Source organism: Hevea brasiliensis, chromosome 4, assembly GCF_030052815.1.
Source record: "Hevea brasiliensis isolate MT/VB/25A 57/8 chromosome 4, ASM3005281v1, whole genome shotgun sequence".
NCBI lineage: Eukaryota > Viridiplantae > Streptophyta > Magnoliopsida > Malpighiales > Euphorbiaceae > Hevea > Hevea brasiliensis.
In genome coordinates, this window is record NC_079496.1 from 113,546,778 (window position 1) to 113,618,866 (window position 72,089).

The following is a 72,089-nucleotide window of genomic DNA, read 5'->3' on the forward strand; positions in this document are numbered from 1 at the left end:
AATACTTGTTCCCAATTTCATTTATTTTATGAACATGCTTTCAACATGTTGATCCTCCATGGCCGAATTCAATGTGTTTCAACCAAACTTAATTAATTTTCAATCCTTAAACCTTTAAAATTTATACTTCAATTCTACTTAAATCTAATATCAACAATATCAATATTATGTTCATCATAAATTTAATAAAAAAATATAATTATTCAAAAGCTAGTGCTTTAATACCGCATATAAAATAATTCTTAATATAACATAATAATCATAAACATAATATGAATTATAAATATACGATTTAATCATAACCCTAATAATAGATCTTGAATAAATAAATTCTCAAAGATCTAGAAAGTATACCTGATGCAGAGTTTAATTGTACCATACTAATAATTGAGAGAGATCATTTGATTCAATAAAATGATTTCTCCCTCTTAACCCTTCTTGATTCACACACAAAATTTTAGTGATGGAATACTTTCTTGAGATAACCCTGATATATCTGATTTTATAGAAAAAAAATGTGTGTGACCTTACAGGTAGAGATAATGCCAGCTTATATATATACATATCAAAGCTTTAATCTAGTATACTTATAAAGTATTCTTATATAATTAGAGTTAGGATTTACTTTAATTAGAGTAATTCTTGGACAATTAATATTTGTATTAATTAAAGTAAATACCAATTAATATCGAGTTACATTAAATATTTTGACATATATGATAATATTAATTATTGGTGAAATTTTACATTATTTATTATATATACTTGCTTACACTCTGTCTTAGCCATGAATACGTTGTGGATGCCTGTTTCCTAAGTGCAGTTCAGTCTACTGTCTATTAATTTAAATTATAAGATCATTAATGACGTAATTATTTTAAATTAAATTTAAAAATATTTTAATCTTTTAGTCTATTATATTAATTTAAGTTATAGGTTTTGGCATACATGGAAGCGTAATTTATAAATTACCTTATAAAATATTTAAATAAATTATATTAATTATTTACATTCGGTGAATTAAAATATATTAATTACTTGTACGCATGAATTCTTGCAAATACCAAATGCCTGATTAAGCTGTGATTTTCGAGTAAATTATATATAATTAAGCAATCAAGGGTCAACTCTGTAATTAAAGATGCACGTGTGAGTGGTTACAGATTTAAATTAATGTCTCATAGTCATTCCTCGTGCATGATGGTTAATTTTATATGCAAGGAAAAAACCCTACTTTTTTTTTTAATCAAAATTTGTTCAATTAATTATTATTAGACTTGTGATTTTGGTCCTGCATTAAATTAGAATGTAGCTTTATCTTATAAAAAGGTACTGCAGAGAGCTCAAGCTAATGAGTTCACCACCAAATGTGATAGTCTAATGGTTAACTTGATGAAATAATCTTATTTTATCTCGATTCGATTCAATCACATAAAATAATATTGATTGAGACATAAAAATATTAATAAATAAATGAGTATTAATTAATTGTTAAAAATATCCAAATAAATAAATAAAAAGACAAAGGTATTGTATCCTTTTGCATTTTCTTCTCATATCTTAGTATCCTACAGCTAGGCAATGGGTCACCATGCTTTGACTCTTATATTAATTTAACTACTAAAATAATTATTCAGCTTATAAAATCAACCAAGGTGGGGGAACTGAGGACTTGAGAATTTTGTGATTGTTCTATATATCTGGATTTTTACCAAATTCCAAGTTTTTATTTTTCTAAATTAAACCTTGTGGTGTTTGAAGTGAGAAGGATAAAGAAGAAATTATGAAAACCATCCAAAAGCAAGTAGGAATGCCTTAATTATGTTAATAAGCAGATAAGATTGGTGGGGCTTTAATGAGTATTCACAAATAAATATAAAGATATACAGCTACATCTAATAAAACGAGTTTATAATTATTAAATTAAATATTTATATGAAATTAATTAAAATATATATAATTTTAAAAATAATTAATTGAGATGGTACTTATTAATTGATTAATTATTATCTTTTTTAAGAATACGTATAATATAAGTTCGAATTCATATAAAAATAAGCTCTCATTAAATTAGATATTTGTATCAAAATATATGCAGAATTAATTTAATATATATATAAAGTATATAAATTTTTTCTTATATGAGTTCGAATTTTCTATAACTTTACCTATTTATGAAAAATTATACAATGAAATTAATATATGTACAATGATTATGTATAATAATTTTATTAAAATTATTAATTGTGATGAGTCTCACCATAATCAATGATAATGATTATAATTAAATCGTTATATATATAACGGTTGCACCAGATGCCCTATCAAGACTCTAACATCGATAACATTTTATTTTCAAATCTATTAAAAGGACTAATTAATGAAATAGGAACAAGAATAATTGACTAAAAATTGGAAAAAAAAATCTTAACAACCGATTAGGATCTCAAATTATTATTATTATTATTATACCTATAAACTGTTGGTATAATCTTGTGGCACACTTAACATTAAAAACAATAGAACACACCTAAAGAGAACATGCATACATAAATAGGACACCATGCCCAATGACCATGCCTCAAATATGGTAGTTGAAGTGCAATTGTCAATTCAATAATAAGCCCATCCAACAAATAATAGAAGAATATATTTTAATAATATGCAGAAATAGATGGCTAACTAATTAAGGATTAGGAAATGTTGCATATACCTCTTTAGCACAAGAAAAGAAAAGTACCAAACTTTAACCAGAATGAATTTCTTTAGTTTTAGAAAAGCAAAGGATCAAACAAAGGAAGTAGCTGGCTTTAATGGGGTTTTAGTTTCAGGGTTTAATACAATTCTATGATTCTAAACAAGTCCAAACATGTTTTTAGCCTAAAGAGAAAGGTTTTTGACAATTAAGATATGCCCAGAGAAAGTTGTTTAATACCCAAAAGAAAGAAAGCAAAAGAGCATAAAACCACAAGAAAACAAGAACTTGACAAGCAAGAAAGGTATTTTCAGCCCTTCAATAAGAAAAATTTGAAAAAGGGCTTCTCACAATAACAAAATCCCAAAAATATATATAACAAAAAGAAAAAAAAAGGAGTAATTAAACACACTAATTATCCCACAAAAGAACCTCAAAACTACTGGTAATCACGCTTTCTGGCATTACTGGTAACTGGTGATCACTAAAATACCCGTTGTCTCCACTATAATCCTCGTAACACGGTAGATTATATAGCCACGGGTCGCCGAACACGAACTCGTCCCTCAACTCGAGCGATTCTTCCAAACTCGACCCCAGACTCGGTAACTCTACTATCTCGCTCAGCTCGTCAGGTGTTGCCACGTAACAGGGTGATGACGTCACCTCTGCCGTTGAGGATGAAAATTGCGTCAGCGTTGTTGACGATGATGATGATGATGATGCATTATTGTTACTAGTGCAGTTGTTGCAGTGGTCGCGGTGAGGGTGGTTGTCGTCGTCGTTACTGTTGCTAATGCTGAAGTCCATTGAAGCGGCTTTAGCTGCGGCGGCTTGGACGTCTCTTGGGGAGTTGGAAGTAGGTCGAGGCAGCGAGCCAGCCAGTTCCGGGAAGTTGAGGATCGCTGAGTTTCCTTTAATGCTCAAAGCAGCCACGTCGTGGGCACGTGCCGCCATTTCCGGTGTGGAGAAAGTGCCGAGCCAGATCCGATTCTTCTTCCTGGGCTCCCGGATCTCCGATACCCACTTGCCCCACGTCCGCATTCGGACTCCTCTGTACACCGAATGTTTGCTATTGTCCCTAGCCCTCTTAGGCCTCCTAGGATTCTCTTCCGGATCGGGTTTATTCACTGGGTTTGGGGATAATCCGAATGAAGACGGAGAAGAGGGAGGTGGAGAAGAGGAGGAATAGGAAGAGTTAAAACTGGAGTCAGTCTCGGAGTTAGAGATTGCTCTTATGGGGTCAGCCATTTTTGACGATATGAAGACGTTAAGTAGAGAGTTGGAGTGTTGGTTTTAGTATAAAAACCCAGAAAGCAAATTTCTCAGTGTGATATGTTCATAAATGCAGGAAGAAAGGTAAGCGTTACTGGGGGGTCTTTATAGAGAACACAGTCATTAGAGCGGAGAAGATGGGTTAAAAATGAAAGGAAAACGTGTGAAGCCGCGAAGATCAATTTTAAGTTAGAAATTAAATGAATAAAATTATTTAGAATATTAAATTATTACGTGTGTAGATAGAAAGAGAAAGGAAGGGGGTACAGGATTCGCCCTAGAATCAGAGGTGGAGGTGGTCACAGACACAGCTGGCAGCCTGGCACAGCCGACTGGGGGTAGTAGTGGGCAGTGGTATTTCTCCATGATAGAATGGGCTAGGCCTTCTCACTCCACTTAAATACTACCATTTTCTGTGATTTATTTCCTTTATTTACCAAATTCTTTTTCTCAACATAAATATGTGTCGCTATTAATAGTTCATTGCCTGCCTTATTAACTTGTCATGCTAATCAAAACAACACCTTAATTTTAGCTAAGACTGAACTAATAAGGGATGTTGTGTTATTTGGAATTAGGGTTCTTAATTAGTAGAATTACAAATTGCTAAAATATATTAGGAGGTAAGCTAGCTATAGGTTGATTTTGTACCCATCTTCCTACCCTGCAACAGAACAATCTTTTTCTTCCCTAATATCCACTCTTCTTCTTTTTTGGAGGAGGAATGGGGCGATAAGATACAAGGGATAACAGCAAAAATTGCACTTTCATCGATGGTCCATTCACAGGATAATATAATTTAATCCTATGAAAGAAATGGGAATTTCAGCAAATTTTCCTAGGTTTAATTTACTAGAGAGAGACAAAAATATTAAATTCATTTTTTTTTAATTCATCACATTTTTCCCAATAGCATTTTACTATCCATAAAATATTAATTCTTTCGAGTTCATAAATATTTATTTTAATTATTTTTTTTAATTTAACGTAAATTCTCTTATCGAGAGTATAAACTCTTTTCTTAATAGTTAATGAACCTTACTACTACACTTAATATTTATTGATGTATTTAATTTTTTTTAATAAAATATCATATATGAGTAAGATAATAATGGAAATACCCATCTCTCTTATTGGCAATAAATTGAATAATTGAGTCTTGATTATTTTAACCATGGATACATAACTTCCTTACCACCAAGAAAATTTCCAAAATAGATAAAATCCAACATTTTCTAACTTCTCATCTTAAAAAGAAAATTTTCACATATGAAATTTAATGAGAATAAATAAATAAAAACAAAGGCTGCCGATTTGATAGTCAACTAATTAATTAATACTAATTAATAAATTAATTAGAGGGTTCCAAAAATTTTTGGTTTTAGTCCTTGTATGTTTTGTTTTATCAAATTTAGTCCTTGTATGGTTGTCCTTCTCTTCTCTAGAGTGAAGGATATTTAAGTACAGGCAAGATAATGTTCAAGTCCAATCAAGGGCCCTTCACATTTGCATCAGTAATTAAATACGTACGGAATTTGTATAAATCACAACTATTTATTTATTTATTTATTTATTTTACAAACATCACATAATAATTACTGTTTTGATCGGTCCGTACTCTACGCTCATGGCTGATGAATTTCTTTTTTTTCACACGCATAAAATTTAAAGTAAATTATTTTTTTCATTTTCAAATTATGTTAAATTAATATATATATATATATATGTCTTTTTATTTTAAAATGATTATCTTATTTATAATATCACATATTCAATAAATATTACCTTAATTTAAAGTAAAATTGCATTAGATAATTATTATTTTAAAATTTTTAAATCCATAAATGAAAAGAAGCATAAAATCAATGATAGAAAGATATTTTTTTTCTAGATTAACAATGACAAGATTTAGTGTAATATAAATAAATTTATTTCAATTTTTAAATAAAATAATTTAAAATACTCATAAATTAAAAGAAAAATATAAGAATTATCTATATCTTTTGTGGGGAGTCCTTGGGGCCGTGGCCTAGCTAGTCCTCAAGTGGCTCCGTCACAATGTAGGATATTCAACGCTATCGCCTCCTACCTTCAGTTGCTTATGATAAAAAATATATTATTTATTTGATAGATATTAATTTTATGTCCTCATTTTCCTATCATTTTATTAAAAAAAAAAAAATCAGTTGTTTATTTTTCCCCTTTCTTGGTTTCATAAACTTTGTAATCTGTGTGGCTAGCAAGTTTGAATTTCTTTTGTTTCCTCTGCATGTGTCAGTGGTGCAGCTTGTGTATTTCGTAGTCGGTTTGGGACTTATTGACTTCTACTTATAAATATATATATATATACTTAATTTCGATTTTAGTCCAATTTTAAATTTAATTATATTTTTTAATTAAAATTTATTATTATTATTTTTTTTAAAAATATCTTATTTAATGTAAAATTAAATTAATTGATTATAATCAAGTTAAATATTAGTTTTGATAAAATTAATTTTGATTTATTTCAATTTATTTTTTTTTAATTTGAATTAAATAGGATTTAATTAGGTTTTAATTTAAAATCCGCCTTATAATTAAAAATTAAATATCAATAAGTCTAACTATCATTACATTTAATATCTTATCTTCATATTTATACACGGTATTATTCATTTATTACATCTTTGACTTTTAAGATAAAAAAGTAAAAAAAAAATTATGAGATATTTATACAAAATATTTTTATGAATGAGATAATATCTATTGAGAACTTCACCTCTTAATAAATGAATTTGATGTAAATAAAATTAATTTTAATTTATTAAAATGAGATACTATACAATATAAAAAAATAATAAAAAAATGGTGCTCATGCAGATATCCAAAGCTACAGTCAACGTATAAAGGCATATACAAACAAGTAAAAGCCACGTAACAGTTGAAGTAAAAGGGTATTTACTCTTAATCTTCGATCTGTAGAATTTTGCAACGTGATGATTGATTAAAATTTTTATGTGGGTGCGTCTGTCTAGGTCATTAATTAATATAGCCCTCTCTATATTTTTATTTGGATCATTAAATTTGATTAAAATAAAATAAAAGTTATATTTAATATAAATTAAAATTTATATAATAATGAATTTAATTATTATTAAATTAATATTTATATAAAAATATATATATAATTAATTATATATATATAATTTACAAATTTAAATATAAAAATTTAATTTAATATTTATTTTCATATAAACTCGACCTCTATATAATTATATTTATAAATAAATAAATAAATTCTATGTTGTAGTTGCAATGATACTCAATATTACCATGTTCTTTTTTTCTTTAAAGATTTCCAACATTTCTGAATTAATTATGTGTAATTCAACCTTGTTTGTAAAGTATTAATTAATTAATTAATTCTATATGTAGCCTTGGCACGAACCCACCACATAAATAATTTCTCTAATCGAGATCGTGATTTAGGTCTAATAAGAAAATCTTAATAATAAAACTTACTTAATTTCAATGCTTAATTTGTATTCATCGGAAACTTGTATACTTATTATTTAATATGAATTCACAGTCACAAGCACGATATTTTATAACATTATTCATTTAATTTTGAAATTATTAAATATAAAATATTTAATTTAAAAAATATGATCAGTGATTTTATAAAAAATTTTAATCATTAGAGTTTTATATCATATGATACTTTTCACTAACTCTATCTTTCAACAAATAAGTATAATTTATCCTCTAATTGATCTTCTTTGTCAATCGAAATCTGATTTTATTTTAGATTATTTTATGAATAATAATTTTAATACACTAAACGAATGTTAAGGAGTCCACATTTAAGATTATTCAAAAATAAATTTAATTTAGAGATAAATTTTTAAGATTGCCTAAACATAAATTTAGTCTTGATTAATGTGAATGAATAAATTAGATGGACAAATATTTTTTATGACTACATAGGATTTTTTATGACCTCTTATAAAGATTAAATGAGTTCATGAATGTTCGATATATAGTACTCTTGATATCTAGTACTCTTGAGATGAACGGATGAAGCAAATAAGCGAGTTAAGATAAGAATTCGTAAAGTGTGAAATGAATTATTTATATTAAGATCAAACATTATAAAAAGATTAAAATTAACTAATCAAACAGCTAGCTCTCTATTCTTATAAGTTTTTTGAATTCTTTAAATTCTTTGCAATATTTAGAAATGGAACTCTTAATTAATCGACACTTGTTGGGTTTGGTATTTCTTCTCATATCAAGAAATGTATGCTATATTAATTAGGTGCAAAGAAAATGTTATCATCTTAAAAAAGAAAATGTTTTATCTATGTGGTAGAAGCTAAAACAGATTAGTTTAGGGGAGAGCAGTTTTCGGTTTAAACCGAAAAATTGAATCGAACCGATTAATTCGGTTCAATCGGTTTCATTTTAAAATTTAATCGGTTCGGTTCGGTTTATAATTTTGATAATTTCGGTTAATCGGTTCAGTTCGGTTATTTTCATAAAAAAATTAAAAAAACCGAACCGAACCGAAATTATTAAATATATATAGGAAATAAAAAAAAATCGAATCAAATTGAATCGAATCGAATCGAAATCAAAGAAAACCGAACCGAACCTTTAGATTTTTGAGTTTTGATTTCTAATTTTTTTTGTTTTTATGTTTTTATTATTTAGATTTAATGTTAAAAATATAAAATTTTATAAATTTCGATTTGATCGGTTTAAAACCGAACAGAACTAAAATTTATCAGTTCGATTCGGTTTGATTTTCTCTTCTCAATCTGTTTGGTTAAATTTTTAAAATTTTTAATTTTTAATTTTTAATTTTATCGGTTCGGTTCGGTTCAGAACCGAACCGACCGTTTGCACACTCCTAGATTAGTTCATAGAATGAAAAGCTTGAAAGAAAACAAAAGAAATCATCACGTCACACGGATCATACATCATAGAGATGGACCCAAAAGCATTGGCGAATGCATTGCATGCATGCTGTCATACATGTGTTAGCAACACGGTGCAAAGCGCCGACTTCACTTGCCGACTTGCGGTTGTCATCTTTCTTCAGATACAGTGACTCTGGCATATATATATATATATATATATATATATATATATATATATATATTTACTCAACAGTTTCATTTTTATTAGCTGCAACTTTTCAATATTCGATACCTACAAATTCAATTCCAAGTATCTACTACGTAATTAAAGCCTTTATATCTTGTAATTTTGATTTTGTTTTACACTTTATTCTTTGATCTGGTAATAGGAGAATTAACTGAGTAATAAATATGGATAGACTAAATTTATTAACCCTAAATTGATTGTGTAATTGTCCTTCCCAATTATTCTCACTGTTACAGGAGAATGTGTGTAAATGTACTTTTGTTATTGAATGAAATATTTTTATGATAAAAAAAAAAAAAACAAAAATCTACTAGGTAGTGTTGGTTTCATTCCCTTTATTATAGGTGAGCACTATTCAATTTAAATCAAATAAATCGAATCAAATTACTTTAATTCGGTAATTTAATTTGATTTTTAAAATAATTCGGTTCGATTCGATTTTATATTTTAAGAATTTGAGTTTGGTTTCATTTTAGAGAGAAAAAATCGATTGAATCGAACTGAACTAAATTATTTTATTGATTTTTAAATTAATTTATTTTTATAGGAAATTTATGAATTATATGTAATTTTATATATATAAATTGTTTAATTTCATTGATTAATGGTTATTAAGTTCAAACCAAAGTTAAAATCAGATTAAATAACTTAAAAATTAAGTATAAATTAAAAGATCTATCCAAACTCAAAAGACTAATATATTCAAACCGAACCAAAATAGAGTGATTCGGTTCGGTTTGATTTGATTTTTTATTCATTTTAGTTCTGTTCGATTTCTAAAATATAATAATTCAGTTAATTCAATTCGATTTGATTTGAACTGAATACTCAACTCTACTCCCCACTATTCAATTTAATTTTATTAAAAATATTCCTTAATTTTATATTTTTTAATAAATTCTAATAAAAAACTATCACGAGCTTCAAAGCATAAAATTATGGTTTTTTGTTTTTTTATAAAAAAGTTTTCTATTTAATTAACAACTTAACAAGGCCTCGCGATCATAATTATTCTTGTTGAAATATGCTGTAATTCACATTTCTTTTAAAGGTAATTTTTGTTTAAATTTCATCAATCATAAATTTAAAATATAAATATGTAAGAATTATATATTTAATAAATATATCTCATTATATATTTTATGTGTTAAATCCATGATAAATCAGATTTAGTCAAAGACCCTATTTAGTAATAATTTTTCAAGTAGCGTTTAGTGTTTTGACTACCTCTTTTATTTATATTATTCGGTAACATAATATTTATAGTAGTATTTAGAAGTTGAGGAAGTTGTTTATGAAAAACTATCTCTCTTATTATTTTTACGGAATATTTTTACTTTGATAGTTATATAAACAGCTTAATCACTAATAGTTAATATATAATAGTTAATAGTTGATAAAATAATTGATAATTACTAAAATAATTAATAACTATTAAAATAATTAATATTACCGAAAACAAAAGAAAAATCTAAATGATTTCCTTGTTTGTGGGGTGGGTTATCTACTATTTTGTTGGTAGGTTGAGTTGAGTGGGATTCTTAATTAGTTGCCAAATCAAGAGGGCAAACCATGTGTAAACTTTCTATGGTCGCTTTCAAACTCATCATTCACATATAAACCTGATGATCTGTATATTTCATCATAATTATATTTCAATGATTCATAATCTTGAATTAAAAAATGTACTTAATTTGCTTAATAAAAAAATTTCATTTGACCCATTTAGTAATTTGATTTTTTTAAAAATATTTTTACCCTAATAAAAAATATTTTTACCAATGATTTACATTTTAGAATATTAATTTTTAATGAATGGAACATATTGAAGTTACTTGAACGTTCATGTAAATCAAAATTTACCCTCCTTGAATGTTGAGTACAGCTTTGAAAGAGTAGTTGATCACAAGCATGATTGACTCCATTAAAGGAGTGGAGCCATCTGATATATTTCTTATATTTTTCTCTTACATGAAAGTTATTAGTAAAAGAGTTTAATTATTCTCGGTCATTCATATGCCTGTCATGTGCCACCCATGCTCAAAGGTGTATGTTGAGGACCTCTCTTGTTTCTCCAATCTTTAGGTTCCTTAAGTATTTTCCATGCTACCTAGGTTCTTGCATTGCTACCAGATAGCATGGCAGATAATATGGACCATGTTATTTTACAATTAAACAACTAATTTCGACCTATGCACCTTATAAATGTAACCATCAAGATAAATTTCTCAAATGATAAAGAGCAGTGGAGATGATTTGCAAACTCTGCCATGCTTAATCTGCCAAACGCTATGCTAATTTGGTCATGTTTATGCATTTTGATTATGTCATCTGGGTAGTTGGGCACTTTCAAGGTGGGAATTTAAGGGCATTAGTTAATGGCCTGGGGTCACTCTGGGCGTACCAAAATTTAATGTATCAGCAATTTTCATTTTTTTGGAGGGGAGGGGGTGGGGGGAAAATTGATGGGCCTTAAAAACAAAAATGACAATAGGTTTAGGCCCCCATAATGCATGGGAATTAAAATTATACACTAACCATGGTTTTTGCACAACCTTTTTTCCCCTACACCAATTTTGCAAAAACTGATTGGCTCATGTGACTCATCACTGGGTCGATCAAGTTTGGTAAATTTTGATCGATTCTGACAAGATTTGATATTTTTTATTTTTTAAAATAATTTTTTTTTTATTGAACCGATCCAACCAATTTTGATTTCAAAACAGTGTTTTCTAGGGCTTCATATTGATGGTAACTCTGTGCGAGGCCCAAAAACCATGCAAATTAGCACCTCTATTTGTGTATCACTGGAACCTCCATCTTGTATGTACCTTTGAGGTTCCATGATTTTTTATCATTTTCTTTTCAGAATTGTCCTTTTGGGTTTCTGGCAATCTGAATGGAGTACAAAAATTGATGAGCAAGTGAATTTGTTTTGGACTCAGGTGGTTGGAGATTGAAAAGGAGATGTAGAAAATTTGTGGGTGCCATGCAGTAGCAGAGCTGGTTAGCCATGGCATTATAGACCTTAATTTGCTGAATATTTATGAAGAATAATGAAGGTAGGCTGGCTGTGGAGTAGTACATACATACCTGATTAAAAAAAGTACATATATAAATACACATCATCAGCTAGCTATACACGACTATCAATTGATTTTTTTTTAATTTTTCTTTCATTTGGTTTTTAATTAATGGGCAGAACTCAAAAGAATCAGCAAGAAGTGTTTCATCACATCAGTTCTTCAAATGGTACTGCGGTTGTTTAAACAGAGATAGATCAATAACTGTTAATTCCACAGAATGAGGTTCCATTAAATCACACATCATAACAAGTGAATGCCCAAGTATGTTTACGCATAAAATTATACATGTAGTGTCTTGAATTCACGATTGATTGAGTTTAAGCAAGAAAAAATATTAGTTATATCTTCATCTGAATTTTTAAGATAAATGACATTTAAAAAACAAAGCTTGATGTAAAAAATGAAATTCTTTATTAAATCAGGATCTGGGTGTTTGAATCTCATCTTCAACAAATAAAAAATTTTGTACCACCTATATGATAATTGCAGCTTTATGATAAGCTAGACATGATCAATATTTAGAGAGATCAAGTTTTAAATCTTGGTGGACATTATCTGAGGTACAAACAAAATCAAGGGCAAGCCCAAGGAAACAACATGAGAAGGCAACGAATATCCAAATCCAAATGCACCCATGTAGAAAAAGGAAAAGGAAAATATTAAAGCAGCATGAAATTCCAAATAAATAAATAAATAAAAGAAAAGCCAATAAATATGTTGGGAATAATAGCAACAGAATTAAAGCAAAGACATGGAAGAGGAATGTGAGCAATAGGTTGCTGCTATTATAAGTATCAATTTAAATGAAAATGCACATTTTAATTAGTTTTATACATTTATTATACATAATTTTAATTAATTTGTACATTCATTACACATATTTTAATTAATTTTATACACATTTTAATTTATTAAATTAATTTTTATATAAAGTTTAACTTATATTAAATGTATTTATGGGTGATAATATTTCGGTCAGAAAGGAAAGATGAGAGACATGTGACATATTTGGAACAATTCTTTTATAAATATAGAATATGAAAAGTAAATTATTAAATATTTCTAGTGTATGTACACCTCACTCATAGAGTTATGAATCCTTCTCTTAACTTTAGGAAATTATTAACTTTTTATAAGTGATGCATATATTATTTTTTAATGCACTGAGTGCATCAAATAATTTGCCAATACGAAGTTATGGACAAAAGGAAGAAGACTACAATTTAAGTGCAAAAAGAAATGTGACATATTCCAATCCCATCAAGCTTTCTTGCCATCCACAAGGTTCAAGCACTTGCAGAAATTTTATCTGGGTGTTTGAGTTTCCAATTACCTAGTCGGAAAATGATATCTTCATATGTTTGGAGTTCGAACTTGAGAATATACTAGTATACTAAAGTTCATTGATTCAGAAAAAGTGATTCTTAACTATTTTGCTGAAGAAATTCCAACCCTAAGTCTGCCAGAACCTTGGACAATTTTGTTTTACAAGACGAGAACAGTTTTATACAAAGAAACCGTCACGAGATGATATGATACATGAGCTTTTACATGTTTTTCAGATTTAACCGGAAGTCTCTACAGCTTGACAGGAAATGAAATGGGATGGATTCTTCACAGTTTCCTACCACCTTGGTCAATGATGCGCTCTTATCTTGGTTTTATCTGATAAACTCTGTTATACCAAATTGAATGAAGGGTCATGTAAAAGAGATCGTACTTCACTGGGTTAGCATGCCAAAGAAAATGCCGTTGAACCTTCTTGACTCCAAGTTGCATCTCAAGATACTTCTTTTCTGGTATGGAAAGTAATATTTCTTTCAGGTTGGAAATGTCTTTCTCTGCAAGGATTACCGAGAATGCTCCCCAGTTGAGGACTTCAAAAAACGGTGGCACAAAATTATCAGATATAATTACAGGTACACACTCATAAAAGATAGCTTCAACAACTCTCGGGCTATTGACCTCATAACCCTTGGGGCAAATGCAGTACTTGCTGCTCTTCATGTGTTGGATGTAATTCATTTTGCTTGCAACACCAGGAGGCATAGGACCGAAGATCTTCATTGAAGGGTCTTTGTCTTTCCAGTATTTCAACAAGATTGGTCGCAGATAGCCATGCATACTACCAGCATAGAAGGCAAGAATATTTCTCTGAGAAGGTGGTTTTCCTCCAAGATCCCGGAGAGGATTTCTGGCTGACCGGACGTACGTTTCAGGAAGGGACACATCCCTCCCTATTTTGAAGCCTGCAGTAACATCAGCATTGCATAGGGCTTTGATGCAATGCTCCATGTGGTGCCTCGTTTCATATGGAGCCTTTAAGAGTTTCATGCATCATATGACTTAGATGGCTAGCAAATATAGAAGGCAAGACTCATAATGCATGGGCAAACGCACACTATGCTTTGATTTACTCAGATCAGTGTAGGGCAAAACCATGAAAGTGGATCACAGAACTGCTGCTTCAGAAATATGCTTTAGTCATTTTGTATAGACTTAGTTTAACAGACCAAATTACTACATCTTGCCCATATTTCATTTTTAATGACCGAGGCAACCTGAGTATCCTCATGTGTCAGTAACATGCCCTAATATGATGTCAGTTAGTTAAGCATTTAGTTAAATACTGACAAGAATACCCCTCTTTCACTCAACAAGGAATCAGACAAACAAAACTTAGAGCCTAAAATAAAGGAAAACCAAATCAATGGCAGAAAGTGCAGTTGACCATTTACATGGACTGATTTTCTGTATTTATCGCTAGAGATTAGGGTATGATTCTTTCAATGTAATGACTTCTATAATTGTCTTCCTTGCTGTACTGTAAATTTGTTCAAAAATAGAATGCTCAATGCAGCCTTTTTATCCCAAACCATCTCTCATAAAAGTTATTTATGGCATCAAAGCAACTCTGCTTAACAAATAACAAGCTTACAAGACCCTAGCCTTCTTTTCTCTCAATGGCTTCAGAAAACTCGCAAAGCATCACAATTGATGCAATATCATTTTTTTATTTAAGTTTATTGTAATGCCACGCAATTAGAGGGTAGTTCCCCCCCCCCCCAAAAGAAAAAAGAAAGGATTGAATTTTAAGACGTCATGGTTAATATCTGAAACTTTTACCCTTGGGATGTTCCATTGGGGACTGTCATTGTCAGGGTTTACAACCACATCTTAAATCCCCAACACTATCCTAGTCCTAGCACAAGAATATGCATCATGAGCAATAAAAGTAAAGAAACACAGAAAGAAAGAAAGAAAGAATAAATGGAGAGAATACCCAATCATGGCAAGCTACAAGAAAATGATCAGCCCCACCAGTTCTGTTCCAATAAGGATATTTAGCTGCAATTTTCTGTGTGTATTCCTTCAAATATTGGCGCAGATTTGTCCTATTATGGGAGTTACGAACATAAAGGGTGTACTCCAGCATTCGAGAACTGAATGGCATATAAAACAGGTGAGCCCTTCGAGGGTCTTTCACAATAAAATGCTTGCTTCCCTGCATCAGTTTCATAAACCACCCCTCTGAGGCATACAATCCCTTCAATATTGGTAGATGAAAGATGGGTTTCTTTCCGTCCTTATATATATAGATTTTGAGTGTGTGTTCCATGAGTTCATAACTCCTGAAAATGAAAGAAAGTTGGGTTTAAATTTATATGCTGTCAGAAAATTACACCAGCAGTTCAATTTGATCATCAAACCATCAAAACTAGGTGTATAATTTAACAGAGTCAAATAAATACAGTGTACTACTCATAGATTTAAATTGTGGTCGCGAATAACAAAAATAGGCCTATAATGGCCATAAGGCAATGGTATGCATTTTTTTTTTTTTTGAAAAATTTGCAAAATAAATGAAATAAATAGATATGTAAAAATATAAGTACAACTAACATAAACAACTAAATGATAAGTATAAATGCATCAAATAAAGATATTAAACCCATCAAACTAGCATAAAACATATTTTTATTCAATAAATAAGCAAAAAAAACCAAAAACAAAGATAAATAACTCAACCTTTGCAAAATATCAAATAAACCTTCACTAATTGATGAACTTAGCTCAATAAGTGAAAGATTTGTTAAAAGATAGAAAATACGAAAGTGAGAAACAGAAGAGAAAACTCCTAGAAACGAGAAACAAAAGACAGAAATGAGCTGCCTGCCCCTCTAAAAAGAAAAAAAAAAAAAAAGAATGCCACATGAGTAACTGACAGTTCCGGCTGTTGCACTTGCAATTTTATTATTGTTATTTTTTGCCTATATATAATGAGAATAAAGGTATCAGAGCCCTCCAAAGCTTGTAAATAACGATTGTTACATTATATGACAACCATTATTTAAAACCATGGTACCACTACTTGGATCATGCATGAACTCAACCCAATGAAATACTTTTAGTCAACTCGATCACCATTCAAAATTAGGTAAACTTGTATGTAAATCTCAAATTAAAGTTCAAATAAATTTGAATAAACTTGTTTTAGATCTAACTCATAAAATATTATTTACATATTCATAACATTAAGAGGGCATTTGGTACGAGGTAAACAAGGAGTAATTGTTGAGGGCGTTTTAACCTCCCATTAATGTTGTTTGGATTTTAAAAGAGACTAAGTTAACTTTTCACCTCATTAATATTTATACATTTTTGAGGGGTTAAATGTTAACCCGGCCGCGCCGGAGGGGGGGGGGGGTGTGGTTTTGTTGGGGGCACCATAAGTTAATAATTAACCTCATTAAAGGTTAAAACTTGTAAGGGTTAACCTTTGATTTTTTAACCTCCTACCAAAAACACCCTAAATATATTGATTACTAACATATATATATATATAACTTAAATACTTGATTAGGCTTCTAACTACTTAAGCATTTAATACTTAAAAATTGACTCAACATGCTACTTGAGTTCAAGCTCAGCTAAAATTAAAACTGAATTGAATTTGAATATTTTGTGGGCTGAATCCAAGTATCTCAACTCATTTATATCCCTAATTAAGACAAAAATGAAGCAAAAATATGAGACCTTTAAAAGAAATAGGTCTAGCCGTCTAGTTCAACCACATTAGGTAACTAGTATACAAGGTGTAAAGATTAAAAAGAAATAAATAAAAAACATAAAAAGAAAAATTGAGAGAATAGATGTAAGGTTCAATAAAATTAGGTGATTTATGCATGAAATATTAAGATGTTGCAAGTTGCCTATGTTTTCAGGCTGAACTTAGATATATATGAATAAGAGCAGTCCCACAATAGAGTGCACTAATCACCACAAGGACATTATGTTTGATTAGGACTAGAAAATGAATATCAGTGATTGGTTAATCCCCAAAAATAAGACACCATACACAAATAGATACAAAGTTAAAAGGCAAAACCACACCATTCTCCATTCTAATTGTGTACTACCTAAACCTAATATTTCAGCATCGTTAAACCAGGTTAGCTCATCTGCTGTGTTCCAATAAATTCAATCCAAGTCCATCCCCAATCCAAAGATCATATGCATAATTATACGGAACCTCCACAGCATTTCATAACTCATTATAGAACTCAATTTCCAATGCAATTTATACTTTCAAGTTCTATATCATGTTCTAAACTTCTAAACTTCTAATTCACTTTCTATATCATGGCACTAGACCAAATCAATGTTTCATTTAATGCGATGGTGGTGCAGGAATTAAAACTGAGGACAAAGCTGTTCAGAGCAGAGGCAGAGCAAAAATTTTTTTATTGATCCAATGACATATGCCATGAATTAGGCTTACCTTTTAAATTTGGAAACATTTTGAAAGAGAGAAGCATAAAGATCTTGATCATTCACCAGAACAGGAGCATTCTCAATCTGTGACCTTACAGCCAAAATCTCCTGATCACGGTGGGAGGACCATCTTGGTCTCTACAAGCAGATATAAAATTGTTCAGATTTCCTGTCTTTAAATAAAGCATCAATGGAAAGATTCCGTTTTTTACTCAAGAAATGATACCATTGAACGTGAGGACCGACGATGTCGCACTAATATGCGGTTCATCTCATCTATTAATGTTATTGATTTTGGAGGCATCTCACACTTCATCTTTTTCCTGCTAGGATTATTCATCTTTGCAGAATTATTTTTTGAAGTTGCATAATCATTTTTTTGGATAGCAGAACCAACAGAGGAACTTCCATTTGATCTCGGATGAATGATGTTTGTTGATGAAGATACTACCTCTGGTTCTATTAGAGGTGATTTGAACGCAATTATTATGTGCCCCAACTCTTTCTGTGGCAGATTATTGTCTGTTGAAATTTCATGGTTTGATTTGCCATCCTGATCAAGAGAAAGGTCATGTTTGCCCTTACTGGAAAATTCCATGATAGAATTACTTTTTTTACTTTTGATGCTTTCCAATGTAGAATTCCCTTTGCTATACATTGCATTCCCAGATGAGAAATCACTTACATTTCTGTCCACAACAAGCTCAATAGGATTGTCCAGATCCTCCTCTACAAAATCATCACTATCTCCATCATCATCCACTGCAAGCTCAATGGGATTGTCCACGTCCTCATCCTCAGATGCAAAATCACCCTCTGTGTTTCCACTGTTTCTCTGTGATCCAGTGTCATGACTAACATATCCACTGCCACCTGAAGAGACAGCATCTTTCACCACCACCCCATCAAGGATGGAACTTTTACTGAAACTTGAAGGATCAACAGTGAGAGGATTGCGAACCACCAGAGACTTTGTGGAAGATTGTAGGATTGGAAAGCTGCTTTTATCATATATTAAATCGTTGCCACTAGGCAATAAAGACCTGAGAGCATTTCCATACGGAATCAATAGAGATTGAAACAATATGTGAGTTATAGCCACTGCCCCCACCACAAGAAGCCATCTTCGGATTTTAATTTGGGATAACCTATGAAAATGAAACTGGAACTGGAACTGGAACTCCATACCAGAAAAGGCACTGACTAACAACTAATACAGGGATCACCCGCTTATCATTGAAAATAACTTCTTCCTATCAAGAAATAGAAAGGGGAAAAAAAAAAGAGCAATTGCAAATTGTAAGCGAGATGAATTTATACAAAAACAGGCATATTTGCATAACCGAAAAAAGTGTACTTGCAGACTAAAATTTCAATTTCATAGAAGAAAAAGAGAGAAAGAATGGGAAAATTAACGAAGAAAGACCCCAATTATAGATTTTGACTTGCATGGAACAAATAAAAGCAATAAAAAAAGAGTTGACAGAGCATAACAACCAAAACAAAAGATTAAAAATAAAAGCAATTACTTTAAGTTCTGGAGAAACTGAAAGAAGCAAGAAATTAAGAATAAACTGAACCGAGTTGAGCAATACTTTCTCGGCAGCCAAGCAGGCACAAAGTGATCATACACAATACGACAATACTAATTTTAAGTAATATAAGCTGAGAAGAGAAAAATATGAGAGATACCCGAACCTCAGTAATTTGTCGTAGACAAGGACGAAAAGGCCAAGGTTTGAGCTTTAGCTTACAAAAGTGCCTAACAAGCTCAGTTCTGGCTCATCACTCTAGGGACTTAACCTAATTTTCCTTTTTAACTTAAACCCATTAAAAGAAATATAAACAGTCTTTTAGAACAGAAGCAAAAATCGGTGAGAATCTTCATCGGCACTGTTTGCAGATCGCCATTGTTGTTCACTGATTTTTTTTTTTTCTGAAAAAAGAAAAAAAAGTTCTCTCCTTTTTAGAGTATGATTTTTGGCCTTTTGGCATTTGCAACTTGGAGATGGGGTTGGGTTGGTTGAATTTATTAATTATACACAGTTATATCTTTCTGTCAGCTTCAGCAGAAATGGAAGCTGAGAGACAAAAGGGTGGGGTACATTACAGACACTGGACACTGACACAGTGGTCCCCATCTGTTTTACGCCAATCCAGTGTGAGAAAAAGTCAAAAACGACATCGCTTTCATTTACAAGTTCGTTGCTGTATGACTATGACGAGAGGCATGACATTTTTTTTAAAAAAAAAAGGAAAAATAGAGGATATTTCATTAAGATTAGAATACATGCCCAAGCCTAGTTTAAAAGAACCAGTCTTACATCCCAACATTCAGCATTATAAGAAAAAGGCCCACAGCCCATTTAAAAAAAAACCTCGGCTAATGTTGGAGCATGACCCGAAAAAATGCAATAACCACAGCCGCTGCACAGATCAACCAGGTCAAAGGAGGATATTGAAACAGGCATCGAAACGCTCAAAACCAAGGACAAACTTGGCTAAAGATTCTAATCTAGCCTTTAGGACTGGGAACCATCAAGAAGAGGTGTCTTGATCGTCCCTTGAGTTACTATTCCTCTTTGAATTGTGTAGCAAATCTGCAGCAGGCACCCACAAGCAAAGGGAAAACCAAACTAAATTTTGCAAGACACACAAAGATACCCTCACAAGGAAGAAACAGACCTACACTCTAAAAAATACAATAAAATTTATATACAAACCCCGCCTGAAGGTGGGGAGGGAGAGATTCACGTCTGGGCAAAAGGAGGAGAGCTGCATTTGCTCGGAAGGGGCAAGAGATGATATCAGGAACCGACAACAAAGAAGACCTTTGTCTCAAAGAAAAAAAGGAAAAATCAAAGAGGGAAATCTCTTTCTAGTTTCTAGAGAGAGACCATCATTAATTGCTTTATTTGAAAACAAAGACATGTCCATTACTATAAAATATATAGGCTTATGTAAGTCATCCTAATCCCAAAAAGAAAGAAAGATTGACTGAGCATTATCTGGATCCTGCACCACAGGGAAGCCTCTGAACTTGCTAAGCTGCTAGCATGCTGCATAACAGTACTAAATGTTTTCTTTCCTCTTTTTGCTTAATAGTTGAGGCTAATATAATCAAATTCTTTATTTTTTGGCTAATTTTTGTTTAATTTTTGAAGGCAACTTCTGGAGTTAGCATTTTGATATCTAAAATGACCAAATTTTAAAATTTAATTTGTTGAGCAGAAGATTTATATATGAAAATGCACGGCTCAATTATTCGTGGATAAGTATTAAAATACATAGTAGAACAATTCATGGAAAATGAAGTAGAACAATATGCGTTTCATTCCTCGTTATAGAAGATAATTAGACTTGTGATCCCAACTTCCTTTGTTGGTCTGGCACTATTTTCCTCCAGAACCAGTGATTTTGCCAGAGTAGATATATCTCCTCAATTGGTACTTGCTTCGTTTCCGGCAGGAGGAAGTAGATAAAGGAGCTCATGACAAAGATCAGGCCAGCAAACAGCAAGAAAATTCCATATTTAAGGTGGCAAAGAGACACCAAGAAGCATTGTCCTACCAGAGCAGTGAATATCATGTTAACACAGACCACCACACTCTGGCCAGCCGACCTTGTCTCCAAGGGGAAGATCTCGCTCGGAACTAGCCAGCCGAGAGGCCCCCAGGACCGTCCGTAAGCCAAGACAAACAAACATATGACAACCACAAGGAAGAGGCCAGTTCCTTTTGGGATTGGTTTCCCATCTCCAAAATCCAAGGCCAAAGTTATGCCCACAGCTACCTGCAAAAAAGAAATGATCAAAGTGATATATGCACTCCATACATATATATATGCAGAGAGAGTTGAAAGTAAAAAGCCTAAAAGGTTCAGTTACCATGACGATGAACATCTCAGCCCCGGCTTCCAAGAAGAAAGCTCTTCTGCCAAATTTGTCCACGAAAGCCATGGACATTAGAGCACCAACAACAAGTGCTGCATTGGTTATAACAGATGAAAATAAAGCTGCATCATTGCTGAAACCCAAACTCTGAAAAATTACTGGAGCATAGAAAAGTATAGAGTTATTTCCAGTGAGTTGTTGGAATGCTGGAATTCCCAAAGCCCCAATCACCAACTGTGGGCGATTCTTGCGTTTAAGAAGATTCTTGAAAGGATGCTTTATGGCTCGTGCTGCATTACTTGCATCGACAAGATCATCAAACTCAGCATCAACTTGTGTGGTACCCCTAACTTTCTCCAGTATTCTTCTTCCTTCTTCTAGCCTGCCTTGTTCTATAAGACTGTTTGGAGTCTCAGGAAGGAAAATTCCCCCAGCGAACATTATTGTAGCAGGAAGAGTTGCCAAACCAAGAGATAACCTCCATCCCCATGGATGAATCTTTTCAGTTCCATAATTTATAAAGTTTGCAGCCAGGATCCCCAAACAAGTTGTTAGTTGAAACAGTTGGTTAACTGCTCCTCGGATTTTTGCAGGAGCCATTTCTGAAAGATACAAGGGAACAGCCTGCACCATTTTCAACGAGAAAGCAGGATCTCAGTAAGAATACTACTGGTGAAGATTGAGGACACGATAATACAACATTGTTTTTTTGGCTTGGATCTCACTATTAATTGTGCTCACCTGGTTGCCAAATCCAATTCCTCCACCAAGAAAACATCTCCCTATGATCAGCATTGCAATATTCTTTGCAAATGCATTGACAATTGCCCCAATAAAGAAGCTAGTAGATCCGACAAGGATGCTAGCTTTCCGGCCTCTAGTTCTGGTTACATGTGAGGCTCCAAATGTGGCAACAAGGGCTGCAAAGTACAGGGAGGAAGTAAATAGGGTGAGGATTTGGTTATCATATTTACAGTAATCTGTCTCGTGAAGATGTGCATGCTTCTTTTCATACACAGTAGGGAAGAATTCCTTCAAGAAATCATCCATGGAAGTGACTCCACCTGAAACCAGCGCAGAAGATCAGTAACTTAAAAACTTTTGAAATTAACAGTAATTCTTTTCCTAAATCTCAAAGAAAGTCATGTAAGAAAAGAAAAGAGTCCGCAACAGATCTAAACTAAGCTGAATTTGTAATCCAAAGAAGAGGCAAAAGCTTCACAGCTAATGAAGAAAAGAAAAATTACCTGAAACACCAAGATCATACCCAAAAAGGGATCCCCCTGAAGCTGCAATAACGCAAGCGAAAATGAAATGACCTGTTATTCTATATTCATAAAGATGAGCCCTTTTAAGGTTTCCTGTATCTGTAAATCCTCCACCTGCCATTCTTGCTTCAAGATTCGTCTGTCTAAGGACCTCAAGCTAGCTAAAACCAAATATATATATATATATATAATTAATAGAAAGATTAAGCTTTTCTACTTCTATACAGCAAGTCACACGCAAATCAATAGTTCATCTCTGAGAACTGAGGGAGAAGAATTATTGCTACTGTATGCACATAAAGATATTAAGTTGTGAACTTAATCATACTTTTTAGAGCCCATTTATATATTTACATTGCAAAACTGCAAGAAATTCTAAAGAAAAGCCCTTCTGGATTAACCAACAATAGCACCACATACAACACCCAAGAGCAAGTCAACTGGTAATAGAAAGATAATGTATTGCCATTTTCTGACATATCTACAGGCAGTATTTTCTGGTTTTGAGCCTGGTTTGACGTGGAGGTTGATCTAATTTCCATTTGTTTTCCTTCCAAAACTTACCAATTTAACCATATCCTTACAATAATAACTCACTGCTGTTGCGTATCCTGCAAAATGGCACTACAGAAATCTGCTTAGCTACCCCACAAACACGCTTGTATGCTTTCACCTACTCGCAGAATAGTTGGCCTCAACGATTAATTTCAACCTCCGAGAGTGTAAATCCACCAACTATACTGAGTCAATCTAGAATTCAAATTTCAATTAAAGCCTAATTATTTCCGAATGGACTCATATTAGACTGGACCCATTTGCAATTATTAGCATAACATGTGTAATTAATCATTATAACCATAATTTGTTTTGATTTCTTGCTAAAAATATATTTTATTGCATTGAAGTAAACAAATTAAAGAATGAGATATGAGCATCTCAAACAAAATCTTTTTTATTGGAAGGCATTAAAATAGGATGATGGTGAAGATAAAATTTTACAGCAAGTTGACTTGCTAGACAGCATTTTCATTGAAATTACCATATATTAATAATTTTAAAAATTACGTTTATAATTATAATTAATTATGAAAATACCATATATTAATAATTTTAAAAAGAATGTTTGATAATTACAATTAATTATGCTAAAAAGATTAATTACACTACAAAATGTCAAGTCGAGCTATTTACAGTATTATTTTCCCAGTAGGCATTTCTTTGTCAAAATTCAATATTTTTATTTGGAACATTTTTTTTTTGAAAAAGTAGCTTTCTTGAAAAAAAATATATTAATAAAAATCTAATATGGAGCACCGAGTGCTTGTTATCTCCATTCAGTGTTAATCCCCCAACACTTGTTAGGAATTTAAACTCATAATTTTAGCTCTAATGCCAATTGTGAGATCAAGCGCTTCTCACCGTACCAAAAGCTTAAACTGTTAGTAAAATACAACTCAAACTTTTTATGGTATAACAACTCAAACGCCATAGATCGAAAGGATATGTATAAAATGTTGACCACTGAATTATCCCTACAACACCAACATGATATTATTATTTTTTTATATAATTTCAATTTTTTTTTTGGAATGCATGATTCTCATGTTTGGTTAGATTATGAAAAAAAATAAATAAAATGAAATAAATTACAACAACATATATCTCTACTCTAAATATATATCTTAAAAAGATAAAAACACATAAGATAATAATTAAATTTGTAATAATAGCTATATTAATATAACATATAATTATTATTTAAAAATAATTAACAAATATTATATAAAATTTGTTTAGAATATATGATTAAAACTAAATTAAATTAAAATAAAAAGTTCAAAAGACAGAATCAATTATTAAAATCAAAGAATTATTAAATGAATGGGTAGCACTAAAAAAAGTGTTTTCTTAGAAATAAGAAGTCAAATTTTCCTCTATTTTAAGAAGATGGAACCCTTATATTTAAATAGAGGATGCATATGCACTAGGTGCATTCAATAATCCCTCGTTAAGATCAACAAAGACACTATAAACTCTTAAGGCCTACTTATCATACTGTGATTCAAAACTTTAACTCTCAAATTATTACAAAGGTGTCATGACTATTAGATTATATTCAATGGAGACAGCAAATAATTTTAGGGGCCAAAGTGAAATTTAATATGTTTATATATATTTATAATTTTCTTTTTGTAAAAACACTTGTGTAAAGGATTTTTTTTTTACTAAGCTAGGGTGCCATGGCACCTGTAATTCCCCTAGCATAATCACAGGCTATGCTCACATTGGCAAAATTTAACATTTCTAATCACATTCTGATAAATTCTAGTAAGTTAACGCTTTCATTATGCACAATAGCTTGTGGAGTGAATAATTTGTCAGTTATACATTAAGAGTGCATAACGTTATACACTAAGAGATTCCATACATTTTTTAAAAAATAATTATTATTTTAATTTACATTGCCACTTTGAGGACTTTAAAACATCATCTTTAAACTTTTTTTTTAATAAAATTTTGTAATTTATTGATAAGAATTATAAATTAAATATAGCATAATTATTTTTTTTTATAAAAAAACATATATTAGCAATTAAAATTTTCTGTTCTGAGATCATCTAATGACAATAAAATAATTTTTAAATAGTAACTTTTCCTTTTCTGTTTTGGAAAATTAAAGGAGCCTTCTATAATATTGTCCTTTCAATAACTTGTTATCTTTGTGATCTGCAAAAGGATATTAAATCACTAAACAATAATAGAGAAATAGATTGCACTACTAGATTTCATTAATAAAAAAATATTACTCGTACTTAAAGATTTAAAGTCCTCATATTAGGGGTGAGCACTATTCGGTTTAAATCGAAAAATCGAACTGAACCATCTTAAATTTAATAATTTTGTTCGGTTCGATTTTGTATTTCAAAAAATTCAGTTATTTCGATTCAATTCGGTTTTGGAGAAAAAAATCAATTTGAACCGAACCGAACCGAATAATATTTTTTATTTTTGAATTAATTTATTTTTATGAGAAATTTATGAATTATATGTAATTATATATATAAATTGCTAAATTTCATTAATTAATAGTTATTAGGTTCCAACTAAGGTTAAAATTAAATCAAATAACTTAAAAATCAAGTCTAATTTAAAAAATAAGCAAAAATCGAAACTGATCGATTTGAATCGAACCGAACCGAAATAGAACAGTTCTGTTCGATTCAGTTTTTTATTTATTTCGGTTCGGTTCGGTTCTAAAATATAGTAATTCAGTTTTGATAATTTAATTCAATTTGATTCGATTCATTTTGAACCGAATACTTACCCCTACCTCAAACTAAAAAAGAAATTAATGATTAACGTTGTATTTCAAATATCCAACTATTATAAAAATAAAAAACAAAATTCTGCTAAGAAGAGAAAACAAAGTGCTAATAACGGAGAGAATAGGACCTTTAGATATGTTCTTAAGGCACATAGACTGAGGAGAAATATCCAACTCTGTTCTAAACGAACACGAATCTAAGATTTTATTATAAAAAATTAAAAAAAAAAAAAAAAACCAATGTAAGGGTAATCACCGGTGAGTTTAGAAAAAGATCAAAGGGGAAAAGAAAAATAGGAAATGAGAGGAATTGTGTGGAATTTTAATTTTGTCTTTAAAGTATTAATAGAGTAAAACTTATTGTATTGTTATGTTAAAAAATTTAAACCACAATCATAAGTATTAAAGTGTAAAATCTAAAAATATTTTTTAATTTTTTTTAAAAATAATAATACACCTCATATTTATAAATATATAAAATATATAATTTATTTTTATGATTAAAATACATATATATAAAAGTAAAGATGGTTATATAAGTTATTGGATTAATAATGTAGAGCTAATTTTAAGTAGACTTTACCTGTGAGATTAGGAGTTCGATTTGACCGTGAAAATATTACATACTTAAATAAAAAAAATATATATATAAGTGAATATGATTATTTTATGGTGAATCAAATTTAATTTATGCCGCAGATTTCTAAATAATATTTAATAGATATTTAAAATATTTTTAAAAATTTAAGATCAAATCAAATTAAATATTTTTAAAAATTCCTTTACTTTCTTTTTTTTATCAACTCATTTTAAAGCTTAAAATTATATATTTTTTTTTTAATTTTTAGTGTAAAATATTATTCATTATTTTGAATTTTTATGATTAAAATATATTAAATTTAAATATGAGATAATTACAAAAAAAATCATGTATTTTTTAAACTTTTGTAATTCTGCCTTATACTATAAAAATTAGTAATTAAACTTTTTAACTCTGATAAATTTTACCCTACCATTAATAAAACCATTATCTCACTAACAAAGATACCGCGTTAGCTGCAACATCATGGCAACAATAGAGTATAATTGGTAAAAATTGAGATATAATTGCAAAAAAAAAATTGAAAGTACAAGCTTTTTAAGCATTTTTTTTTCTAAAATTATTAAATTTAAAAATATAAATTATTAATTATAATAATATTTTATATAGATAATTTTGATAAGTGTTTTACACGTTGTCATCCCTTATATTATCTAAAAACTAAAATATAAATTTTCCTTAAATGTTTACTATAGAAGTTACATATAATTAATTAAAATATATACAACGACAATAATAACTAAGTCTTTAAGACTAATTGAGATTGATTATATGAATTATTTTTTATCACTCTATTTTGTTCAAAACCAATTTCGCATCAATATTTAAAGGTTATAAGCCTTTTAATATTACTTTATTTCATGTCATTTTAGGTATCTCACTTTCTATTTTCATTTCATTCATCACTATTTTATCATATTTTCATGTTGAATTATTTTCTTATCAAGCAAATTAATCCAAATTGAATTGTTGATTAACTCTCAATTTTAAAAGTAATTTAAAATTTTGTATAAATTAAAATAGATTGGGAAAATTTTTTACAATTATAATTTGTAAGAGTTAAAAAATTTATGGTTTAATTGGCAATTTCTATAGAATAAATTAAAATAAATTGGGAAAATTTTTTATAATTAGAATTGGTAAGAATTAAAAAGTTTAAACCTTAATTGGTAATTTTTATAATATGGGATAGAATTGCAAAAATTTGAGAAGTACAAGGATTTTTTTTTTAGTTATACCTTTAAATATTTTTAAATAATTATTTTCTTAATAATACGTCAAATAATAAATGATAATGAGTTTTAATTTAGTAGTAGAGTTATCGTTAAAATTATGAAGTCTCGAATTTAAATCTTAAATTAGAGCTAATTGTATAAAAAAATATTAAATAACAATGTCAAACATAATCTCTCTAAGATTAGTTTACTATATAATCATATGCACATTAAACACAAAACAAACACAACTAAACCAATTGATTTGCCAAATGTGAGACGATCAAGCATTTAATTAGCATCATCTCTCTAGCTAACAATATTCTCATTTTCCAAAACATCCTTATCGATTTATTTCTTGATGATCAAGGAATTCCAATAGGAAAGCTTAGGTGGACTTAGAATTAATTTAAGCCTAATAACTCTAAAAATTCAAACATTTGTGAGTTTTGATATTTTAATCTAATTATTTTATCTAAATTTGAAATTGAAAATAGGGGTGTGTCCTTGCTAAGGGATCATCAAATTCACATTTTTTTATTATTTTTAGGTGGACCATACATGACACAAAATAATAAAAAGGGTAAATTTGTTACTTCAATAATCACTAAGCCCCAAATTAAATCTTGTTGATAATCTTCCGAGAACGAATCATTCATTATCATTTCCACCTTAGCTCGCTCACACCCAAGATCACCAGACCATTTCAAACACATAGCAAGAGTTGTGCACAGTTCCTGCAAAAAAAAAAAAACTTTCTGTAAGAACCGAACTGAATTGAACCAAAGTTATTTTACTGTTTTGATTCAGTCCTGATTCTTTATTGAGAATCAAACCAAAATCAAACTGAAACTGAACTAAACTGAACCAAACCGAAGAACCAATTTTATATATGTACGTTTTATATGGATCTTTTTCCACTGATGGTGAGTTAACTGCTGCGGGCGGTTCAATTAGGCTTGACATAGGAAATTGGCTTTGTGGTTTTTTTGCTAATCTAGGTAGTTACTCAGTTAATATGGCGGAGCTTTGGCCGATTTTCATTGGTCTTCTTTCAGCTTGGGACAGTGGCATGAGGAAAGTGTTGGTGGAATCGGATAGCATGACTATGGTTCATAGTCTTGCTTAGAGGAATACGGTTGTCAATTTCTGTAACGACTCAACCTATGGGCAGGACCGGCACTAGGACCTGGGCCAGCCTAGAGCCCCCGAGGCCCGTAGTAAGCCTAACTATTCCTTAACCTAACTCTAAGGCCCATTTGGGCCCTATTTCAAGAATTCAACCGGATAGAGTCCAGCTATAAAGTGGACCTTTCAACGGGGAGTTTTTGACTCACCCGACTTGTAAACACAATATATAATTAATTGGGGAGTTCAGCTCACCCTCCACATACTCAAATGTCATAAAAATAAATGGGAGCCCAGCTCCCTCATCCAGTCCAACAAACATGCATATAATAATAAGTTTACAGGCCCAACATGACAATTATATTACAGTCCCCAAAACAAATAAATATTTCTAACATATGCGGAAATTCTAAGAGTTAATAGAATTACACAAACATTAATAAACAACCTGCGAAGGAGAAAAGCAGGTTAACCACAACAAAAATCCTCCTGTAGCCTAAAAAATAATGAACAGGAGTGAGCGTTCGACTCAGAGAGTAAAATATCAATTTTAACCATAATCTCTATAACTATCTAAAGCTAATGCACCCTGTAGAGTGAAATGCAACATCAGCAATATTTTTACATCATAACAGCAAAAAGGTAATTTGGAGCACTCACACACCCGATAATATCAAACAATACATATATGGGAGCTGATCCCCTATACAGCTCTCTTAATCCAAACTGTGCCAACGAAGAACTCAAGCTTGGACTTTCACTTAATAAATCAAATTGGGGTCCCAATGAAGAACTCAAGCCGTGTCTACTCTGAAGGACCGGGCCCCAGCAAAGATCTTAAGTTATGTCTCTCGTCCTGTCCATAGCCAACACCACACCACAAGCACGCCAACTCACGCACACTGCTCTAAATTACCACAACAACATCCATGGCACTTAATAGTTTATGAATGCAACATAAAATGTGCCTAGAGTTTAACTACATAGATATTTACATATAAGTGATGCATGGGCATGTTTGAATATATAATAATATCGAAATTATAATTAAACTTAATATTTTACTCACAGACTTGACAGCAGTCACTGTGGCGACTGGGCGGAGGAAGAAGGCTATCCCAGCTCATCTGACAATTTTATTACAATCATTTAATAAATTTGACTCAATACAAACTAAGAAAAAGACCAAAGACGTCCTAAGTCGTGCCGAAAATCCGATAGAATCTCCCTTATACCTAGGATCTACCCAACCTGCAAATGGGTTTAAAACACACTTCTATATCCACCAACCATACACTCACAACTCAATCATATCACACAGCTCCTCCTGGGCCCATCCAAATAGTCATCAATCACAATATGTAAAATTACAGTTTAGTCCTTATAATTGACTCTTTTTACAAAAACTACCCAAATAAACTCTAAAAATTCTAAAATTTTACCCCGCAGTCCTTAGCAATATTACTAGGCTAATGCAAAAAAAATCATAATTTTCTGAGCTATCACGAATATTTTATAGATTTTTAATCCCATTTAAGCATTAGAAAATTACGAAAAAGCAAGGTTCGGGTTTATCTATGCCGATTCCGATCTCGGGAACGCGCTCGGGGCATCTGAAAACGGTGGGGTAGCTAAAATCTCGATCCAATTCCAAGACTTTTCGGTAGCCAGTCTGTCTGACCAGAAATTCACAGACCCAAACAACTGTTAAATTTTCGCGAATTGAAGGTACCTACACGAAGCCCACAATATGGGGGTTAGTATAAAATTTTTACGAATTTTTCTAAGCTCATTTAATGCTCGAAAAAACACTGCGAATTTTCGTGAGACTCACCGAAAAACGATGTCGAAAAATTTTGAAATTTATATTGCCGCGAAACTCTCGACGAGTGGAGCGCTCTGGTACTCTCAGTTTTCTCGAGGGGTTCACGATTTGCGAGAAATCTAGCCCAAAAGTCAAAATGAGCTAAAACTTTCCGAACAAAAATTGGATAAACCGCTCGATGGATTTTGGTGTTCTTGGTGTCTATGGAAAGCTCTCGAGGTGTAGATAGTGTTTAACACAAGACTCGACCCAATTGATGGCCGGATTTCGGCCGGGAAGCCGAAACGGCGCGCGCACATCTGGTCTTGGCCGCGTTTCCACCGCTCGAGCTTCACTACGTGGGAGTCAAAGTGCAGCTTGCGGTGAGGTGGGGAAGGCTAGGTGGTGGCAGCGCGGCCTGGGGGTGAGGGAGGAGAGAGAAAACGGGAGGGGAAGGAGGAGGGACGGGACGCGCGGGGGAAGGGGAGAAAAGAAGAAGAAGAAGGCCAGTCCGATTCAACCGGTCCGATCTGATCCGGTTCGATTCGATCGGTTCGATTTAAGATACAAAATTTTAAATTTTTACTTTGCCTTGGGACCGAAAACGAAGTCTAAAAATTCCGAAAAAATTTCAGAAAACTCAGAAAAATCTATAGAATCCAAATATATTTTTAGTTTTGCCACGTGGTCTTTAAATTAATTTTTAAAAATCATTAAAGTTTTATATTTTTAGAAAATTGAACCCAATTTCTAAAACCCGAAAAATTTCAAATAATTTTTCTAAAATTTAAATAAAATTAAAATATTAATATTACTCACAAAATAATAAATTTAAAAATTTAGGATGTTACAATTTCCATTACAGCTTGGATGAAAGAGTTCGTGAGTTGCTCAATAGAGACTCGGAAGATCGAATTCATCTTGTGTATAGGGAGAGGAATCACTCTGCTAATTGGCTTGCTAATCTAGGGAAGACTCTTTCTCTTGGTGTTCATTTTTTTAAGCATTCTCCTGTTAATTTAGGTATTTATCTTCTGCAAGATAGTTGTGGTGCTGCTTTTCTTAGAAGCTATGTTGTTTAGCTTGCCTTCTGTCCTTTGCTTAAAAAAGATTGTTATATATATATATATATATATATATATATATATTATGAAGTGACTTAATTTATGAATATTTTGTTTCATAGGAATAAATTATGGCCCACTCAAAATGCCAGCAATACGATCCGAATATTATGAGGTCTGTTGTGATACTAGAGAGCATAAACTAAAACAGTACATTAGCTCTCTTATTTTTAATTTTAAAAAAAATTTAATTAGAATCTACAAAATTTTTATAAACAACTACTGTATTAAAATTAAATTTATTTTTAATACTTATTATTGTGATTCAAAATTTAAATAAGTAAAAATTGTATATTATCCAATAAAATTTTAACTTTAAAGAGTTAAATGAAAATAAAATAAAGAATTTATCTTAAGTCCAAAACTATCTACTTTTGTGCTTTTGGCTTAGATTACATTAATCTAACCCATATTATTCCCATTGATTTGCTATTATTTTATAATTTGAATGAAAATATTTTATAACTTATTATGGATATTTAGTACTATTTATATTTTTATGTGAAAATTATTATTTTGATTTTAGTATTTTTATTGAGTAAGTCATTATTTTTATATTACTTAGTTGATATTTTATTTTTGATATTAATATTGTTATTTTAATATTAGTACTACTATTTTTTATTGATGTTTTGATGTTAGAAATGTATAATTATTTTTTTTAAAGAATATAATAACACTGTAATTTTAAATATAGGAATCAAGAATCGAACTGAATCAGAATTGAAACTGAAGCTAAAACTAAAATTGAACCGGAACTAAAAGCATTTAAAACTAAGTCAGAAATGAAATTTGATTCTTCTTTTAGTTTCAAAAAATGAAATAACTTAAGTTCAATTCGGGTTCTTACAAAGAACTAAAAAGGAATCGGAACCGCACACTCCTACACACAACACTCTAGGAAGCCACTTCCTATAAATGCCACTAGGGGTGTGCAATTTTCGGTTTAAACCGAAAAACCGAACCGAACCGAACTGATTAATTCGGTTTAATCAGTTCGGTTTTAAAATTTAATCAGTTCGGTTCGGTTTATAATTTTGATAATTTCAGTTAATCGGTTCGGTTCGGTTATTTTCATAAAAAAATCAAAAAAACCGAACCGAACCGAAATTATTAATATATATAGGAAATCAAAAAAAAATTTAATCAAATTGAATCGAACCGAACCGAAATCAAAGAAAACCGAACCGAACCTAAAGATTTTTGAGTTTTGATTTCTATTTTTTTTTTGTTTTTATGTTTTTATTATTTAGATTTAATGTTAAAAATATGAAATTTTATAAATTTCGGTTTGATCAATTTAAAACCGAACCGAACCGAAATTTATCAGTTCGATTCGGTTCGGTTTTCTCTTATCAATCGGTTCGGCTCGATTTTTAAAATTTTCGATTTTCGATTTTCGATTTTATCTGTTCGGTTCGGTTCGGAACCGAACCGACCGTTTGCACACCCCTAAATGCCACACTCCTACTTCTTTACTGCTGGCTGAACCACCAAAAGTCCCAAGGCTTAATTCGCTTCACAACATTCAGTTTTTGCTCCCTTCAAACAGACCCATTTCACGCCCACTTTATCCTCTTTCATCAATACAACTGAAAATTTATCTACATGTCCTCAATTCAGTTCTCGACCAAGATACCATATCAGGTTGGGTTTAATTCCTTCAGCAACACCAAGATGTCTCACCCAAGTCAGCTCAAAGCTCCATCAATGCTCACCCATTCCTCTCAGCCATCTACATTATGAAATTAGGGATAATCTTCCAAAATCAACAAGGTTGTACATTCCAAAACCAAGAATTATGAATAAAATAAACTACAAGTTTATTTTTCTTTTCTCGCTCCTAAATTCAACTGGATTGTAAATTTAATTTTTTGATTTATCATTCTAAAAACTGCTAAAAAAATTACTTTCTTTTTTGTAAAAATCTCATCTAAATTTGATGAAAAAAAATTGGCAACTCTATGATCATTAATCAATCACAATGCAACAAAAATCACGGATACTTGCCTTTATTTCTACTATGTTTTTCCAAATATCTCAATAATTATTGGCCATGAAACTGGTAAACATGATCTAGAGCCCTTAATATAGTCCCACGAGGATCCAAACCATTTATTCGTCTAATGTTCTTGTCATCAACAAACCTCCTTTCCACAGCAATCGACGATGGCGAAAGTAGCCGCTTGGACCTCTTATTCTTGATAGAACAATCCCTCATCTTTTTATCGACCTTGTCTATAATTGAGTTAGAGTTCTCGTTCGTTCTAGCTTCATAATCACCATAGCCTACTTGCATCAGCTCGTCCCATTATTGGGAACAGAGAGAATTGAGTTTGATAATGAATGAAGAGAGATGCTTGTGGGCTTGGTGGAGGGAGGAGTAGATTTTGGAGGAGGTTGGTGGTTTGGGTGGGTGGACTTGCTGATTTTTTTTTAAAAAAATTATTTAAAATAAAATTTTAAAATAACAGCTTTAATTTAATTGAATTAATAAAAATAATCTTTTAAATTATCAGAATAAGCTTATGAATTATTTTTTTAAATTAGGTCAACAAAAAACTTAAACTTTTAAATTTTTTGTTAAAAATTTTTTAAGACTACATATGATAATTTATTAAATATATTTTTATATTTAAACTCTTTTAAATTAAAAATTAAAAGTTTAGGGGCTGTGATTCTTGCCAGCACCTTGGATTTGTCATTAATTTGATTTACTGGCGACGGTGAACAAGAAACCACTTTTAAAAACTTGCCTAAAAGCCTGCCAATGGAAAAAAATATTTATTATGAGACACTTTGAAATATTTCGGCGATAAGCCAACAATTCCATCTGCAGAGTCCTATTTGTGCCATTTTTTCATTGGCATTCTCCGATATGGTTCAAAGGAAAGCATTATTGGGTATTTGCAATGGTTCTTGTTTCACATGAAGAAGCAAAAAGCTAATGATTAAGAAAACATTAATTATTCCACACAATAATCGCAATTGCACCCAATAGATTATAGGAGCATGTTAAGCTGTGTTTGAATTTTTTTTAATTTCTTTTATTAGTTAAAAAGAAAATTTATAAATAGGGGTTAAAAATTTTTTAATTTGATTGAGTCAATAAAAATTTAATTTTTTAAATTTTTATTAAAATTAAATGTGAGAGTTTATTAAATATATATTCATATTTAAACATATCTAAATTAAAAATTAAAATTTTAGGTGCCTCTTACTAATCCCTTCCGTCATTGATTTGCTGGTATGATGAACAAAAAGCAATCTTTAAAAACTTGCCCGGAAGCCTGCCTATAGAAGAAACATTTATTATTGAGACACTTTGAAAGAAATCACTCAAAGGCACAAGTTTTATTTTGATAATAAAAAAACTATTATTTTATTACAATATAATTACTTTGCGTAATTGATAACAAAAAAAAATTATGATATAATTATTTTATTATTATATAATTTTTAAATTATTTATTATATTAAAATATATTTTAATTAATAAAAATAACTTTTTAATATAAAATTTAATTAAAAATAATGTGAAATATATTTTATATTATAAAAAAAATTTAAATATAGAATTTAAATTTATAAACTATTTTTTTATCAAATAAAACTTTAGGGATCATGTTGTAATTGATTATTATCTTTTCAAATTTAATTTAGTCCATTTGACTATAATACAAAAAAAAAAAAATGTTACAATCATTAATACCCAAAATTTTTTTTTCAATAAATAAAAAATATTCAATTTATTTACTTTTATAAAATTTTAAGTCAAATAAACCAAAACCATCCAATGTTCACTGTTAATTTTGAGCAAACATATAAACGAAGTATTTGACACATTTTTAAATTAGTTGATAAATCAAAATTAATTTTAAATCACCTTTGATTAATTTTATAAATTGGATTTAAAATTAATTTTTAAACATTTAATTTTAAAATTGGTTTCAATACTAATTTTATAAACTGAATTTAAAATTAAATTTTAAAATGATGGTTTAATAATTAATCCTAAAATTAATAATTTAAAATTAATTTCAAATCATTATTTATTAAAAAAATTTAATAAAGTTCTATGCCAGAGAAAAAGAAATTGAGCAAATTAAGAGATAAATATTGGGTAATTATTATAGATAATTAATTTTTTATATTATTTTTATTAAAATTATTCTACTTTAACTCTTTTATAAAATTTTAATTTAATTTTATAAAAATTATTATGATTGAAAATTAAAATTTTTAAATTAATTTATTGATTTTTTAAAATTATTTTATTTATAAAATAATTAATAAATTAATATAAAAATTTTTAATTTTTAATTATGATAATTTTTATAAAATTAAATTAAATTTTAATAAATTTTATAAAAAAATTAAAATTTAATAATTTTTATAAAAATATCCATGATATTATATAACCGCTCCTATAAATATAATGATGAAAAATAAAAAGCTGCAAATGGAGTAATTTTAAATAAAAATTAAAAAAAAAAATAGAGCTGAAGACCAAAGCCCCAACCTTAGCTCTGCACGAAAATCACATGCCCAAATTAAAAAAAAAAGTTAAGAACAGTTGGTTTTGAACATTTCTCCCATTAGCTATCCATCTCTCTCTTTCTGTGTACAGGGCTTTCTACGCTTGAGCTTTGTTCCTTTCTCTCTGTCCTTTGATTCAGGTTTTTCTTTCCACTTAATATTTAATCTTGCTTGTATCCTTAATCTAAATATGAGATTCTGATGTTCTATAGAATTTTTTGTCTTCCCTGTTTGTTGATTGAATCTATGAGAATTTGGTTTAGATTTTCTTATTTTATAGGTAGCTGTTGAGTGTTTCTGGATTTTAATTTGATTTGGGATCTCATTCGAACAAAATATTTGCTGCTTATAGATATTTGTTTAGTGGGTACTTCTAATTTCTGTAGTTTTTGGTCTTGCCTTCATAATTTGATGGTGGACAGATCTGGGTACTCTTATTTAGTCGCTGAGAAGCAAATAAAAGGAAGATGACAAGAATGAAAATCTGTGTCTCATGTGTGTGTTCCTCTACCCCTTTCATTTGGATTCAAAATTTAGCTTGGAGCCAGAATTTTTGGTTAGTGGGGGCAAAAATTTTATCTTCATTTATTTAGAAGATATTTTTTAAATATTTTTTCTATTTACAAAATATTGTGTCATTAGCAAAAATAAATATATTTTTTAAATAAAATATATTAAAATTTAAATTTATTAAACTTTATTTTGATATGAAATGAATAATATTAATTATATCATTAATTTATATACTCATGAAAAATTGTCAAAAAATAAGTATATATTTATTTGATATGTTTATTAATTATGTATTAAATACAAATATTAGTGATTACCTATCAATTAAAAAAAATATATATATATACTTTAGTGCATACATTATAATTAGGCCATTTAAATTTTTAAACGTAATGATCTTACTAAAAGATTTTCAAGTTATTTCTTCAATAAATAATTAAATAATTATAAAACTTTAATATATTCTAAATCAAATTTTGGTATTCTCATATATCAAATTTTATATACATTATGGTAGAAATATTCAATAGAAGAATTCAATGGGGCATTAAGCAAAAAAATTTAATAAAAACTACTAACATTTAAGAAATTTCATTGGGTTCAATTTACCGCACTGTTAGAGCTGTAGCTCTGCTCTTGTCAGCTGAGCCACATGAGTTACTTGTTTCATCTGTTCGTGAATATTAAGAATTTTAGGGTCTTTACTTGTAGACTCGTTTACTTCTCTTACCCATACTCTCACTCAGCATGCAAAAGAGGTTCTTTCAATTTGGGTCCTAGATTAGTTTGCTGGTACTGGAGAGAGCTTGTGTCTAAAGATAGTTTTTTAATTTCTTTTAAGATGCAGGGCAGATGAACATTTGGTTTAAGGCAATTTATATTCCATTATTTTCAGAATTCTGGTTTATCTTCATGAGAAGTCTTTCATATTAGCTGGTTGCTCAGTGCTATCAATAGCATAATTGTTATATCCACAATGAGTGGACTGCTTAAAATAAACCATTGCAGTTGCCAAATCCTATCTGCAAACTTGTATGAGACCACCATGAATACGTCCTCTGCAAAGTTTCTGTTTCTTTGCAAGTTCAGCATTTTTATCAAACAAAAATTTTCACTTGTAATGATAAAAAGTGAATCTTGTGGGCTGTTAGATAGCATATAAGATTGAATTGGATTGGGATTTAGCTTTTGATTATTCAAATTTCAAAACCATGTCTTAGTATCAATGATTTCTATATTGCCTATAGTTTCTTTTTATTTATGGCAATCTTGTGGGGATGGAGTTTGTCTTTTTCTATCTCACTTCGTTCAGTACTATCAACTTTTTTGCTAGGTTATCTGGAGATGGTTCTCTCTTTATACCAGGGTACAATGTGAGGGCTGGTCTACGTGAAAGTGAGGATTGCAGGAGGTCCTACTTTGCGAAGTTGACATCTTTTGATTGCTGACATGGAGGACGAGAATGGCCTTGAGCTTAGCCTTGGTCTAGGTTGCGGAGGGTCATCTGCAAAATCCAAAGGTAAAAATGGCTGCTCTTCAGATACTAGGACAGAAGAAGGTGATAGAGGTAACAAATTGGTAGATGATTTCAAAAGCTTTCTTCATGCTGGTACCCAGAAGCAGGATTCAAGTATTGGACCTCAAATAAGTGATTCAGTGAAACCTCAAGAGAACTTCTATAATGACCTGTCCAAGGCCAATGCTAATGCAGATGCTTCAATAAACTTGAATAATAGGGGGCTTTGGGTTTTGAGCAGCAAAATACCTGCTGAAATTGAAGAAGAAAAAAGGCCAGAGGCAGGTAAAAAACGTAAACCATTATTTGATGAGATAAATAATCATAGGAAGCATGAGAGAGATGCTCATCATTTTGATGTACATGACAAGAAAGCGTCACATATTTCCATAACAACAGAAGATGGCTCTACTGCTGAAAATGAAGATGTTGCTGAGTCTGACATAGAGGGTTCAACTTCTAAATTGGTCTCTCATCATGATGATGGCTCCAAGAGTTTTCTTGGAGCTGGTGGTCGTAAGGGTCCAAAGCAGGTTCATGGGTTTTTAGATTCTAGTGTTGTAGACTTAAAAGGGCAAAAGAGGCCTAATGGTTCATCAGAAAATGAAATTAAGCATGGGAACTTGAATTATGGGGTTCCATTCTCTGTTCGATCAGTAAATATTGCGAATATGCCATATTCGTTTCCTGTAAAAGAATCTAACTCTATCGGTGTTCCCAGCTCTTCGGGCCATCCTCTGCCTGGAATGATGCAGGCAATCCCTACTTCAAATGGTGAGCAGAGAACAGGGGCTCAGTCTGTGAATCCTGGAAATTTGCCAGTAATGTTTGGCTATTCACCTGTTCAGCTTCCAACATTGGATAAGGATAATTCATGGGGTTTGCTCTCTCATCTTCAGCAGTTCCACCCTTCCTGTGCTGGCAGAGGTCCATCAAACTCAGATAAGCAAAATGATCGATTGAAGATTGCTCCTGGTATTCTTCACTAGTTTATACCTTAAATTTCTTTTAAAGCATGAATAATAAACGGTAAAATGTCAGATAGATGTAAATGTCAGTGAAAATATGCCTCCTTTTCACAAGTGAATACACTCTTCCACAACTATCTTTATCACCTTGCAGAGTTTCCTTGAAGACTAGAGAACTCAGACATGTCTAGGAAGAGTATGCATCTTAATTTTAACTAGTCAAAAGTTTCATCTTTACGCTAGAACAATGTCTATGATACTTTAAACATAGCATTTTTTTTTCAAAAAAAAAAACATTGCAGTTGATTCTAATATACTTTTTTTTTCCTTTTTGTAACTGGAAGCTGATTCTAATAGTTTTTTTTCTCATGTTTATGCTCTGATATGTTATTACAGATTTTGGACTATAATGTTGTTGCAGATTCTGGATATTTTACTGATACATTGGATTATTTATATATTTTTTTCCATTTTGCAGTATGATCTTATGATTATAGATCAGCGGCTTATGATTCAAAATCAATTATTTTCTTTAACTTAGCCTTTTGCATCTTGCAGCCATGCAAATAATTTCACGAAATTCATCTGAAGCTACACTGTGTGATGGGAGGACATTAGAACGGGTCAAAGGTGATGGCAAACAGCACATGACAGAAGAAGGCTCCACTTCTCAGAATGAAGATGATGTAAAAGGAAGCAGCATGAACCTTAGGGCAAAAGATGCATCTGGGCCATCAACATCAGAAGGCTTATCCTTTGATTTTCCTGCCATAAAGTCAGGTATTGCATCAGATGTGAAATTTGGGGGTTGTGGTTCCTATCCAGATTTACCCTGGGTTTCCACCACAGGTTCTGGTCCAAATGGCAGAACAATTTCTGGTGTAACTTACAGATACGGTGCAAACCAATTTAGAATTGTTTGCGCTTGCCATGGTTCCCACTTGTCCCCTGAGGAATTTATCAGGCACGCAAGCGAAGAGAATATTAATCCAGACAATGGCAGTGGTTTAGCCTCATTTCCAAGTACCAATCCTGCTGCCTCTGCTCAGAGCTGATAGTTATCGTCTTTTCCAGCAGGAGCAATAGATATCGCCATATGTTCAAGCAAAACCAGGTTTTGACCTTATTTACCATAAGACGCCTGATAGTTTTTGCTGTTCTGTTTGCTTATTTATTTGCTTTTAGCGACTTAGTTGCTGCAATAAAATGTTGCAGGAGTATGTAATAATGTTTTAGCATCCCTAAATTTGTTTCGTATATATTAATGTCAAAGCAGTTCAATCTAAAATTCCAACAACCTCATTTCTTTTTGTATAAATGTGATCATGCCTGCATAGTTGATGATTTATGTGGGTTCATTCAATGATAGTTATGGAGTACATCATGTCACGGCACTTGTGCTTTATTACAACGATTAGGCAATATGGATGGGTAATGGGGTGCTCTTGTTTTTAAGGATTTGCTTGATCAGTGTTCACCTTCATGGAAGTGACGCTTTTAAATCTAGTGTAATAAATACATGCATGCTCAAGGACGTGATCAATTATCATTTTATGATTTTTATAAGTAATCAATTGTGGAATCTTGGACGCATGACTCTTGCAAGTTTATGAAAGAGTGTATTTCAAATTTAAGGAACAAATTAACTAATTCCAACTTATGGATAATACAATTGAATATTCTGAACAAATAAATAATTTATGGCTCTTGTCCATAATTCCAAGGATCATACAAATGATTCTAACCCACTTAATAGGAATAAAATATATGTAATGTTGAGATTAGATCAAGATTACCTATAATCTAATACAACTAATCCGATTATTTCCTTGTAAGTTTGTTGATGCTTGTTGCTTCTATATTGTTAAAATGTAAGACTATTCAGACTTGTTTGTTTTGCAAAAAATAAATTATACACAAAAAATGTTTTTCATAAAAAATAATTTTTAAAAAAATATTTTTAAAAAAAATATTTTTTATAAAAATATTTTTTATTATTTGATTATAATATTAAATTAATAATATGTATTTTTATTTTACATATATAAGTGTATTTATATATTTTTATATTTTAATAACATTATTAAAATTCAATAAATGGCTTTCTATTTTGTAAAGAGAGTAATGCCAAACACGAATCAAGGACCAAGGTTTTGTAATGGCGACGAGTTTGGTACCTGTGATGTTTTGTGATTTGACTTTAGATTAGAAGTCTCCAACTCCAAGCAGGCATGTGCTCGTTTGGGAAACACTGCCGGGTTTTGTGTTTGTTCCATGCTGCTTGGTTTTCCAAATTGATTTCCTGCTACTCTTCTCGATAGGATGACAATGGATAAGATTTGTATGGATATTTAATCTAATAAAATTTTAATAACATGAAAATGAATTTAAATATTATATAATTAAGTTTGAAATAGGTTTAGATTTAAAAAATAATATCCGTGACGAGTTCGGATCAGATTTAAATTTTATATATTGAGTATTTATTATTCGAACTCATTTATATAAATAGTTAATTAAATATAAAATATATATTTTTATAATAATATTTATAAATTTTTATATATTTTATTTTATATAAAAGAGAATTTAAATATTTTATGAAATTATTATATTTTTAAAATATAAATTATTAATTAAAATAATTTTTATATAAAATATTAATTAAAATATATAAAATTAAATGGACTCAAATTTTTTCGAGTAATAATAATCGGGTTTGAGACGGATTCAGGTAGTTGAGAATAAATTTTAAATGAATTTAAGACGGGTTCTGATTTTGATAATATTAATCGGGTTCGGGTTCAAGTATGATGATTTTCGTAGGTACCCTATCCGTTACCATCCCTACTTCTCGTCCATAATTTTCTTTTTTATCTCTTAGATTTTCACCATCACGTCTCAAAAATTAATATTTTTAGGTTTTTATATTCTAATTTGTTAAAAGCTATTAAATATGGTGTTATCAGGAGGATTTTATTATAATCAACAATTCAAATTTATTCATTGTATATTCAATGATTGTATAGACACATTTATTATATTTAATTTAATTTAATTTAGTGACGAAAAGCATATAACTCATTTAATAGACTTAAACGCGGGTCTTCATTCTAAAAAAACATGTGCATGATTCTTCATTTAAGTTGTTATGCCTGAAACAGCCAAACGAGAAGAGGTGGCAAATAGATTGCGTTGATCAGATTTAGATTGATTCATAATGAGTTGCAAAAATCGTTTCAGATCAAAAGATTAATTTTCTATAAAAATTAATTTTATTTGTTCGTACTAAACAAATGAAATCTTTTTCATTGTTAAAATATATATTAATAAATATAATTCATTTACAAATTTTATCAATTTAGTTTAAATACAACTAATTAATAAATAATTCTATGAAATTAAAGATATAGAATTCCAAATAAATTTTCTAACCCTAGTATGTCAGCCATGGATTTGAAAATCTCTAATTGTGAAACATGTTACTTAATCTATATGTTTTTTGCTTTTCTAAAACTCTTACCTTTTGTTTTTAAGGGCTTAAGTTCATCATGACGTTTCAGGTTCATGAATTCTTTTTATTTATCATGTAAACCTCTGACTTTGATTGTCACATAATTAATCGAATTTAAATTAATATGACATAGGAAAACTTATTTTCAATGCTGCCACGCTATAATAAAAAGAAAAAGTCGATTCTTCTATTTCAATTTAAATTTCACAATTTTAAAAATAATTCAGTATCATTCAACAGCTAATTATTTCCTTAAAAAAAAATTTTGATTATCACACAGTTTATGATTTTGTGGACATGGTAAATACAAAATATATTACTTACTTTGTGCTTTGATTTCTGAATCAAATAATTGTGAAAACTAATAACTGTGGGAACTGATTACACTGAATGTAATTTTCTCAATCTCACTTTTAAATTAAAAGTAAGTGAACTGGAAATTGAAAGAACGTTTTGATCGATTGAGAGCAAAGTGAACACAAAATTTGAAATTACATGCATAAACTTAGAAAATTAAAGACAAATAAAACAAAAGAATCTAATTTGTATTGTTGAATTAAATTATTTGGCTTGTAAACGTTGCTGCTCGTTTGATATTTATATATATATTATTGTTGATAATTACCTGTTCACTATTTGTAATTTTTCTTGACTCCTTACTTTAAGAGTAAATTATTTAAACTGCTCTTTCAGCTAACTGTCCATTTGCTAACTCTTTCTTAATATTTATTTTTACCTACATTTATCTATTAATCTATCACAAGCCTTTAATTAATTAAATCAATAAAATAAAATTAATTTAATTAATCTTAGTCTTAGTCTGAAAATTAAAGAAAAAATTATTTTTTGTGTAAATAATTAGCTGAGTTTTGAGTACTAAACCTACAAAAAACTTCAGCAATGAGGATTGGCTCTTAATTATTTGCATAACAGGAAATAATTAAAAAAAAAAGTATCAATTTGAGTTTATGCAAGTTTCAGCTTTGTTTTATTGGAAGCCTGATGACCTATTTGGCCCTATGCAATGAGATCAGCTATCAGCTGCCTGCTTTCAAAGGCCAGGTGGGGACTGCTTGACTTTGTTGGTTTTCTTATGCAAACTTAACATTGACTTTAACTTGGAGCACACATAAGGCCTACATAACCTCTTCATCAGCCAAATTGAAAATGATCTTAAATAAAAACTTAAGCTTTAAGCTTTCTTAATTTATTTTGTAAGTGTAGAGAGACACAAATGTGATTAAATATTTTACCATGCAATCAAAAAGCATTTCAAGTTGTCTTTGATAACTCCAATTGAGAGTCTCAAATGTATTAAGATATATAATATATAATTGTAAGTGGCATGGATATCTTATATATAAAATGAATAAACTGCTTCTGTGGTGTCAGGATAGAGAAGAGAAGTTCCAAATTAGTAATTTGGATGATTCTGTCTTTCAATTTTATTTTTGTATGATGTATAGTATGGTTATCAAGTCATAAAAAAAATTTGTGCAAAGTTTATAGCCAAACACATCTGTTATGGTGGCTAACTTAAAGGAAGAAAAATTGCCAAGTCTTATAGATAACACAAATATTTTATGTAACAATATCTCTCCGCTGAATTTCAAAGTTAAAAAACTTGAATTAGGATTAAAGAAAGGTTTTATCAAGTTTGGACACACAAAGAAGAGCTTAAGAGAACCTGGAAAACTGCCAAACCAGATTGATACCCTTTTGGGGGAATGACATATTAAAAAGGGTCATATGCATAACAAATCCTATCTCAAACCACCCCCCATTTTGACCTTGATAGAGTTTTGCAAACACAAGATACATATTTTCTTTCTTTCTGGCAGAATGCTTTCTGCAGAATATTGAAATCCTGGCAAGTTTCAAGGCCTTGATTTTTCTGATGAATCTATTAAGTTTGCTATTTCTGAATCTCCTTCTTGTATTCTTCCCTGTTGAAGCACAATTTAACTCTGTTGGAGATGAAGGATCTTCACAAGATGGTGTCTCAAATTTTCAACCCAGCCTGGCTATTGTTATAGGAGTTCTGTGTGTCATGTTTTTTCTAACCTTTATTCTCCTTATGTATGCCAAATTCTGTCACAGAGGAGCTTCTGTTCGCCGTGATTCACAGAGTCTTCCTGTACTAATTCGATCAACATCACGATACTCTGGAATTGATAAGACGGTAATAGAGTCACTTCCTTTCTTCAGATTCTCTTCTTTGAAAGGATCTAAAGATGGACTTGAATGTGTAGTCTGCCTGTCGAAATTCGAAGATGTCGAAGTTCTCCGTTTGCTGCCTAAATGCAAACATGCCTTTCACATTAACTGTGTTGATCAGTGGCTTGAAAAACATTCAAGTTGCCCTCTTTGCAGGTGCAAGGTCAGTGCTGAGGACCCAACAATCTTCACATATTCAAATAGTATGCGATTCTTACTGGGGAATCAATCTGAGCTTCAAGAGAACCCAAGTGTAGAGCTATATGTCCAGAGAGAGGAAAACCATCAAGGATCTTCAAGATTTAGCATTGGAAGCAGCTTCCGGAAGGTTGAAAAGGTTAACAAGGATGAAGAAGCATTAATTCAAGATGAAGAAGCTGATGCATCTGGTGATAATGATCAAAATATCTTGCATAAGTTCAATCACAAGATTATCATATCTGATGTTGTTCTCAAGAATAGATGGAGCAGTGTGAGTTCTTCTGACTTGATGTTCTTGAGCTCAGAGATGCTTCAAGAAACGTCAAGCAACAGATTCTCTTCTTTGGATTCTAACAAAGAGCAATTCACAACTACTAGAACCATGGAAGGCAAGCAAATAATGAAAATCAAGGAAGAAATGGAGATGAAGAGATTGTTTGAAAGCAAGTTTAGACCAATTAACAATTACCCTCCAGATTCATTTCCAGGTCATCCTTCTACATCAGATTCAAATGCGATTTCTAGTCACAACACATCAAGTCTTATGAATTCAGCTGGCAGAAGATCAGTATCTGAAATCACTGCTCTTTCAAGATTTAGAAATTTGAGTATCAAGAATACAATTAGAGAGTCTCTTTCAGGTGGAAACAATAGAAATGAGGAAAGACAGCGGCTGCTTTGGCTGCCAATTGCAAGAAGAACAGTTCAGTGGTTTGCCAATAGAGAAAGAAGATCTGGGAACACAAATCAGACATTTGATGTATAAAAATACTGATCTCTTTTTCCTTTATTATATTTTCTTCTTTTTCTTTTTTTTTAATGAAAAGCAATTTCATAGGCAATTTCACATGGCTTGAAGTTCTTGAAATAGCATAGTACTTGTAAGTTAAATCTTGAATAGGAACAACTACAGACCCCCCCGGGTCCAATCACGAGGCTCTATCAATATTTTTCCATGAAAGGGCAAGCCAGATTGACATGTTCTTGATCTATCCAAGAGTTTAATGTTTATTTTTATTTTTCTATATTAATCATAAAGAAAAAAGAAGTTGAACAACAAGAAATTGCTTCTGCTTGCCACTTTGGCTGTGTATCAAGCAAGGATTTTGTGAATAGGAGAACCAATGAATCAGGTCTGGGCTAATCCCATCTCACTGTTCACTAAAAAAAATAAAGATTTAATCTTAGAATTGAGAATCAAGAATCTGTCACATTGTTACCTCATTTGAACTGTTACTCCATCACATTAAAATGGTAAAAATTCAAATAAATTAAAAATTAGTGCAACAATTTTTTTTTTTTTCTCTAAATTTTGATTGACTTTCTTCTTAGTTATTTATCATCTCTCTTGGTTGATGGATTGAATTTTGATCAAACTAAATATAGGAATAAAAATATTTATAATGATAAAATTCAGAGATGAAATAATAATTTATCCTGAGACCTATTAAAATATTTTCAATCATTATTAATAGAAAAAAAATTTTAAAATGTAAGATTATAATTTTTAACTATGATGTAATATAAATATAAAAAAGTGATTTACCCAAAAAGAAAAATCAGTAGTAAACCACGTTGCTAGCACTGGGATCCTCGTTGCCCAGGTTAACCAATTGTTAAAACTTTTTGCGTCTATTAGACCCGGCCCAAGCCTGCATGGAACTACTTAGTTCTGGTTGGGCCTCCGGCTCCCCTTTTGTTATTAAGAATCAAAAGGATTCTATTAAGAAAAGGAAGCTTCATAGTTATATATAAACTTTGTATATTATGTTTATCGTGTATTTTAAAAACATGAACGTTTAAAAAATATTGGCTATAATAATGCATATTAAAAATATAAATACCAACTAAATATATGATTTCACTATATATATATATATATCCTGTTAGAAAATTAATTGGGAAACAAAATAAATAGAGCTATTGATGATTTCACAAGTTGAACTTGCCTGGAACCCTCTTTTTCTCCATTATCAAGAGTTGGAATTCCAGAAACTATACTAAAATCAATACAAAAATTAGGGTTTTTTTTTTCAACAATTGCTGCCTTTTGTTAAAAGATTAATATAGCATCTAATAATGGGTGTTGAGTTTAGAAAAACTTTATAATTATAAAAAGTTAAACTTTATTTTAATTATTATTTAGTGCTATTAATTACTTTCTTATTTATTAATTAAAAATTAAAAAAAAAACTATTTTAACAACAACTTTATTCAATAATAAATTTTAATTTATAAAATCAAAATACCCATAATTTCATATCATATTTATAATATTTAAATTAATTAAAATGTTAACATATCTTAATAATTTTATTTTCTGTATTTTATTTATAATATTTTAATTGATCAAAGTAATCTATTTCATTAATTTTATTTTTGTATAACTTTTTTGAACAAATTTTAATTATAAGTAAAATACAATTATGGTAATTTAGTATTATCATAATAAATTTAATTAATTATTAAAAATAAGATATTATGATAATATTATATAATATAAAAAAGTGCATATAAAAATTTAAATTATAAATATATATAATAAATACAAATAACGTGCGGAACATAGTTGAAATATTAAATTAAATTTGATTTATGATAAAACTAAATACATCATAAAATTATTAAAACAATTGTAATGGGATGAAATTTATATTCGACCAATCATCTAACGAAAATCTATTAATAATATTCTCATAATCTCGTTCTCCCCATAAAAATTATATTATACATCGGATATTTCATGTATAATAATTTACATAAAATGATAAATCAATAATAAATAGATATATATGCAAAGTAAATCTTAAAAAAATTGTAATTATCAGGTAATTTATTTATTTTTATTTTAAATTTCAATAACTATATTTATATAATTATTCATGTAAGGTCTTGACGTAATATTACCACTTCACTATATGATTTCTCTTCCTGTGTCCTTGTTTTTTACTATTTTTTTTATCCACCTTTCATTTTCTCTCACTTCCCTTTTCATTTGTACAGTCACAATGCCAATCAACTAGGATCTTAATTAGACCTATTCCACCTCCCATGATCAAGAAAATATAGCCTTCATAATTTCCCTCGTCCTTATTATCAAATTATTTTAAGGTGGCATGTGTTTAGATGTTGTGAAAAAATTTTTAGGAATAGTTAATTATGAGATTTTTTTTTTAACTTAATTTATTATCATCCAAACACAAAATTATAATGAAATTTATATATAAAATAAATAAGATTTTCATATTTTTATTTTAAATTTATAATAAATTAAAGTAAAATTTTCCATAATTATAATTTGAAATTTTTTTTCAAAGATAAAGAAATGAAAAAAATTTTAATAAGTCCCTGAACTTTTTGGTGAAGATCAAATAAACACAAAATATCTTTTTGGCTGATAAATCCAAAACTTTTTCTTTAAGTCCTAATTAGTCCTACTCCAATAAAGTATATTTTTTCAATAATAAAATATTATTTTTTTTGTAATTTTAAATATTAAGAATTATTTATTATTTTTAATTAAAATAAAATAAAATAAAAAAGAAATTAAAAAATATTATGAACAAATACAGTTAAGGTAACTGCCCGTTACATTTCCATTTTAGTAACGATTGATTGAATAAAAGATAACCACTAAGTAAAGATTATTAGGTATATCCAGTGTATATGCACTATTATAATTATGTGAGATCTATCATCTATATTATAAGGAGTATTGACTTTTCTGTGAGAAAGAGAGTACTATTTTTGTGTACACCGAGAATACTTTATAATCTTCTGCCACTAGAGAACAAGAAAGAGTGATTTTCATTGGAATCAAGATCACAGTTCTATCAACTATGTAAAAGAAATTGTTCTTCCCTGCATGGTTAACGGGGAGCTTATTTTCTTCTTCCCTGCAACAGTGACTCTCTTTCCCCTTCAAGGATCAGCACTTGTTCTTAATGCTCTATCCCCTGCATGGCAAACCCTGAATATGTCTTGCCCTTTGTAGCACTGAATCTCTTTCAACTTCCTTATATTGAGAGCATTGAACAGTCTCAAATCACCTTCAATTATATACTTGGAAACTTCATCACGGTTGGGTTAGGATTCTTGGTTCCTTGTTGATGAGATTTAGATTTTTGATGTTCTTGATATTTTTGATTCTCCATGTTCATATGTGGGAATATGTTGTTGATTTTTTAATTTTTTTTTATTGAAAATTATAAATAAACTTTAATATATAAAAATTAGAGAAAATAATATTTTTATTCTCAAAAATTAATATTTTATTTGGACTCAAATGAAATGTTTTGGATTTATTTAGAGAAAAAGATTATTTTGAGCTTATTTGAATTTTTTTTTATAAAAAATTCAATTAAAAAGCCTAAAATGGCCGAAAAAAATTACACAATGTAGCCTATAGCCCAAAACAAAGGATTCCATCTAACAGATCCTGAATCTAGCCCAATACAATAAAGCCTAAGACATATTGAAACCTTAGGCCAAATCTCCAGTAGCTTGCAATGGTAGCGCCGCCCACCGAACAACACGCAACCGGGGCCTTTCCTAGGCGTCTGCCAAGCAAGTCTGTGACCACCCCGTCTTGCCAAGTAAAGGCAATTCCAACCAAAGCCCATCAGAATCAGTCAAAGTAAAAGAACCCAACAAAAAATGAAGACGGAGAGGTTATGGAGCTGAAGAAGGTTAGCAAGCTAACACAGGTAGCTGGGGAGGTTGATGATGGCAGAACTCTTTAACTTCTCACTTGTGCCTTCCAGGTGGGATTCTACGAACCTACGAGGTGCCACCATCTACCACAGCCAACCCTTTACATGCAATCAAAAAGAGCTACAAAAAGAACTCCCACAAGTGGATCCAAATGAACCCTTTCCAATTTTGCTTAGATCTGTCAAACAACCAAACTCACAAAACTTAGTGAGGAAGGAGAAACCCAACTAAGCAAGGAAGGAAGGAAGAGCCTTCCCCTGCTTGAAGGGATAGAGAAGGCAATAGGAATTGGCAGAGAATAGAAGACGAGCTTCCTAGAAAAGGAGAAAGAGAAGACAGAAAGGATTTCCTCTATATTTTTTTTTTTGTGAAAAGATATAAATCTATTGAAAGGAAGGCTAATGCCTCATGGAACCAAATACATAATTGTACTGAGTGACAGGGTTACAAGAGAAAGAAAAATCTCATAATGTTTTGGCAGCTAAAGAGTGAGCTGCGTCATTTCAACACCTACGCACAAAATGGAAATGAACTTCTTGAAACCTTGTAGCTATCAAAAGAATGTCTTCAATCAATCCTTTGATATCTGTTAGAGGGGAGGCTCCCTGGAGAGACTGAATGACCATCGGCGCATCAACTTCAACAATTATCCTATTGTTAGAATCATTGCAGACTTGCATGCCATAGCTTCCACAACTAAGGGAACTGTCATGGCTGTGAGTTGAGTGCAGGACCATGATGCATGCATTTTATATCATCATTTAGGTGTAATTTTTTCACATAATTTACACTTGTTCATAGCTATTATTATAGATATTAACATATATTTAGTCAATTTTATAATTTCTACACTTCTTAGTTTAATTTTTGAAATTTATTTATTTTGTAGGTTAAATTTTGGAGAAATTTGGTGTATTTTGATCAGAGTAGCCATTTGGAGGAAATTAGAGTTGAATTGCAAAAATTTTTGAAATTGAGTTAAAAAATGGCCAAGAGCTTCACAGCCTGCAGCACAACCGATTTAGCTTATGTCGCAGGTTGTGTCGATCATCAGATATGTTGTTTTTCTCAGGCCGCAGGTTACACAACTTGCGACACAACCGATTCAGCTTATGTCGTTTTTACTGGAAATGGCTGACGTGGCATTTTCGTTACTCTGATTTTATACCTCACTTTCTCTGGAATCTTTCACCTTTTTACCCATTCTAGGGCAGATATCTGACCCATATAAAACCTCCTTTATCTAATTTCTTTCGATAAGGAGGAGAGGAGGCATTTTTGGCAAGAAAGAAGGAAAGAAAGAGAGGAGCACATGAAGGCAGCAGCAGGAGTAGCAGAGGACGTTCTGCAACTCTCCAGCAGCTGATACTTCAGCATTCTTCTGGGTTTTTCTATTCCTTAACTTAGATTTCCATTATTTCTTCATTTATACACTTGGGTTTGACTTGAAATTATGATTTGTGAGTAGTTATTTGAGATTCTAGAGATGAGTTTGTAAATATTGCTTTATATTATGGTTTTGAACTGATTTAGTCATTTAAATGATGTTTGTTACATTTTGATTTATTGCTTGTGAGCTTGTTGCCTTACTTGATGAATGGGTCCTCATTAAGTTAAGTTTTAATCCTTAATAGATGGACTAAAAAGTAAATATTTGAGATAGATAATCTTGCAATAAACTTAGTTTTCTTGGTGTTAAAGATAAGCTAAGAGGATTAAGGGGACTTTCCAAAATCAATTAGAGCTTTAATTAGGTTTTTGTTAGGTTTGAAATACCGTGAAAACAGGGTTTGATTTAATGAAAACCAACTTTGAAATGCTTGAAAAAGGTTTCAAAAATTTAAGAATTGATTTCCTTCAAAATTACAATTCTCATATATTTGGCTAAATTAGGGATAAACCACATGCAAATAATATGAAAAATCTAATCTCTAGAATCACTTTAATTTTTATTGAATTTAGATTTAATTCCTCCCAATTTTATAATTAGAAATATCAAATTAAATTTTGGTAAACTAGTTTTATTAATTTAGTTGATTGTTTGATTTAGGTTAAATTCCTCAAATACCAATTTTAATTTTTAAATTTCATTTTTAATATCTTTAAATTTTGCCATTCTAATTAGCTTATCCTTTTATTTCCAATTTAAGCACAATTCCCTGTGGGATCGATATCATTTTTAAAACTATACTACTGTGACCTGTGCACTTGCGGACACACCATCAATTTTTTAGCGTCGTTGCCGGGGAATTGTTTGTTTTTAAGTTGGATTTTAATTGTTTTAAGCTGATTAGAATTTTTATTTTCTTTTATTTTCACTGCTGTTCCTTTTTTTTTCAGGTACTTTTTTTGTTTATGAGACGATCGAAAAGCACAAGTAATACTGAATTGTTGTTTAACCCTAAAATTGAAAAATTCTGTCGAGCCAACAAAAAGGAATACAAGAGAAGAAAGGAAGTAGAAAAGGAAGAACAACAAAGATTTGAGCAAGAGGAAACAATTGAAGATATGGAGAATCAAAATAGAGCTATTGGTGGAGATAATAGAGGAAATGAGCAAAATAGGCAAAATGAAGTTGTTAATCAAAATGATCCTCAGAGAAGATCCATGTTAGACTATGCTTTTCCTAGATGTGCAGATGTGAGAGATAACAGACCTATTATTGGAGCTAATCAGTTTGAGTTAAAGACTGGTCTCATTCAAATGATTCAGAATTCACAATTTGGAGGTAGTCCACTTGAAAATCCTCATTCTCATTTGAAGAAATTTTTGATGATATGTGGCACACAAAGGCAGCCTGGAGTTTCAAATGAAGTGATTCGGCTCACCTTATTTCCATTCTCTCTTCAGGATTCAGCATTGGAGTGGTATGACTCACTTCCACAAGCTACTATAGCTACTTGGGAGCAGCTATCTCAAGCTTTTCTATCTCAATTTTTCCCACCTGGGAAGACCACTCATTTGAGGAATTTGATGGTAACTTTTAAGCCAAGGGATGATGAAACTTTGTATGAATCTTGGATGAGATTTAAGGAGCTTGAAAGGCAATGTCCTCATCATGAAATACCTAAATGGATGATTGTTCAGAATTTCTACACCAGAGTTACTCCAGCCATAAGAAACACAATTGATTCACAAGCAGGAGGAGACTTCATGAGAATGACAAGTGAAAAATGCTATGATCTATTAGAGAAGATTGCTCATAATACCCATTTGTGGGGAAATCCTAGAGCACTTGAGCTAAAGAAGGCTGGGATTTATGAACTTGACTCAGTTAGCTACATGAATGCAAGATTTGATCAGTTGACTCAGCTTCTTAGTGATTTTTGCACAAAGGCAACAACCTCAACTCCTACAACTATGCAACAAGTTGCCTTCACAGATGGAACTCAAAGTTGTGGAGTTGATTACTCTTCTTATGGTGATGATTTTTTGCAAGAACAAGCTGCTTATGCAGGAGGTTATCAACAAAAACCTATGGGAAATTCTTACTCTAATGTGAACAACTCAACATGGAGACCACGAGCAACTTTTGCTCAACAGGGTCAAAGCTCAAACTATGCTCATAACCAGCAATATATGCAGCATAATAGGCCTTAATTTCAGCCTCAATTTCAGCCCACAAGGCAGCCACAACCTGGATATCAAGCAAGAGCACAACAATCCCTTCCACCTCATGAACCGAAGCCAACCTTGGAAAGCATGATGGAGAAATTTTTTGCTGAACAAAGCATGAAGAATAGCAAATTGGAGGAAGAAATGCAACACATGAGACAAACCATGGATCAATTATAAGTCCACAATCGTATGTTGGAGTTGTTTTTTATAGGATTTTGTGGCAAATCGAAGATCAATGAGTGCATTAGGAAGTGATTTGAAGAAATCAGGAACTCTTTAAGCATGGAGGAAAGTTGAAGAAATCAAGCCTTGAAAGAGCAAGTTAGCCGAAATTTGCTTGAGACTTTGCTTAAGATCCTGCTTAGGGTAAAACGGCAGTGCTCAAGGTGCAGCACAAGTCAAGCATGAGCAGAAAAGTCTATTTTACTCTAAGTCTGCCGAGATTTGCTGAGGGTCTGCTTAACCTTAAGCAGACAGTGCGACCAGAAGTTGAAATTTGCTAAGAAGCTGCTTAGGGTTAAGCCGAACCCTAAGCAAACTGCCCATAATGTGAATAGTGCTAATGACTTGGACAATTTTACACCTCATTTCCTATCCACTCCTTGGCTCTTATTTACTTTTAGGGCAACTTTTTGGGACGATATAAATTCATTATTTCCTAGTTTTTGCCACAAGAGGAAAAAAAAAGAGAAAAAGGAAGGAAAAACAAAAAGGAAAGAAAATAGAATAGAGAGAGAGGAGGAGACGCCATTTCTTTTGGGGAGGAGCTGCTGCACCCAATTTTGGAGCTCCAGAAACCAGAGTTTTGGGTTCTTCTACCTAGGTTTTTCTATTTTAATTCTCTTATCATGTTTTTCTTTACTTTTCCATCAATACTTCTTGTAAATACTATCATGAGTGAGTAAGCCATTTAGATTTCAGAATTGGGAAATATGTTTTAGATTAATTTATGGATTTGGACTGGGTATTTCCTTATTTTACATAAATATGAGCTTTGATTCCTTCCTTGTGTGTTTGATTTACTTGCCTAATGTTTGTACCCATTGGGTATTGTGTTAATCTTTGATTGAAGGACCGAAAGGTGAAAGTCATTGATAGATAATCAAGGATTGAAACTTAAAATCACCTAGACTTCGAAATAAACTAGGATTTTAAGAGGAATTAATGATTGGTTACAAAACTTAATGGGTTTTAGAGTAATTAAATATCATACGAAAGTAGGTTTGGTTATTTTAGAACACACTTTGGTTTGCTTGAAAAAGAAATCAAAGGAATTTAGAATTAATCACCTTCAAACTCTATTTTTCCCTAAAAATTGGAATGCTCAAGACAAATTTCAATTAATTTATGCATAAATCCCCAACTCTGAAATCACTTTTAACATAATTAGACTTTGATTTGAATTACCCATTGTTAATTTAGTTTAATTGCAAACTAGATCTAGAATTTATTTGTTTGCTCTTTACCCATTCTAATTAGATTAATCAATTTACCTTGCTCATTTACATTTACTATTTATTTATTAATCATTAGCCCAAATAATCGCTTCATTCATAGTTTGGTAATCAAACAGCAAATCTTCGTGGGAACGATACTTGATTCATCACTTTATTACTTGAGACGACCCGTATACTTGCGGATTCGCTACATCAAGTTTTTGGCGCCTTTGTCGGGGATTTGATTTTTGTTTGATATTGAACAATTGTTTGTTTGGTTAATTTGGGCATTTTTATTTTATTTTCTTTTTACCATTTTACTTTGAGAATTTGTTTATTTGGTTTTTCAGGTACTTTATTTTATGAGAAGGACAAAAAGTGAAGAAATCAATTTATTCTTTGATCCAGAAATAGAAAAGACAGCAAAAGCTTTAAGAGCAGAATCTAAAAGGAGAAAGGCTGAAATTAAAGCTCAACAACAATAAGAAAGAGCACAAGAGCAAGAGCAATTATAAGAAGAAATGGCCAACAACAATAACAACCGTTCTGTGAAGGATCATGCCTATCCTAACATTGGAGATTTCATGCCAAGTATCACAAGACCAAGAGTAGAAGCTAATAATTTTGAATCAAGCTCTGACTCGGATGGTACAACAATCACAATTTGGAGGAAATCCAAGTGAAAGTCCACATGTGCATCTAGTACACTTTCTTGAGATCAGTGATATGTTGAAGATAAATGGAGTTTCTGATGATGCAATTCGACTCAAATTATTTCCTTTTTCTCTGAAGGACCGAGCTAGTGAGTGGTTACATTCTTTGCCACCGGGTTCTATCACAACATGGGATGAACTTTCTCAAGCATTTTTAGCTCAATATTTTCCACAAAGCAAGACAACTAAGCTAAGAAATGAGCTGACTTCTTTCAAACCTAGAGATGATGAGAGCTTGTATGAAGCATGGGAGAGGTACAAGGATTTGCAAAGGAGGTGTCCACATCATGGGATTCCTAAGTGGATGCTTGTTCAACACTTTTACAATGGAGTTTCACCAGCTATTAGAAGTACAATTGATGCATCTTCTGGAGGTGATCTTATGGAAAAATCTGAAGATGAAGCTTTTTCTGCTTTGGATAAAATTGCTTATAACAACTACCAATGGAGTTGTGAGAGGAATGAGATCAAGAAACCAGCTGGTATGTTCGAGCTTGATGCCATGAATATGATTAATGCTAAGTTTGATGCTTTGACAAGGAAAATGGACAAGCTAAGCATGAAAGTAGATTCTTCAGCTGGAGGTTCTAGTAATTCAGTAGAAGTTGGAGCTGCAAATGTCAATTGTGCAGCAGATTTTTCTGCACTTAATCAAGATTTTTCAAGTAAGCAAGTGGATTATGTGGGGAACTACAATCAAAGTCTAGGTGGTAACCCATTTTCTGCAACTTATGATCCAGCATGGAGAAACCACCCCAATTTCTTTTGGGGAGGTAGACAAGGACAACATCAAAATTTTCAGCAACCTTCTGGGTATCAACAACATCAGAATTTTCAGCAGAATAGAGGTTCTCCTCCTGGAATTCCTAAACCTCAAAATGCACCTACTCCACCTCTACCACAACAAGCACAACAAGACAAGACAGCTAGATTAGAAGCTATGATTGAGACTCTACTTGTGAGCCATCAAAGTCAACAAGATATGATTTCTCAATTAGCATCTAAAGTAGATCAAATGGCAACACACAACAAGATGTTAGAGAATCAAATAGCTCAACAGGCTAGCTCTTCAAATAGTAAAGCTTTTGGGAAGCTTCCTAGCCAACCTGAGAATCCAAGGGAGCAGTGCAATGCTGTTACTTTAAGAAGTGGAAAGGTAATGGGGGAAGAACACGAAATTGAAGTAAAGTTGAAAGAAAAGAAAGATGAGTGTGAGAGTGAATCCACTTCAACTAAAGCTAAAGCTAGTAAGGAAGCAAATGAAGAGAAAGAAGATAAAAAGAAAATAGAAGAGAAATATGTGCCTCCTGCACCGTACAAGCCACCATTGCCCTTTCCTCAGAGGTTTCATAAAGCACAATTAGATAAGCAGTTTGGGAAATTCCTTGAAGTTTTAAAGAAGTTGTATATCAACATTCCATTCACCGATGTCATTTCTCAAATGCCTTCTGATGCTAAGTTTTTGAGGGAGATTTTATCAAATAAAAGAAGGTTGGAAGATTATGAAACTGTTGCACTTACTGAGGAGTGCAGTGCTATATTGCAGAACAAGCTCCCACCTAAGCTGAAAGATCCTGGAAGTTTTTCCATACCATGTCACATTGGAGAAACAAGTATTGAGAGAGCATTATGTGACTTGGGGGCTAGTGTTAGCTTGATGCCACTTTCCATATGTGAGAAGTTAAAGGTTGGAGATCTAAAACCTACAACTATTTCTTTGCAATTAGCTGACAAATCTATAAAGTATCCAATTGGGATTTTAGAGAATGTACCATTAAAAGTTGGGAAGTTTTTCATTCCAGTGGATTTTATTGTACTAGAGATGGAGGAGGATGTAAGAACGCCCATCATACTTGGAAGGCCATTTTTAGCCACTGCAGGAGCTAATATAGATGTAAAGAATGGGAAATTGAAGTTGACAGTGGGGGAGGAGGAAATAGAGTTTAATTTATTCCAACATTCCAAGGAACCAGCTGTGATGAATTCTTGTTATAGGGTAGATGTTATAGAGCATGATGCTGAAACTGAAGTTACTAAACTAGAGGAAAATCAAGCTATTCCAAAACAATGCAATCAGCATAAAGTGCGAAAGAAAAAGTCAGCTTCACTATCTCATTTGATTAACAATGAAGCTCCAAAAGTTAAGCTCAAGCCTCCATCAAAATCACTCAAAAGAGGAGATTCATCTAAAGTTTGTAAGAATATTCTTCAAGATATAGTTGGGATTCTGAACAAAGCAACAGGTATTTTCACATATAATGGGAAAAAGTTGAAGTATAAATTCATTTTAGCACCTGTTGTGAAGGGAGGTAATATTTTCCAATTCCAACCACCATGAGCTTTGAAAAGAAGGTCAAGCTTAAGACATTAAACAAGGGCTTCTTGGGAGGCAACCCAAGCGTATTCTTTTATAGTTTATTAATTTTCCATTTCATTTCATTTTCAGCTTTTACCCTCATTAAACTCAAAAGTGATATTTGTTTATCTTTTGTAGGTCATTCATGAAGATTGGGCAAATTGACACATGTAGCAAAAAGAAAGAATTGAAAGGGAGCAAGTATAAGCAAAATTCTGCACTTTATCCAGTACCTGTGAATAGTAACACTTTTAAACTCGTGCTAGATTGCTAATATTGCAATCGACTTGATAGCACATGTTTAATTTTGTGTCTTGTATAAATTCTGTGAAATATAACTTGAATGAGAATCAATTTTGATATTTAGGACTGATGTGAGCTTTATTAAAGTGCAAAAAAAGTGTCTTGTATATATGGTTTTTGTAGTCTGTTAAAATTTGCATGTTTTTTATTGAGTTACTGCTAGTTTTTGTAGTCTGTTAGTTTTTGTTACTGTTCACGCTACTGTTCATGCTGCTTAAAAAGTCAATTTCTATGTCTTTTCTGCAATTTTTGAATGTTTGGAACTTGTCTCAAATGCTGCTGAAAATGTGCTTTTGGTATAAGCTTAGGAATAAGACCATTTCATTAAGTTTGCAAAAAGGTAATCACAATTGGTGCCTAATTTGAACCATGCTTGCAAAAAGCTAAATGAACATGTATCATGCTTGCTAAGTTTATAAGAGATGATGAGCTTAAATTTTTCAATTTTGTGGTATTAATGTGTATTTGGTAATTACTGAGGGTCATGATAGCATTCCATAGCAATTGGACTGTTTTTGGTAAGTAAAATCACAATTTTTTCCAAAACCTGCCGAAATTTGCTGATAATGTTGCTTACTAATCTGTACCCTATGCAAATTCTGCTTATCCCTATGCAAATTCTGCTTAACCCTAAGCAAATTTCTGCTTGACCCTAAGCAACACCAGAATCGTTAGTTTAGCAATTGCTACATGCTTAACCTAAGCAACTACCCTATGCAAGTCATGCTTAACCTTAAGTAATTTTGTGCTTACCCCAGCAAAATGTCTTGTGCCACTAGTCGACCCACCAGCAAAGTTTGAACAACAAGAAAGCCTTGACAGCAGAGCTTGAACGATGTGATAGTTTAGTACTAGTTTTAGTTCTTCAATTCAGTTTTAGTTTCTGTTTTAGGTTTATTTTGTAATCTGTTTATTTTAATCTTCAAACTTTAGTAATAGTTGTAATACTTTGGTAATTAGTTTTTATGATTATATTTGCATTCATTTCCTTTAGTTTAGTTTATTTTATTCTATCTTCTAATATGGATATAGTTATTCTATGAATGCTTTTTGGTTTAATTTTTGATTTAACTGTTAGATCTTATTTCATTACACTTTTTCATCATCTTGCACATTATTTTTGTACTTTATCTTTTATTTAGTCCTAATTTTGTTGCTATTGATGAGTTGCAAAAATTTCCTTTGAGCTACATATGTTTAACATCATTTGGAGGTAACAGCTTACCCTTTTACTATTTATGCTTATGGTATTTTGCCAATGCTAATGCCAATGCTTATGCTTTTGCTTGCCCTACGCAACAGGTTAAGCAATATCTTAAGCAGTGTAAATTCATATATTTGGGATACTTTTTCACATTTTTCTCTCTAAAACTTCATTGTTAATATCATTTTGAGCTAATTTTGAAATTCTTGAGCTTATATTGATTTAATCCCCAATTGTATATATTTCATTAATTGATTAGTTTGCACAATTTTGCCCATCTTTGTATTCATTTTAGACATTGAGGACAATGTTTCATTTGAGTTTGGGGGTAAGGACAAAATTTTTGCAAAATTTTTAAAATTTTCTATAAAAATTTTCATTCATTCATTTATTGCATTTCATTCATTCATATGTAGATAATCCATACACTTTTACATATATCACACACATGTCTATACTCATACACATACATTTGCATATAGTTTTCATATAGATTACACTTAATTTTAATTTGATTTATGTATTCATTTTAGGATCATGCATATCATAAAAATAAATTTTTACCTTATCTTTAGAGGATTGAGAGTTGCTTTGAAGAGCAATTAAGCTTACTTTCAGAAAGGTTTGATGGATTGAAAGTTCTAGATAGGTGCAAAGTTATTAGATTCTTACTTTAGTTTATATTTTCTTAGCCAAGGGCTACCCAATCAATTGTATTGACTTTGAGTGCTTAGAGAAAACTCTAGGGTGAGAAGTAGCTAATTGATGTCTCACCAATCCTAGAATAATCTTTCTAAACCTTTCAAGGCGAAATCATAGCATACACTTGAAAAAGAAATGATCTAGGCATTCTTTGAATTTTAAACCATTATTTTAGCCTTAGCCAACCTCACTTAAAAATTTCCCTTTGGAACCAATTTGAGCCTATATTTATCTCTCTTACTCCTTTGGAACCCACATCAATGCCTAGCCATAAACCCAAACACTTACCTATCCTCCATGAGAATAATTCTTTGAGTGATAGATACACATAAAAAAAAAAGAAAAAAAAATATATATAACAATTAGTTGGGAGAAGTGACTAAAATAAAAAGGCTAGCAAATTCAATTATGGTATGTAAAGTAATTCACCACTCAAGTACACAAAGAAATGAGTTTGGGGGTGAATTGAAAGGGACAATTGTAATTCAAAGTCAATGTTATTTATATAGTCCCTCTAAAAGCTTCAAAATTATATGCTAGCATTGGTAAATAGTTGTAAAGTTTCTTCTCCCATTTGAAACAAAAAAAAAAATTATGTCTTAATCTTTTAATAATTTGATTATTCTCATATTTTGTTACCTTTATCCTTTCCTTGTTAGCCACATTATCACCCCTTTGGCCCCATTATAACCCTTGAAAGTCCTTTTGATCTTTTGATGGTGTTTTGCTTTAGTGGAGATTGGAATAGGAGAATTGCCTATGGGATTGGGATATCATTAATCCATTCATTTACTTCCATCATTATTTGAGACACTTTAGTTTATGGATTACCCTATAGTCTATTTAGGCATGATTATTCTTTGTGATTGATTGGTTTGGGTTTAATGATATGGATAATTGACCCAAAGGCTAAGCGGTGATAACTTTGGTAAGAATTAAACTCTTTGTATCTTGAAAGTGGGTATATGGTTTGTTAGTGGCTAAAGGTAAGCTTGAGAGTTTGAATAAGTAATTTTCATAAATTTAAGGTAAGGTACCCCAAATTGCATTAATTGTTTTAATTTGCTTGAGGACAAGCAAATGTTTGAGTTTAGGGGAATTTGTTACACTCATTTCATATAGGCATTTTAGGGTAGTTTTGCATCTATTTGGCCCTTATATTTTAGTATATTTTATGTTTTAGCTTTATTTTAGCTTATTTGTTAACTTTAGATACTTTATATTTGATTTTTGTAATTTTGTTATTTTTTATAGGATTTTGTGGCAAATCGAAGATCAATGAGTGCATTAGGAAGTGATTTGAAGAAATCAGGAACTTTTTAAGCATGGAGGAAAGTTGAAGAAATCAAGCCTTGAAAGAGCAAGTTAGCCGAAATTTGCTTGAGACTTTGCTTAAGATCCTGCTTAGGGTAAAGCGGCAGTGCTCAAGGTGCAGCACAAGTCAAGCATGAGCAGAAAAGTCTATTTTACTCTAAGTCTGCCAAGATTTGCTGAGGGTCTGCTTAATCTTAAGCAGACAGTGCGACCAGAAGCTGAAATTTGCTAAGAAGCTGCTTAGGGTTAAGCCGAACCCTAAGCAGACTGCCCAGAACGTGAATAGTGCTGCTGACTTGGATAATTTTACATCTCATTTCCTATCCACTCCTTGGCTCTTATTTACTTTTAGGGAAACTTTTTGGGACGATATAAATTCAGCATTTCCTAGTTTTTGCCACAAGAGGAAAAAAAGAGAAAAAGGAAGGAAAAACAAAAAGGAAAGAAAATAGAATATAGAGAGAGGAGGAGACGCCATTTCTTTTGGGGAGGAGCTGCTGCACCCAGTTTTGGAGCTCCAGAAACCAGAGTTTTGGGTTCTTCTACTTGGGTTTTTCTATTTTAATTCTCTTATCATGTTTTTCTTTACTTTTCCATCAATATTTCTTGTAAATACCATCATGAGTGAGTAAGCCATTTAGATTTCAGAGTTGGGAAATATGTTTTAGATTAATTTGTGGATTTGGACTGGGTATTTCCTTATTTTACATAAATATGAGCTTTGATTCCTTCCTTGTGTGCTTAATTTACTTGCCTAATGTTGGTACCCATTGGGTATTGTGTTAATCTTTAATTGAATGACCGAAAGGTGAAAGTCATTGATAGATAATCAAGGATTGGAACTTAAAATCACCTAGATTTAGAAATAAACTAGGATTTTAAGAGGAATTAATGATTGGTTACAAAACTTAATGGGTTTTAGAGTAATCAAATATCATACGAAAGTAGGTTTGGTTATTTTAGAACACACTTTGGTTTGCTTGAAAAAGAAATCAAAGGAATTTAGAATTAATCACCTTCAAACTCTATTTTTCCCTAAAAATTGGAATGCCCAAGACAAATTCCAATTAATTTATGCATAAACCCCCAACTCTGGAATCACTTTTAATATAATTAGACTTTGATTTGAATTACCCATTGTTAATTTAGTTTATTTGCAAACTAGATCTAGAATTTATTTGTTTGCTCTTTACCCATTCCAATTAGATTAATTAATTTACCTTGCTCATTTACATTTACCATTTATTCATTAATCATTAGCCCAAATAATCGCTTCATTCATAGTTTGGTAATCAAACAGCAAATCCTCGTGGGAACGATACTTGATTCATCACTTTATTACTTGAGACGACCCGTATACTTGCGGATTCGCCACATCACATCTTCTTCCTTGAATGATTGTTGCTTAATCTCACCTTTCTTCACTTGTGTAAGTTGAAAAACTGGTGCTGAGATGAATGGTGGACTACTCTCTAAATGTTGAGCAAATACGGCCACATGAGGATTGTCATTGTCTATACTTCCTACATGAACCAAGCAATTTTCAAAGGGATCTTCAGGATATCTTTTCCTAAAATGCTCCTCAACCAGCTCATTAATAATATCAATTCTCAAACAAGAATCAGCTTCAGAATGATTTTTCTTCATGGCATTGTTAATGTTGAAAACTAATTGATCATCCCCACCTCTAAGAGTTAATTTTTCACCTTTAATATCAATTAGTGCTCCAGCTGTAGTTAGAAAAAGCCTTCCCAAAATAATTGGAATATTAGCATCTTTTTCCATGTCCAAAATGATAAAGTCAACTGGTATATAGAACTTTTCAACCTTCAAAGGCACATTCTCTAAAATCCCTTCAGGGTATTTGATTGATCTGTCTGCAAAATAAAGAGAAATGTGAGTTAGTTTAAGGTCTCTCATGCTGAGCTTTTCATAAATAGAGAGGGGCATAAGGCTAACACTAGCCCCTAAATCATAAAGAGCTTTAGTAAAACATGATTCTCTAATATGGCATGGAATTGAAAAACTTCTCAAATCCTTGAGCTTAGGAGGGAGCTTCCTTTGAAGTATGGCACTACACTCTTTTATTAGAGCTATAGTCTCGTGATCTTCAAGTCTCCTCTTGTTTGAGAGTATTTCCTTCAAGAATTTTGCATAAGAGGGCATTTGTGACAGAGCATCAATAAAAGACACATTTATATATAGCTTCTTCAAAACCTCTAAGAACTTCCCAAATTGCTTGTTAAGTTTGGCTTTTTGAAACCTTTGTGGAAAGGGAAGCTGTGGCTTGTAAGGCTCCAGAGGTATGCACTTCTCCTCTTTCTCTTCAACTTCTTCTTTACTTTTTCTTGAACTCTATTCTTTTTCACTCTCTTGTTTTTCATCTCCCTCAATATCTTTTTCTTTTTCTCTCCTCTCACTTTTTTCATTCTTCTCATTGTTTACTATCTTCCCACTCCTTAATATAATAGCTTGACAATGTTCCCTTAGATTTTTCGGTTGACTTGGAAGTTTTCTCATACACTTTGTACCTGAAGAGCTAGCTTGCTGTGCAATCTAGTTTTCCAACATTCTGTTATGTGTTTGCATTTGTTCAAGCCTTACTTTAATCTCTCTCATCTCTTCATCATTCTTAGTTTGATTGGCAAGAATTTATTGCAGCAATGCTTCTGTGGTATAACTTTGCTCTTGCTATCTAAGTGGAGGTGCAAGATTTGTATTCCTCTACTGAAAATTAGGCAATGGTTGCCTATTCTGCTGATAAGAATTCCATTGCTGTCGTGGGTGAAAATTCTAATTTGGAACTTGTTTTGCTAATTTTCCCATGAAAATTTGGGATGATTCCTCTAAGCTGGATTATATATTTGTGGACAAGGATTGCCCATTTGCTTGTTTCCATAATTTCTAACATAGGCAGCCTGCTCATCATAGTTTGCTCCACAACTCATTATTCCTTCTACATAAACAACTTGTTGAGAACTTCCAGAGGATGATGATGAACTGACTAGCATACTTAAATCTTCCATTTTCTTTGCCAACACATTTGTGAGTGCATCAAATTTGGCATTGATCATATTGAATGGATCAAGATCATACATCCCAACAACTTGCCTTTTTGGAGTTAGAGCTAGCCCTTTTAGACTACTCCAAAGATGAGTGTTCTTTGCAATTTTCTCCAAAAGCTCATAAGCTTCATCTTCATACTTTATGATGAATTCTCCTCCAGTTTGAGCATCAATAATTCCTCTAATAGTAGAAGTAACATTTGTGTAGAAATTCTAATTTATCATCCATTTTGGAATGGCATGATGTGGACATTGTCTCTCTAACTCCTTCCATCTCATCCATGACTCATAAAGGGTCTCATCTTCTCTTGGCCTAAAGCTATCATTTGATACCTTAATTCTTGAGTTTTTCCAGGTGGAAAGTACTGTGCAAGAAATGCATCTATGAGCTACTCCAAATTTGTGATTAAATTGTGAGGTAAAGAATCAAGCCAATCCAATGCTTTATCCTTCAAAAAGAATGGAAACAATTTCAACCTTGCTGAATCATCAGACACTCCTGGTTGTTTTTGCATATCACAGATCATAACAAAATTCTTAAGATGGGTATGAGGATTTTCTGAAGGATGGCCTCCAAACTGAGAATTCTGAATCATTTGAATTACTCTAAAATTCATCTTATAGCTATTTGCATCAATCCTTGGTCTTGCTATGCTTTCTCTCAAGTCATTAAAATGAGAGAATGCATGATCCATCATACTTCCTCTAGGCACATTAGCATTGACAACTTCTTTCCCACGAGCTTTATTCTCATTATTCTGATTGTTTACACCATTACTATCACCAATTCTAACTCTTTCTTCAGGCATTTTTGATTCTATTTTAGCTGCTCTCAAAGCTTCTTTTCTTCTTCTGATTTCTTTCTTGTTGGCTCTACAAAACTTCTCATTTTCAGGATTAAACAACAGAGATGTGTCACTTGTGCTTTTGGCTATTTTCATAAAAGATCAAAAAGAACCTGAAAAGAACAATAAAAACTCAAAGTGAAAAGATAATAAAATAAAAAATTATAAACAACTAAAATAATCAAGAATTCAATCTTAAACAAACAACCCCCCGGCAACGGCGCCAAAAACTTGATGTGGACCAACTGCAAGTGCACGAATCGTTCAAGTAGTATAGATAAAGATATTGTTTTCTCGAAGAGTTGTGTTAAGAATTGAATTTTTGATATAAAAGTATACTAATCTAAGCTAAATTTAGACTAAAAATTAATTAAATGAAGAGATAGGGAATTGAAGGGTATAATTGTAAATTCAATAAGGAAAATGCTTTGAATAGAAAATTTCACTAAAATTATGAGGACTAAATTGAGCTAAATGTAATATGGCAAGAATTAAAGATATCAGGCAATTAAAATCAATTAACAATCAACAATAATAAAAATGCGATTCTAGAGTTTAGGGTTTCATATTTAAGCTATTTTGGAATTTTAAATTGGTTATCCAAACATAAGGAAATTATATGTTTCAAGGAGATTATTTCTTAAATTCTTTGAATACTTTTTCAAGTGAAACCAAGAGTGGCTTAATTAATTTAATCCTACTTTCGTAGAGTTCAAATTAATCGAGACTCATTAAGTTATTTAATCAATCTATTAATTCTCTTAATCCTTAGTTTATTTCTAGATCTAAGTTAATTTAGTCTAATTTCTTAATTATCTATCACTGGGTTTTCTTATTTTGGTGCTTCAACCAAAGATTATGAACAATACTTAATGGGATCGTACACTAAGCACGTCATTAGGCACACAATAAATAGATAAAACCTCATATTAACCATAAAATCTGGATTAACCAACTCAAATCCACAAAATATTTTAAATATTACATGCCCCACTCTAGAATCTTGAAAGAACTACTCAATACTCATGTGTAATACAAGAAATTCTAGCAAAAGAGGAAATAAAAGTTGAAAAGAAAATTAGAATTGAAGAAACTCGATGAAATAAGCATAGAAAATGGTAGAGATGAATAAGAATTAGAGCTTCAGATGAAAAATAATGAGATTGGCGGCTCCTCTTGCTCCACTCTTTCTAATTTTTCTTCTTGCAGCAAAAATGAGGTAATAATGCTTTTATATCCTCTGACATAAACCCTAAAATAGACTAAAAATGGTGTGTGGTGAGGTCATATAAGTGTGACAAAATCTTGCCTCTTCAGCCAATTAATGAGGAAATGTGTGACAAAATCTTGCCTTTTCAACCAATTAATGAGGAATTGCATAGCTGAAATTGTGCCCATGCAGCATCTTATGCGAAGTCAGAACTGGAAAGAATGAGTCAAGATAGGTTTGCATGGCCATGCACGTCCCGATGCATAGTAAGCTTCAGAGAGTTTCCGTGAAGGTGCATAAGCATTTGCATAAGTTATGCGGAAGGTCATGCACATTTTGGCAAGATTAGGAGATTTTCAAGTCAGTTGCATAAGCTATTACATAACCTATGCATGAGGCTATGTAGGTTTCGGTAAGCTTGAATTCATCATCCGTGAATGTGCATAAGCTATGCAGAAAGTTATGCACATTTCGGTAGACTTACAATACCTCTCTGATCTCTTGTATGAGACGGTGCATAGCCTATGCACCAGGCTATGCAACTTTCGGCAACTTAAGAATTTCTTTAATTTTCTGGGAGATGCAGCTTCTTATGCAACTTTTGGCAGCCTTCAAAAATTTTCAATTCTAGGCTTCAATTTTCACACTTTTATAATTGAACTTCACTCCTTACTTGTAAAATTACCTTTTAGTCCCTCCAAACACCATTTTATATACAAAACAAAAGCAAAATTATAAATTAATCCAAAATTTGATAATTATATAAAATTAAGTAAATAACTAATAAAATTGACTAAAAATGACTAATAAATGGATAAAAAGACTATGAAATTTAGCTTAAATGACTATATGAAATGCATATATCATATATCATACCACTCTCCCTCTCTTTCCCTAGCCGACGTCCTTCCTTGCCAGGGAAACCTTAAGAATCCGGTCATCATCTCCCTCCTTCCCTCCTCCCTTCTTTTTTTTCTTTTCCTTTCCTTCTTCTCTTTCTTATTTCTTCTACTTTCCATTTTTTGTTTAATGGAGAAGGGGCTGCTACTTATCCAATTTTTAAAACAAATATTATTTTAGTGCTTAAATTCTCTAAAAATTATATTTTCACTCCAAAACTTCTAAAACTTTACTTTTAAGTTCAAATTTAAATTAAATTTTTCTCCCTAAAACTTTGTAAATTATATTTTCATTCTAATAACAACTATATTTATATTTCTTCAAAAACTAGGGTGCTTAAAAAATTAGGGTGTTGCAAGTTGCTTACCACCTAAGGGGCAGATAATATATATTTTTAAATAAATAGTTACTTTTCATAAATATTTCATATTCTTTTATTTGTAAATTAAAATTTTATAAAAATTCAGTTTAATTGATTTTTTTATTCATTCTCATATTTTGTAATTTAATAGGTGAAAGAGTTCAATTCTTTTCACTTAAAAAAATAAAAATCATGCTAAAAGAAAAATATGATTATATGAAAATTGAATTAAATTTTTTTCTTATAAATGATTTTTTTTTTCTAAATGAAGCTATTAATTGCTACTTATTTATATATTTCATTCTTTTCATTTTTCTCTACGTTAAGTCATTAACTATTAGCTGAATATGAATTGATTTATTTAAAAATTCAATGTGTGACATAGATATTGTTCTAGGCATTAGAGTTTTTTTTTTTTTTAATTTTTGAAATGGAAATATCATTGATGATGAAACTGAGATATAAAACTCCGGGCTTAAGCTCACTAAACAAATACGGTTAGATTCACTAACTATCCCTAGCCCATAAAAGAAAAGACCAAAGGCCTAAAAACAAGAACAAGCATGGACCCTAACCCGATAACCATCGCTGCCTACAGAACATCAGCTATCATCCGGGGAAGCACAGATCAAGCATAAATGCAGGGGAGCTTCACTAAAAGAGCCTAGCCATAAAGAAATGAGCCTAAGCACAGATAAACCAGGAACTAACGAGCTAGGTATAGCAACCCACTTCGGTCTAAGGAATGAAGAACCATGGAGATGTCGGACAAGCCAGGAATAGGTATGGCAGAGCTTGGCTTCTCTATCGCATGAAGCCTAAGAAGGAATCAAAAACCACTCAGTCCACACCCTTTAAGGATATTAGCCAAAGAAAAGACTCATAGAGAGAAACACTAAAGCTGAGCAGATCTACTTGAAAACTCTCAAATAGAAGCACCAAATATGCAACCCACTACAGCCAACACACCAAAAAATATATATATGCACACCCAAACCCTAGAGGGAGAGAGGGAAAGATCCATCTTTTCGGCTGAGAAAGAGTTGTCCCCACTAAAGAGATCTGGGGGAGATGATTGAGAAACAGAGAAAAATGATTCTCTCACTGAAAGGGAGACAAATCCCACTATAAAAGACATGCAATAGAGTTTTGTTTCTTTGGATAATCTCATTTTTAGTGATATGATTATTTATTATATATTTATATTAAAATCGCTTTTAAAATTAAATAAATTAATATATTATATTATTTATTTGATTTGGATTGGGCTTAATTTTTTTGGACTTATAATTTTATATCTTTGTCTGGAACCTTCATAATCCCTCCACATTATTCCTTGTGAAATTGCCTCCATTTTAAAAAATAAAGAAAAAGATGGAATTGCTTATTCCTAATGCAGATAGGAAAACCTAGCAAACAAACATCCCCTACTGGGTCATGGAGAAGGAGAGTGGAGACAGATGGAAGACTCGTGATTCTCGTCCTATCCTATGGCCATTGGAATCTCTCTAATGGAGATAATAATAAATAAAAGAAAAAGCTCTTCCTTAGCTCCCTCGCTTCCCTCCACAGCTAAGCACAAGGGGATTTTATGCTAATTCCCATATTCTTATTTCTAACCAATACAAATATTCAATTAAAACGAAAAATCTCTCTCTCTCTCTCTGTCTGTGAAACGGCGAAAGGCAGAGACTTTGGTTTCAAATGGTGAGGATAATACCAATGGCTTCATCAATTCGACCTTCTCTCTCCTCATTCAAGCTCTGTAATACCACTGCTCGTTCTTCTCTTTCCGTCTCTCCCCTTCCTACTTATCGCAGATTCGCTTTTCTCGGCAGTGGTAATCTCTCTCTTTCTCTCTAAGAAGTGCTTTTTTTTTTTTTAAATTTTGTTTGGATTTTATTGGTTTTTTTTAACTGACCATGAATTCCTTTTGTGTGTGGTTATGGTTTTTTTTAAAGGTTATTTCTTTGCCTGTTATGAATTTGACCAAAACCACCTGAAAAAGGAAAGATGCATATAACATTACTACTTGACCAAATTGTCACTTCCTAGTGATGTCACATTGCTGTTGCGTGAAACCCATTTGATCTTTTTATTTTCCGAAGAAAACAATCCCAAGTTGTTGATATAGAACTGGAATTTTATATGCATCATTATTATTTGGAGTTTGTGATTCCTTGAATCGTTTTCTGAATTGTATAACATGTGTATCGGCATTGTTTTCCTTTCTCCAATTTTCTACAATTTGTGTTTGAATTGCTTGCATATATATCCAGGGGTTATCCTCCACAGAAATGGAAAAGCTTGGGCCTTCAGTCCTGTTTTTCCATAATTTATGCACTGATAGGATGGGATATATTCACAAATTTGTATCTTTTATATGTCGTGTAGCTGTTCCTCAATCACAGTTCTTTGGCTTGAAAGCTTCTAAACCTTGGAGAGGAGAGAGTAGCAACCTTGGGGTGGCTGCAGCTGGAAATATGGCACAAGCAAGCACATTTGCCTCCCAAGAAAATGCCCTAGAGTGGGTCAAAAAGGATAAGAGAAGAATGCTACATGTTGTTTATCATGTTGGGGATTTGGACAGAACTATCAAGTATATTATGTCAAACTCAAATGAACTTCTTTTCTAATTTTCTACGCTATTTTTGTCTCTAAATGTTGGCAAGTAACTTAATAGTTAAACAGAAATGTTTGCTGACTGCAGATTTTACACGGAGTGTCTAGGAATGAAGCTGCTGCGGAAACGAGACATACCGGACGAGAGATATACAAATGCCTTTCTTGGATATGGACCAGAGGATTCTCATTTTGTCATAGAACTCACATACAGTAAGCTATAATTTATAAGCTAAAAGAGTATCACTTGGCTTTGCTGAGCTTTTTCAATATTTGATACAACGAGCTTCTACAGCACTGTTATAGTTAAATTAGTAGACTGTATTTTGTTGTTTTCTCATTTATGTAATTACCATCAGTGACCAATGTATTTTATGTTGTAAATATTTATACCCAATGCTGCCAGATTATGGAGTTGACAAATATGATATTGGAAGTGGATTTGGACATTTTGGAATAGCAGTTGAGGATGTAAGTTCCTTTGAGTGAAGATTCATTTTATGTTTTATCTTTTTCAATTTGAGGAAGCTTTCATATGATGATCTATTGTTATCTTGCTATCCTTATTTTCCTTATCCTTGGTTACATATCTTAGACTGTCTGCTGGACTGTTGGCCTGTATCGACCATGAATTGGGTTTAATTAGTCAGATTTTTTTTAATAGGTTGCAAAGACTGTGGAGCTTATAAAGGCTAAAGGTGGCAAAGTAACTAGAGAACCTGGTCCTGTTAAAGGTGGCAGCACAGTTATTGCATTTATTGAAGATCCTGATGGTTATAAGTTTGAACTTTTGGAAAGGGGTCCTACACCTGAGCCCCTTTGTCAGGTTATGCTTCGTGTTGGAGATCTTGATCGTTCTATAAGTTTTTATGAGAAGGTGAGAGTTGTTACGGATTGGACGAAGCAATTTTGAACCTGTAA

At 31.4% G+C, this 72,089-nt stretch overlaps 7 protein-coding genes, 2 non-coding genes and 1 pseudogene across 10 annotated transcripts in view; 5 read left to right on the forward strand and 5 right to left on the reverse strand.

The window, feature by feature from the left end:
• Positions 1-2,745: 2,745 nt before the first annotated feature.
• On the reverse strand, positions 2,746-4,159 carry LOC110638972 (ethylene-responsive transcription factor TINY). Its single transcript, XM_021789719.2, has one exon. It carries the CDS (start codon positions 3,944-3,946, stop codon positions 3,107-3,109), a length of 840 nt encoding a protein of 279 aa, XP_021645411.2. The 5' UTR covers positions 3,947-4,159; the 3' UTR covers positions 2,746-3,106.
• A 9,451-nt stretch (positions 4,160-13,610) lies between these two features.
• Positions 13,611-20,018, reverse strand: LOC110638966 (uncharacterized). 2 transcript variants are annotated; one of them, XM_058146028.1, is made up of 4 exons: positions 19,681-20,018; positions 18,209-19,235; positions 17,990-18,120; positions 13,611-15,839 (listed from the first exon to the last, which is right to left on the reverse strand). In XM_058146028.1, the coding sequence occupies exons 2-4, from the start codon at positions 19,166-19,168 to the stop codon at positions 15,428-15,430; spliced, it is 1,503 nt and encodes a 500-aa protein (XP_058002011.1). In that variant the 5' UTR covers positions 19,169-19,235; positions 19,681-20,018; the 3' UTR covers positions 13,611-15,427. The 2 variants fall into 2 exon arrangements, with proteins under 2 accessions (XP_058002011.1, XP_058002012.1); XM_058146029.1 differs by having other exon boundaries at positions 19,675-20,018.
• LOC110638978 (uncharacterized) lies at positions 13,900-14,156 on the forward strand (annotated as a pseudogene).
• A 1,199-nt stretch (positions 20,019-21,217) lies between the features above and the next one.
• LOC110638980 (sugar transport protein 14) lies at positions 21,218-23,794 on the reverse strand. The gene is made up of 4 exons (XM_021789724.2): positions 23,122-23,794; positions 22,616-22,938; positions 21,869-22,498; positions 21,218-21,774 (listed from the first exon to the last, which is right to left on the reverse strand). Exons 1-4 carry the CDS (start codon positions 23,261-23,263, stop codon positions 21,337-21,339), a joined length of 1,533 nt encoding a protein of 510 aa, XP_021645416.2. The 5' UTR covers positions 23,264-23,794; the 3' UTR covers positions 21,218-21,336.
• Positions 23,795-36,863: 13,069 nt separating this feature from the next.
• On the forward strand, positions 36,864-41,171 carry LOC110638979 (ninja-family protein mc410). The gene is made up of 3 exons (XM_021789723.2): positions 36,864-37,017; positions 38,724-39,881; positions 40,433-41,171. Exons 2-3 carry the CDS (start codon positions 38,840-38,842, stop codon positions 40,927-40,929), a joined length of 1,539 nt encoding a protein of 512 aa, XP_021645415.2. The 5' UTR covers positions 36,864-37,017; positions 38,724-38,839; the 3' UTR covers positions 40,930-41,171.
• A 3,788-nt stretch (positions 41,172-44,959) lies between these two features.
• On the forward strand, positions 44,960-46,796 carry LOC110638971 (E3 ubiquitin-protein ligase ATL42). Its single transcript, XM_021789717.2, has one exon. The coding sequence runs from the start codon at positions 45,286-45,288 to the stop codon at positions 46,570-46,572; it is 1,287 nt and encodes a 428-aa protein (XP_021645409.2). The 5' UTR covers positions 44,960-45,285; the 3' UTR covers positions 46,573-46,796.
• Positions 46,797-53,477: 6,681 nt separating this feature from the next.
• Positions 53,478-53,584, reverse strand: LOC131179737 (small nucleolar RNA R71). The gene has a single exon (XR_009148624.1). It is a non-coding gene; the product is annotated as a small nucleolar RNA R71 (small nucleolar RNA).
• Positions 53,585-56,473: 2,889 nt separating this feature from the next.
• Positions 56,474-56,580, reverse strand: LOC131179807 (small nucleolar RNA R71). The gene has a single exon (XR_009148693.1). It is a non-coding gene; the product is annotated as a small nucleolar RNA R71 (small nucleolar RNA).
• Positions 56,581-57,310: 730 nt separating this feature from the next.
• Positions 57,311-58,624, forward strand: LOC110638981 (uncharacterized). The gene has a single exon (XM_021789726.2). The coding sequence runs from the start codon at positions 57,320-57,322 to the stop codon at positions 58,622-58,624; it is 1,305 nt and encodes a 434-aa protein (XP_021645418.2). The 5' UTR covers positions 57,311-57,319.
• An 11,256-nt stretch (positions 58,625-69,880) lies between these two features.
• LOC110638993 (probable lactoylglutathione lyase, chloroplastic) overlaps positions 69,881-72,089 on the forward strand; it is a 5,319-nt gene continuing 3,110 nt past the window's right edge. Inside the window, exons 1-5 of the mRNA XM_021789736.2 lie at positions 69,881-70,386; positions 70,941-71,145; positions 71,257-71,381; positions 71,575-71,639; positions 71,833-72,045. Of these exons, the coding sequence (XP_021645428.2) occupies positions 70,251-70,386; positions 70,941-71,145; positions 71,257-71,381; positions 71,575-71,639; positions 71,833-72,045 (744 nt within the window). The 5' untranslated portion in view covers positions 69,881-70,250. The remainder of the gene's footprint in view (positions 70,387-70,940; positions 71,146-71,256; positions 71,382-71,574; positions 71,640-71,832; positions 72,046-72,089) is intronic.

What these genes read in the sequence shown, in the direction of transcription:
- LOC110638972 (XM_021789719.2), bottom strand. Translation starts at nt 3,946, where the DNA reads ATGGCTGACCCCATAAGAGCAATCTCTAACTCCGAGACTGACTCCAGT.
- LOC110638966 (XM_058146028.1), bottom strand. Translation starts at nt 19,168, where the DNA reads ATGGAGTTCCAGTTCCAGTTCCAGTTTCATTTTCATAGGTTATCCCAA. An exon ending in GTCGGTCCTCACGTTCAATG is followed by an intron (nt 18,121 to 18,208) that starts GTATCATTTCTT and finishes ATCTGCTTGTAG; the next exon opens with AGACCAAGATGGTCCTCCCA. An exon ending in AATGTTTCCAAATTTAAAAG is followed by an intron (nt 15,840 to 17,989) that starts GTAAGCCTAATT and finishes TTTCATTTTCAG; the next exon opens with GAGTTATGAACTCATGGAAC.
- LOC110638980 (XM_021789724.2), bottom strand. Translation starts at nt 23,263, where the DNA reads ATGGCAGGTGGAGGATTTACAGATACAGGAAACCTTAAAAGGGCTCAT. An exon ending in GAATTGGATTTGGCAACCAG is followed by an intron (nt 22,499 to 22,615) that starts GTGAGCACAATT and finishes AAAATGGTGCAG; the next exon opens with GCTGTTCCCTTGTATCTTTC. An exon ending in CTGAGATGTTCATCGTCATG is followed by an intron (nt 21,775 to 21,868) that starts GTAACTGAACCT and finishes TCTTTTTTGCAG; the next exon opens with GTAGCTGTGGGCATAACTTT.
- LOC110638979 (XM_021789723.2), top strand. Translation starts at nt 38,840, where the DNA reads ATGGAGGACGAGAATGGCCTTGAGCTTAGCCTTGGTCTAGGTTGCGGA. An exon ending in TCGATTGAAGATTGCTCCTG is followed by an intron (nt 39,882 to 40,432) that starts GTATTCTTCACT and finishes TGCATCTTGCAG; the next exon opens with CCATGCAAATAATTTCACGA.
- LOC110638971 (XM_021789717.2), top strand. Translation starts at nt 45,286, where the DNA reads ATGAATCTATTAAGTTTGCTATTTCTGAATCTCCTTCTTGTATTCTTC.
- LOC110638981 (XM_021789726.2), top strand. Translation starts at nt 57,320, where the DNA reads ATGTTAGAGAATCAAATAGCTCAACAGGCTAGCTCTTCAAATAGTAAA.